The sequence below is a fragment of the Oncorhynchus mykiss genome, chromosome 12, assembly GCF_057628025.1.
Source record: "Oncorhynchus mykiss isolate SJ-2025 chromosome 12, ASM5762802v1, whole genome shotgun sequence".
NCBI classification, from domain to species: domain Eukaryota; kingdom Metazoa; phylum Chordata; class Actinopteri; order Salmoniformes; family Salmonidae; genus Oncorhynchus; species Oncorhynchus mykiss.
This window is the reverse complement of record NC_143033.1, coordinates 68,919,425-68,980,372: the sequence shown is the minus strand read 5'-3', so window position 1 is coordinate 68,980,372 and position 60,948 is coordinate 68,919,425. Positions and strand designations below refer to the sequence as shown.

The following is a 60,948-nucleotide window of genomic DNA, read 5'->3' as shown; positions in this document are numbered from 1 at the left end:
CACTATAGAAGGTTTAAACAGATATCTGACTGCTGGTTAAGCACCGCCCACAAGAAATAGAAAGATGAACTAAATCTAAATCTCCGAATTCAGAAATGCGAAAGATATTGCGTATACTCCTGTACTCCAGGGGAAAAATGTCACATCTGGAAATTGTTATTGATCATAACTGGGAACAAAGGTGCCGTGGCTGGTAAAAGTGAGATACTTGAAAGCTACTCGTGTTTGGCAGGAAAGTTGTGGCTTGTATAGTTGTCCAGCAGATGGCATATACAGCATGCTGGTGAACAAATACATCATAAAGATCAAATGCTTTTTGTGAAACAATACAACTGGCAGAGCATCCAAACACATCTATCTTTTTTTTATTAGAAATGTATTAGAATTGTTAGAAAGTAAAATTATAAAGCATAATATGTACTTCTGTGTATTTGCCTTTATAGTCAGTCTATCATTACATGAATTAAACACTATTCAGATCAATAATACAAAGTAATAATCTCCAAACTCCTCCACAGTTGAGCAGTGAATATACAATGTTTACAGGCCACGCTGACAGCACACATTCAGCCTCAGTAAAAAAATGCAATATAACAGTCCTTCTCTATCACTTTCACACAGTATTCGTTTTGTAAACAATGGTGCATGACATCTATGTTATTTCCATTTCACAATTCCAAGGTCCTCCGTTTGAATGTTCACACAGTGCGCAGAACATGATTTACAGGCAAACCAGTCTCCCTTTGGATGAACTGCTGTTGTAGGTAGCGCTTACAAATAGGCACACTTGATTTAACAAGCATGGAAGCTCTTGTACAAAAGTATGCCATTGCTAGCTTAGTATTTGTCCTTAATTCAAATGAAGTAAAAACTGGTTAGAATTATTGAATCCCTGAAATAAATAGAAAAATGTACTTATGTTATCTAAGTTGTCCTCCACACATTGTTTCAAGGTGGTTCCATGCATGTGTAATTAATCCATGTGTTTCTCACACAAGTTTCCAAAGAAATTGCAGTGTGCTTGATTGTGCTTATCGGGGTGTATTAGTATCAATTGTAAAAATGTGAAAACCAAAAGCAACAACTCTGGTGTTACAAGCCCCATGTTCCAATAAACTGACCAGTACATTTTCAGCATATTGTAAAAATATGTCATTATTCATTTCTATCATCATACTGCTTAATAGCACAAATAATAAAAACCGAACACTGTTAGTAGTACTTGTATTACTACAGTACTTGTGTTACTACAGTAGGTTAGTTGTGTTACTACAATGAGAAAAACTCAAAAGGAAAGTTAATTTCCTTAAAAATATAATCAAAGGAAAATATACAGAAAATTAAGAAATTCGACAATAAAAGAAAACTGACAGTGTAAAAATTTGACAAATTAGTTGTTATTCAGCAGAATTAGTTACCTCTACGGGATAGGTGTGTGTGTGTGTGTGTGTGTGTGTGTGTGTCATGGAACGGTTGATTGAGCTAATGTAGGCTAATGTGATTAGCATGAGGGTGTAAGTAACAAAAACGTTTCCAAAATCTAAAATGCGCCTGGGCTGGTAAAATACATCATGGCATTTCAAAGATGATGGTACAAATAATACAAAAATACAAAAAATACAAAACAATACAAAAAAAACACATGTTTTTTTCTTTGTTACATCTTTTACCAGATCTAATGTGTTATATTCTCCTACATTACTTTCACATTTCCACAAACTTCAAAGTGTTTCCTTTCAAATGGTATCAAGAATATGCATATCCTTGCTTCAGGTCCTGAGCTAGAGGCAGTTAGATTTGGGTATGTAATTTTAGGCGAAAATTGAGAAAAAGGGTCCGATCCTAATTGCAAACGCAAATCCTTTCTCAATCTGTTTTCTAAACCTGTTTTTTCATTAAAGTGTTCTCATTTTCAGATGTTAAAGGCACAGGTCATATTTGTTACTAAATATGTTTTGGGTAAAAAAAATATAAATTACTTTGTATATACTATAAATCCCAGTGTTAGTATTTGCTTTAATACCTTAAAAAATTAACACACAAAAGTGTTGGCCGAATACGTCAAACCAAACTCCAGACAAATAATAACTTCAAAATAGAATTGTATTCAATAAAAAATGTTTTCAAAATTTTTCTTTGACGTTCTTGTACTGGTATTTGGAAAATTATAGGGAAGTCATACAAGTTTAGATTAAAATGACATATGCACCAAAAGTCAGATTCCATATGAAAAATCCATAACATTCTTGAGAATCCTGTTTTTGAAGTCATATTTCAACTTCGAAGATACAGATGAGATTATTGCTTGCCTTTTTCATTGCAATTAATACTGCAAGTGCAGTAGAATATGTTATATTTATTTAACTAGGCAAGTCAGTTAAGAACAAATTAAGAACAAATTCTTAATTACAATGACAGACTAGGAACAGTGGTTTAACTGCCTTGTTCAGGGGCAGAACAACATATTTTTACCTTGTCAGCTCAGGGATTCAATCTAGCAACCTTTCAGTTACTGGTCCAACGCTCGACCCACTAGGCTTCCTGCTAACCCAACAAACAGTTGAATAAAAAAGGTATAAAAAATACGAAAAGGAACATATTTATTAAATTACTTTCAGGGGACTGAAAGTATGTTTTTGTGTTAAGAGTAAAACCATAGGAGTCAGGTCCCTACTCACTTGTGAGATGGAGTTTAATTCACTTATTATTATCTTATACATTGCTAACTATCTCTTAGGTTCTTTAATTCTCAAATGATCTCAACTATATATTACAAGGGGTCTGCTACCACAACTGGGCTTGCATCCATAAAATGGGCCAAAACTTTCAACTCAGGCTTTGGTGATTGTCTTGCCAACAATAGCTATGATTTCTCAGTCAATACATTCCAGGTTATCATCAACATCAATTAACATTGACTGCTATATTCGTTATAACCATCATCTCTATGCAATCGCTTAGATTCAGTGGGGTGGGCTCAATGTGTCCCTCAAAGACACAAGAAACTCAGACTCTGACCCAAGCCAAACATACCAAAGTTGGACTTTGGAGATGAAGAAGCGGTCTCATCGTCAAAGGCAGAAGACCATGATGATGAAGTGTTTATCCGTTGGTTGCACTAGCTTTTCAAACATGGGACTCTTTCAGCTGTGAGTTATGGGTTGAGGCCGGGATGACAAAGGGGGCAGAGTGCGAGATGATCTCGTTCTGAAGCTCCACAGGCGGCGGCGTTTCAGTAGTCACCACAGGAAGTTGTGTCGCTGTCAGTTCTTTTCTCTCCCGTTTTACATAAGAATCCATATCTACAACGGTTTCATCCACTCCGAGCGATTGTTGGCTTTCATACAGTTTGCTCATTCTGATGGCAATCATTCCTTCCTGCTCTGGCGGCGCTTCGTCCTCCTTGGTTAACTCTTTCTTCTCATGGTACTTGTAGGAAGCGAGTTTCATCGAACTTCTCAGCAGATGCTTACAATAGGCTCTCTGAATGACAACAGCTGCTACCTCCTCCTGCTTTCGCCTCAGGGTGGTGGTGATTGGCTTGAATGACACTTTAAAGGGGTTTTTGGCCATGAACTTCTCCTCCATGCTCTCCTTCATGGCATCCATCTCCCCTGATTCTCCCAGCACCTCTGTGGTCAGCGCCAGCAGGATGTCCAGACAGTGGATCTTATCCCCAGGGACAATGGGAAGGTCCATGGTGATCAGCTTGATTGCGTTGGGTTTGGGGATCCTGAGCGGGTCTTTAAGCGTGTCACAGAACTCCGACAAAATGTCGTAGGCGACGAATTGTGACGCGTCAGGGTCGAACTTCTCCCAGGTCTCATAGAACATCTCAAAGTCTTCCTCACACAGCGGGTTGCCGCTCTCCTCGATGACAACATTGAAGTTCTCGAGAATAACGGCAATGTACATGTTGACCACAAGAAAGAAACACATGATGATGTAGCTGCAGATAAAAAGAATTCCCCAACCAAGGCTGCTGCAGTTGCCTCTTACATCTGTGCCTGGATTTTCAATGTACGGGTCACAGTTCGGAGGTGTACTACTCATCATGGGTGAGAGGACACTGTCCCAACCGGCTAAGGTTGTGATCGTGAACAGACAAATTATACTGTTGCCAAAAGTTTCAAAATTGATCATATCGTCTATTCCGACCTCCTTTTTGACATATGCAAAGTTGGACATTCCAAAAATGGAGAAGATGAACATGATGAGAAGGAGCAGGAGCCCAATGTTGAAGATAGCTGGAAGTGACATCCTCAGGGAAAACAACAGTGTCCGGATGCCTTTAGCTCCTCGGATAAGTCTCAGAACTCGACCAATCCTGGCCAGTCTTACGACACGGAAAAGGGTAGGTGAGACAAAATACTTCTCTATGAGGTCCGCCAGCAGTAAACCTGGAATGGAAAAAAATAATAATAATTCAGTTTTCATTCTTATTACTATGTTCTTCAATCATGTTTCATTTCAGCAAAAATAAAGAATTCTGTAGCTACACGGCTAATGTATACAGTATTTTCTTCATATTCACCAAGGATGGAGAGAATGACGACGACAAAATCTAAAATATTCCATCCGACGGTAAAATAATATTGCCGCAATCCGATCAACTTGAGGATACACTCTGCGACGAAGATGAAGATAAACACCAGGTTGATGAAGAAGAGGATGCTATCCTTCTCCTCGCTCTGGTCATCCGTGTCCACCATCATCGTTACCATGCTGAGGCAGATCAGCACAATAATGAAGACCTCGAAGAATTGGTTGGTGATCAGGTCATAAACAATGCCTGCGAATTTGTTCTTCAACCGCCAATCAATAGAGACCAAGAGAAAGATAGGACAAAACAGAGTGAATTAGAGGTATGTTAGGTCAATGACATGCACATGAAAATAACAGAATGTCTCTATACTTTGGAGGGAAAGTTATCTTCATAAGGGAGGAACAGAAGCGGGCAAGAGCAGATAGTGATAAAGCCTGGCCAATACCTTCTCATTGAGTGGTCCGTATTTAACTTAAAATGTTCTTCTTAAACGTTGGTGATGATACACTTCTATTTGAACTAAGAACACTGTCACTTAACTGATGTGTAAGGGCTGGTATAGCATCTAGAGTAGATGGTATGGAATACACACTCTTTTGTTCTACATCTTTAGGCAATTTGCCAGTAACTCAAGCAGGTGCTTACCTTGGGTCTAGGAATGGGTTTCTGTAGCTTCTTGGAACCAAGCTTTTTCATGGCATTGTAGTATTTATTCTGTTCCTCTGTCATGAAAATGTTTTTCCCTCCAAAGTATAGAGACATACAGTTATTTTCATGTGCATGTCATCTAAAATACTTGTAATTTATACGTGTATAGTATTGTTGTGATAATGTTTTAGAAAGGCTTGCATGCTGTGTTTGCTATTTCGTGACATTATGCTGTGGGAAGGCTACTTATCTTCTTTTTTTGCTGGTTGAAGTTGTCGATAATGACACCAATGAAGAGATTCAGCATGACGAAGGTCCCAAAGATGATGAACATGACAAAGTAGATGTACATGTAAACATTATCCTCATACATGGGTTGCTCTCCCACCTTGTTGACAGAGAGGATCAAATCATAAGAAATTAGGTTGTTATCATACTCATTTCAAAGTGTATAATTCTTATTACAGTATTAAGGAATTGTCTTACAGTACGTGAATCCACAGCGCCATACATTATACCCAGCCATCCTTTAAATGTTGCCTGAGAGAAGAACAAAAAAATGACAAAAATGTAATGCTGTAAGAAACAGTAGGCTGTTTCAGTAGGCATACATTACAGTAGGCATACATTACAGCTTTAAACAACTTCAACTATAAAACAGAGCTTCAACACCTGCATTTGTTGCTGTTTGGGGTTTAGGCTGGGTTTCTGTACAGCACTTTGTGACATCAGCTGATGTAAGAAGGGCTTTATAAATACATTTGATTGATTCGATTGAGTAGTAGGCTATATGATTAGTAAGCAACCTGTTTCGAAACTCACTACTTGCAGGAGGGAAAGGTAGCCCATGGCCACGTTGTCAAAGTTGATCTTTGAGTTCATCCAGCGCACGTCGGCATTACCCTCTGTTAGTTGGATGCATTCGGTCATGTTGTTCACAATGTCAGCAGAGAACATCTCCTCAGACGTGGTATTGAAGCAGTAGTAGTACTTCCCAGCAAACAGGTTGACTCCAATGATGCTGAAGATGAGCCAGAAGGTGACGCACACTAGAAGCACATTGACAATGGAAGGAATGGCCCCCACCAGAGCGTTCACCACCACCTGTGGAAAGGAAATGATGTGCCCAAATTTGAGAGAACCTGCCAATCAAATCTCTAGTAAAAGCAGAGCTTGTACAGGATGTAAAAAGGGATTCATATTGAACTGCTGAGACTAATTGGAGTGAAATACTCTTTGCATTGTTGATCAGATCTCGAAAATGTATCAACGAATGCATTTAATTTCTAAGGCCACAGATTTACATGTTCGGGACTCATCAAATACACCACTTCTCTTATTTCAGTTCTCGACTTGTAAAAGACTCACCTTCATTCCCTCAAATCTGGACAGGGCGCGGAGGGGCCGCAAAGCCCGTAACTTTCGAAGAGATTTGATTGACCCAAGTTCAGCGTAGCCCAGGATATTAGCCGTTAAACTAATCATAGACACCTAGGAGATTTGGGATGTGATGACAACATGTGAAGATTAGCTTTCTCAAAGGAACTGACATTTTGATCATTTATATTGATGAAATATTACTTATAATTGTTGAAAATATAAAATATGACTAGGATGCACTACCCAGATGGGCACGGGCTATTACTTTGCCTTACATTCACAATGAGGAAGTCCAGCCAGCACCATGCATTTGTGAAGTAGGCCTGGAATCCGTAAGCCACCCACTTCAAGAGCATCTCAATAATGAACACGTAGGTGAAGACTTGATCAGCATATTCCAGGATGACTTTTATGGTCCTGCGCTGTTCAATGTGTATGTCTTCAAAAGCCTGTGAAGAATTGAGCAAAATATCACGGACAGCTGTTTCAAAACACCATATGTCGGTATCCGCATTGCACTGAAAGAAGGCATCTCACCAAAGCTCCACTACTCATCAGGATCATGAAGATGATAAAGGACTGAAAGTAGTTGTGCTCCACAATGAGGAAGCATGTCTTCCTGAAGTTCCACCAAGTTTTTCCTTTCCCTGTGGTGATGTCACAATCAAGGCAAGGGCATCGTCCAATACATGCTATCAGAGATTTGAGGAAGGAGAACATATGAGTAAGATTAGGCAAAACATCCCTCGCACCCTATCTACCAGTACGGTCCACATTTGTCAAGTCAGGCATTTCAGAAGTACAATCAATGCAGGTGAAAAAATAACGCTCATTCATGGAGATGAGGGGTGCTAATGAATTCATGTTCACTTAAAATGTATTCTACCATTACAACCATGCAGGGAACCTCCACTTAAATAGGCAGTATAGTCATTGTCTTATCAGCCAGGGAAATGCAACATGACTCAATCAAAACTACACTATGTAAGCGAGCCCTGCTCTCTCTCCCGCTCTCCCCCTGAACAACTAAGTAAATCATTGGAGGCTGATGTAGGTTAACTACAGTATTCTGAACAACAAAAAAATGCAACATGCAACAATTTCAAAGATTTTACTGAGTTATATTTGTGGGATCTATTATTTCAGCTCATGGAACATGGGACCAACACATTACATGTTGCATTTATATTTTTGTTTTGTGTATATTGACTCCCATGGAGTTACAGCATCAAGCCTGTAAGAGGGAGATCCTCTTACACTCAGTCCAGCAGTTCTCAGGGCTGGTGGGGTTTGCCTCTTCTTTCTCCACTTCCACACTTGTCCTGCAGATCAAAGAGGCATTGTCCTGTGCAATAGGTTTCCTTCGCTGTAGTGAGAGAGACATCTGTATTAGATCATCTGGGATATCCCATTTGTAGCTAATTGTATAGGTAAAAAAACACACAAAAAACAAAATGAGAACTATCCCTTTAATTAAATTGTATCTTGAACTCAGAGTTTAATCTGGGTTGGTTTGAGAGATATGAAATGTCATATCATCAATTTACTATGACCTTTATTTAGTCACTGTTTTGAGCAGATATTCCTGGGAAACAGCACAACATTATATAGGTTAGTAAGAGGAGGAATGATTTAAGTTCCCTAGGGGCCAATAACTCTTTGCCCATTCACATATTCATATGGTATCTCTTTCACATACAGTGCCACTTGTCACATTATATTAAATAGAAAACACACTGTGGGAAAGAAGTAGGACATAGCAACTGTTGCCCTACAGTCTCTTTAAAGTTTGTAAACATGTCAGCTCCAAAATATTATTCAACCCCTGCACAGAAGAACGTAAATATATATTGTAATTCAATAATGTTATATGTTAACTGCGAGTGGCCTGAAGTGTTTCCTTTAGGAGTGTGTGCAGCTGTTGCAGAGCAAGAGGAACAACTACTTCAAGGTCTCAGAGCAAGTGATGTCACTGATTGAAACGCTATTAGCATGCACCCTGCTAACTAGCTAGCCATTTCACATCGATTACACCTACACCGACTAAAGCCTGGTGAAGCTGGGCCAATTGTACACTGCCCTATGGGACTCCCGATAACAGCCAGATGTGATACAGCCTGGATTTGAACCAGGGACTCTAGTGACACCGCTTGCCCTGAGATGCAGTGCCTTAAACTGCTGCGCCACTCGAGAGCCCTGACTAAAGTCTGCAAAAACAATACATTGAATATTATAGTATTTACTGTAGTTATCTGTAGTATAATTAATATAGTTAAAGAAAACTGTAGTGTATAGTAATTAATGTAGTGTTTTTGCAGATTGTATTATACTGTAGTATTTACTGTAGTGTTTTAGTTGCACTATCTTTGACATAGAATTGAAGGCTTTCTCCTTGAGGAAACCTACTGGAGAAATACTAAAAGTGCAAATTTTCAATAACATGTAGGTAGGTCGGTAGGACTGGGGTCTGAACGGATAGTTCAGAGCTCCTCCTCTTTTCTATAACTTATAGGGAACACAATATATGATCTATACTTGGCATGTAGGTTTCTCACTTGGCACAAATTGGGATATGGGGGAGGGGAATGGGCCGGGTAATTGCAAATTAAATACTGTAGTATTTACAATAGTTTAAAAAATGTGGTGTTTTTGCGGACATTACTGTAGTATTTACTATAGTGCTTTTTGGTGGATAATATTGTAGTATTTACTATAGTATTCTACAGTATGCTAAACCATTCTATAGTAAGTTCTACACATGATCAAGGGATACTACAGTGTGTAGTATAGTATTCCACAGTATAATATATATTACTACAGAATTCTGTACTAAGTACTGTAGTATTATATATTTTATGTGGGTAGTCTACCCTGCATGTCAGCAGCAGAAAGATTTATTTTGATTGTCACTGCGGAATTAAAATACTGTAGTTTGCTTAAGTTATTTGGCCATGACTATAAGAAATCCCATAAAATGTACCAAAAGGAAAAGGTTATTTATCTTATCAGCATTACAATACCACTGATACCGAATAGAATAATACTAGTACTAATAATATTGCAAAGGATAACAATATATGAAGTGCATGTATGTGCTTGTATATCGGTTATTTCTCTTGTCAGTATGAAGCCTTCGTCTTGATTACTCGATATTGTTTGTAATGAATGCTCAAAATATAACCCACTGGGCACGAACGTCAATTCAGAATCTATTCCACGTTGGTTCACCGTAATTTCATTGAACTGACATGGAAACCATGATGATTCAACCAGTGTGTGTCCAGTGGGAACAGATGTCTGTGTCAAGTTTAACTCATCAATAATGCCAAGGTCTTACCTTAGCATCCTCATTTCTGCCTTCTCCTTTCACTTCAGAACTGTCATCCTCATCATCATCAGACTCCATTTTGGCAATGGGTACATCCAGGGTCAAATTCGCATGTGCAAGAAATCCACTTGGGTTTACATGGTCCAGCATTTTGAGCTCCAAATCAGCCTTTGTGTTGTCACTGGAATTGATATTTTTCAAAGCCAAGCTGTCCTTTGGGAGGCCGTCCACATCCCCATTACTACCCCCATTACCGTCAGCCCCGTCTCCATCCTCCTTAGTCTGGTTGCCTATGATAATGCAGAACTGCTTGATGACGTATGCCTTGGCCCAGTTCATGCCCCTGGTAATCCTGCTGGTGGCGATCTGCAGGTTGTTCATCTCCCCGTCCTCCTCTGGAGCCGCCAGGTTGTAACGGCTGAACGAGCTCAGCAGAAAGGTCAAGAAGAGGTTCAACACCTGGATGGATAGTTAGAACAACTGGATTTTTTTTAGCACATCGTATTTGTTATTATTGTCCCCGATGTTCTTGAACCAGGGTAGTGAAATTATTATTTGTCAATTTCTTCTGGTTAATATTGTCAAAAGTATTCTAAACGTCAGACAGTACGCGTGTAACTTTACCTCTCAATAGTATCTAACAGTGGTATTGGATTTGCGTGACCTCAAACGCCTGCTACATCATCTGTAGACTTAAGGCTGCCCCCTCCATGATTCCTGTAAGCCCCCTGCTATTTTATCTATGCCACCTGCCCCAGTGGATCCCCAAACACCCCAAGGTCAGAACTGCTGGCCCATATCATGGAACTAATAATAGCCTCTCCATTGAGTGAATGGTGTGTGTCCTATTCGATGCCACTACTAGTCAATGAGATTCTCCCGGGAGTTCAGACAGAAAGCCATGCTTGTCTTTGGCACATTGTTTGTTGTCAGGTTTTTGGTAAACTGGCATAGCTATTTCCTCTCTTCATCCTATGAATAACCAAAGAGGAAACACAACCAGTTTTGTTTACAGTGAAGGACCGCCTGGTATCCATCAAAAGAATGTGGAGCTGGCATAATCTACTCATTATCTAACAGCAGCATAAGAGCTGCATCTGTGGTATGTGCACTGTATGCATGGAGTGCTCCACCGAACACGCTCCCTGATCTTTCATGTTATGTGTATTACACCTTTTGAATAATCCATGAACTAACTAAACACCAAAATAGTTCAATGCCCACCCTCCAGTGCCCATCACTCACCACTAGTTTACCGATGACCATGACCATCATGAAGAAGACGAGACAAATGCCCTGTCCGGCCACCTCCATGCATTCCCACATGGTCTCGATCCACTCTCCGCACAGCACTCGGAAGATGGTGAGAAAAGCGTGGAAGAAGTTTTCCATGTGCCAGCGGGGCAGCTCGCAGTCCAAGGAGATCTTGCAGACACACTCTTTGTAGCTCTTGCCGAAGAGATGCATGCCCCCCGCGGCAAACATGAAGACGATGATGGCCAGAACCAGAGTGATGTTAACCAGGGTGCCCACTGAATTACCGATGATCTTGATTGTCATGTTGAGTGTGGGCCAGGATTTGGTCTGCTTGAAAACGCGCATCTGCCCCCAAAACAATCAGAGACCTTAGTTACATAGGGCTGATTTCCCAGAAACTGCTTTAAAAAATGTAATCAAAACTTGATTTTCCATTGAGCTGTGTCCAGGACACTGGCCCAATAAATAGGTTTGCAGAGTTAGTATCACTTTACTTGATATTATCTTGCACAGGTTTGCAAAAGGAGGGTGTATTACTGGTAACTTTTAAAGTTTACCAGTAAACTACCAATATTTTTGTAACTTTCTAGTTTAAAAAAAATAAATCTAATGATATCTAATTTATCTAAGATCTAATGATATTTTGGGGTACTTGAGATTATCACAGGTGTCTGGAATTGTATATGGCCCTCTGTGTGACTTCATCACATGTAAAAAACGATTTACTGAACAAAAGTATAAACGCAACATGTAGTGCTGGTTCCATGTTTCATGAGATTAAATAAGATCCCAGAAATATTCCATAAAGTACAAAAAGCTAATTTCGCTCAGATTTTATGCCCAGACTTGTTTACATCCCTTTTAGAAAGCATTACTCCTTTGCCAAGATAATCCATTCACCTGGCAGGTGTGGCATATCAAGAAGCTGATTAAACAGCATGATAAATACACAGGTGACCCTGGGGCTGGATAAAATAAAAGGCCACTCTAAAATGTGCACTTTTGTCACACAACGCCACAGATGTCTCAAGTTTTCAAGGAGCATGCAATTGGTTTGCTGACTGCAGGAATGTCCACCAGAGCTGTTGCCAGAGAATTTAATGTTCATTTCTCTACCATAAACCACTTCCAATGACGTTTTAGAGAATTTGGCAGTATGTCCAACCAGCCTCACAACCGCAGACTATGTGTAACCACGCAAGCCCAGGACCTCCACATGCTGCTTCTTCACCTGCGAGATGGTCAGAGGCCACCCGGAGTGCTGATGAAACTGAGGAGGAATTTATGTCTGTAATAAAGCCCTTTTGGGCCTAATTTATTTATTTCAATTGACTGATTTCCTTATATAAACTGTCCCTCAGTAAAGTCGTTGAAATTGTTGCATGTTGCATTTATATATTTTTTGGCATTTATAATATAATCTAATAAGGTGTTTTTTTTTTACTTAGTGTTGTTTAATATGAGGGTTTCAGCATGACATAGTTGAAGTTGGAAATTTACACACACTTAGCCAAATACATTTAAACTCAGTTTCTCACAATTCCTGACATTTAATCAGAGTAAAAATTCCCTGTATTTTAAGAATGTGAAATGTCAGCATAATAGTAGAGAGAATTGTTTATTTCAGCTTTTATTTCTTTCATTACATTCCCAGTGGGTCAGACGTTTACATACACTCAATTAGTATTTGGTAATATTGCCTTTCAATTGTTTAACTTTGGTCAAACGTTTCAAGTAGCCTTCCACAAGCTTCCCCCAATAAGTTGGGTGAATTTTGGCCCATTGCTCCTGACAGAGCTGGTGAAACTGAGTCAGGTTTGTAGGCCTCCTTGCTCGCACACACTTTTTCAGTTCTGACCACAAATGTTCTATAGGATTGAGGTCAGGGCTTTGTGATGGCCACTCCAATACTTTGACTTTGTTGTCCTTAAGCCATTTTGTACAACTTTGGAAGTATGCTTGCGGTCATTGTCCATTTGGAAGACCTATTTGCGACCAAGCTTTAACTTCCTGACTGATGTCTTGATTGTTTCAATATATCCACATAATTGTCCTGCCTCATGATGCCATCTATTTTGTGACGTGCACCAGTCCCTCCTGCAGCAAGCACCACCACAACATGATGCTGCCACCCCCGTGCTTCACGGTTGGGATGGTGTTCTTCGGCTAGCAAGCCTCCCCTTTTTTCCTCCAAACATAACGATGGTCATTATGGCCAAACAGTTATATTTTGTTTCATCAGACCAGAGGACATTTCTACAAAAAGTAAGATATTTGTCCCCATGTGCAGTTGCAAACCATAGTCTGGCTTTTTTATGGCAGTTTTGGAGCAGTAACTTCTTCCTTGCTGAGCGGCCTTTCAGGTTATGTCGATTATAGGACTCGTTTTACTGTGGATATAAATACTTTTGTACCTGTTTCCTCCAGCATCTTCACAAGGTCCTTTGCTGTTCTTCTGGGATTGATTTGCACTTTTCGCACCAAAGTACGTCCAAAGTCTTCTCTAGGAGCATGAACGCGCCTCCTTCCTGAGCGCTATGATGGCTGTGTGGTCCCATGGTGTTTATACTTGCGTACTATTGTTTGTACAGATGAACGTGGTACCTTCAGGCATTTGGAGGTCTTGGCTGGTTTCTTTTGATTTTCCCATGATGTCAAGCAAAGAGGCACTGAGTTTGAAGGTAGGCCTTGAAAAACATCCAAAGGTACACCTCCAATTGACTCAAATTATGTCAATTAGCCTGTCCGAAGCTTCTAAAGCCATGACATAATTATCTGGAATTTTTCAAGCGGTTTAAAGGCACAGTCAACATAGTGTATGTAAACTTCTGACCCACTGGAATTGTGATACAGTGAATTAAATCATCTGTAAACAATTGTTGGAAAAATTACTTGTGTCATGCACAAAGTAGATGACCTAACTGACTTGCCAAAACTATAGTTTGCTAACAAGAAATTTGTGGAGTGGTTGAAAAACAAGTTAATGACTCCAACTTAAACTTCCGACTTCAAATGTATGTTTAAAAAAGATTTTCACACAACTGCAGATGTGAAAAATTGTCAATAGTTGGAAGAGTTGATAAAAAAATAATGCCATTGTTGATTAGATGCTTCTTTCATTAGGCTATTTTCTATTAAACCATATAGTCTATCCACTAGAAACTCAAGGACAGTATGGACACAGATATACAAAATGAATAATATGAATACATAATATACAAGTTCTTCAAGTATAAATGACCGAAGTTACCACAGATTGCCATAGATGACCTGCTAATTACCCAAATTACAGAAGATTCCAGTAATTTTTGTAAATTACCCAGTAGTTTTCAACCCTACTCTTGTAACTAGTTTAGGAACATGTATTGATCGATCGTGATTGATTCTCACTGCACAGTTACACAGAGAGTATGATCTAAATTGTGGGTGGAGGGACCCTCACCAGACGGAAGGAGCGAAGCACGGAAAGACCCTCGACGTCGGCCAGCCACAGCTCCATCAGGCTGATTGCCACAATGATGCTGTCGAAGATGTTCCCCCCGACCTGGAAGTAGTAGTACGGATCCATGGCGATGAGCTTCAGCACCATCTCTGCTGTGAAGATTCCTATGAAGACCTGTACAAGAGATGAGAGAGGAACCTAGTGAATTCTATTGAAAACTGTGCCGTGTGTAGATATGTAGATTCTCATGGTTTCTGATTGCACTGTAGTAAACCTGCGTTTTTAACATGATCATTTTGAGAGAGATATTTTTTAACCTGTTATGGCTGCAATCCCAATACCGGGATCGATATGACAACTACCAGTGAAAATAGAGGGCGCCAAATTCAAACCACAGAAATCTCATAATTACAATTCCTAAAACACACGTGTCTTATATAATTTTAAAGATTTTCTCGTTGTTAATCCCACCAAAGTGTCCGATTTCAAATAGGCTTTTCAGCGAAAGCACTACAATCGATTATGTTAAGTCTCCACCAAACCACAATAAGCACAGCCATTTTCCAGCAAAATATAGCATTCACAAAAAGCTGAAATAAAGATCAAATTAATCACAAACCTTGAATTATCTTCATCAGATGACACTCATAGGACTTCATGTTACACAATACATGCATGTTTTGTTTGATAAAGTTCATATTTATATTTAAAAAAATCTGATCTTACATTGGCGCGTTAGATTCACTAGTTCCAAAAACATCAAGTGATTTTGCATAGCCAAATCATTCAACAGAAATACTCAACATAAATATAGATGATAATATAGTTATACACATGGAATTATAGATATACCTCTCCTTAATGCAACCGCTGTGTCAGATTTCAAAAAAACTTTACGAAAAAATAAATACATGCAATAATCTGAGACGGCGCTCAATTTAAAAACACCACAGCCGCAAAGATGGCGTCAACATAAACAAGAAATGACATGATAAATATTCCCTTACCTTTGATGATCTACATCAGAAAGCACTCCAGGAATCCCAGGTCCACAATAAATGTTTGTTTTGTTTGAAAATGTCCGTTATTTATGTCCAAATACCTTCTTTTGTTAGAGCGTTTGGTATACATATCCAAAAGCTCATTCTGGTCAGCGTTATATTGGACAAAAACTTTAAAAAGGGATATTATCGGTCGAAGAAACATTTCAAAGTAAGTACAGAATCAATCATTAGGATGTTTTTAACATATAGCTTCAATAAAGTTCCAATCGGAGTATTCTTTCTTGTCTTCGTGAGCAATGGAACGCAAGTGACTACCATGAGGACAAAGTGGGATCATAAAATGGCTGCTTGATGGACATCTGATATATTCTGCTCTCATTCACTCCCACAACAACATAGAAGCCTCATTATAATTTCTATTGGTGGTTGACATCTAGTGGAACCCATAGGCAGTGCAAAATCATTCATATCTCAAGTGGATTTCATTGGGGACTCATTTTGGTGAATACATACAAGCTCAGGTTTCTGACTTCCTGTTTTGATTTCAACTCAGGATTTTGCCTGCCAATATGAGTTCTGTTATACTCACAGACATCATTCAAACAGTTTTAGAAACTTCAGAGTGTTTTCTATCCAGTACTAATAATAATATGCAAATATTAGCAACTATGACTGAGGAGCAGGCCGTTTGATATGGGCACCTTTTCATCCAAGCTTTTTAATACTGCCCCTGCAGCCATAAAAAGCTAAAGTACCCCTATCATGGCAAGAGAAGAGGTAAAGTGGAAGAGCATCATTAAGGAAGTTAACTCACCAAGTTCCCCACACTCAGCACTTCTTCAAACTCTATTGTCATGGGGTAGTGCTCCATGGCCAAGAACATGATGTTGAGTACAATGCAGATGGTGATGACCAAGTCCATGAATGGGTCCATCACTATGAAGTACACCCACTTCTTGAAAGTCACCCAGGGCACACAGCAGTTCCATTTCAGGAAGACATCTGAACACTTGTACCAGCAAGGAGGACAAGGCCTCAGTTCCCCCTCCAAATCTGTTGAAATGAGGGTAAAGGAGGAAGGTGTTAACATCAGAGTACATTTTGTGAGTTTTTGTTATTTTGTACATGACCCTGATTTGTTTTCAACCTTTATTCATTGTTTGCAGCACCTAAAGTTCAAAAGTATTATTAAAGTCTATGTAGGTCTTGAAAAGTATTACTTGTCTTGAGCACCTAAAGTTCAAACGTGTAAGACTGTGGGTTGTTGGTCTTATTGCTGAAGCAGCTGAAACAGTACGTCATCAGTGCATTAGATGGGAAACTTTGATGATGAAACTGCATAACTCATAAAAGGATATAAAAGAAGCCCTTGCTCTAAAACAGGAGCCAATTAGAACACAGGTATGGGTGGATATCGCAATAACAGTCCTATACATCACATTCCAGTCCCACACATGGATTCCTTAGGACATTTCATTTCTCGTATACAGATCCATTGTGATTTGTGACAGTTACCGTCCATGGCATCTTGGCTGTAGACACTGGGTGAACTGGGTGTCTTCTTCTGAAGGCCTGCTACTTCCAGCTGGTCCTTACTCCGCTTGGGTCTACTGGCCCTCTTCAACACAACAGCAGACAGTAGAACAAAGACAAACATCACCAGGCGCATAGCAACACACTTAAAAAAAAATGTTTTGTTTACCTCTCTAGGGTATGTGGCGTCCCACCTGGCCAACATCCAGTGAGATTGCAGAGCCCCAAATTCAAATACAGAAATTCTCATTATAATAATTCAGAAAAGATACAACTATTTTACATAGGTTTAAAGATTACTTTCTTGTGAATCCAACAACGGTGTCAGATTTAAAAAATGCTTTACGGCGAAAGCATAACTTACGATTATTTGAGAACATAGCCCACCAGACAAATCATTACAAACAGTAACCAGCCAAGTAGAAGAGTTACACAAGTCAGAAATAGAGATAAAATTAATCACTTACCTTTGATGATCTTCATATGTTTGCACTCAGAAGACATTAATTTATTCAATAACTGTTCCTTTTGTTCGACAAAGTCTCTTTATATCCAAAAACCTCACTTTTGTTTGCGCGTTTTCTTCAGTAATCCACAGGCGCAAACGCAGTCACAACAGGCAGACAAAAAAATCCAAATAGTATCCGTAAAGTTCATAGAAACATTTCAAACGATGTTCACAATCAATTCTCAGGTTGTTTTTAGCCTAAATAATCGATAATATTTCAACCGGACAATAACGTCGTCAATATAAAAGGTAAACAAGAAAGGAACTCTCTCGGTCGCGCACATGAAAAAGCTCTGTGACACGGCAGGGTCCATTCATTCAGACTGCTCTTACTCCCTCATTTTCTGAAACAATTACTAAAGACTGTTGACATCTAGTGGAAGGCATAGGAACTGCAATTTGAGTCCTAAGTCAATGGACACTGTAATGGCATTGAATAGAAAACTACAACAAAATAAAAAAAATCCTACTTCCTGAATGGATTTTTCTCAGGTTTTCGCCTGCCAAATCAGTTCTGTCACTGACACTATTTTAACAGTGTTGGAAACTTTAGAGCGTTTTCTATCTAAATCTACAAATTATATGCATATCCTATCTTCTGGGCCTGAGTAGAAGGCAGTTTAATTTGGGCATGCTTTTCATCCAAAATTCCAAATGCTGCCCCCTACCCTAGAGAAGATAACCCCCTTATTTTCTCCACAATTTCAATCTTTTCTCATCGCTGCAACTCCCTAACGTGCTCGGGAGGCAAAGGTCAAGTCATGCGTCCTCTGAAACATGACCCGCCAAACCGCGCTTCTTAACACTCGACCGCTTAACCTGGAAGCCAGCCAGCCACACCAATATGTCGGAGGAAAGACTGTTTACCTGATGACTGAGATCAGCCTGCAGTCGCCCAGCCTGCCACAAGGAGTCACTAGAGCGCAATGAGCCAAGTAAAGCCCCCCTGGCCAAACCCTCCCCTAAACCAGATGGAACTGCGCCGCCCTATGGGACACGGCCAGTTGTGATACAGCCCGGTATCGAACCCGGGTCTGTAGTGATGCCTCTAGCACTGCGATGCAGTGCCTTAGACCGCTGCACCACTCAGGAAGCCAGCAGCCCACTTTTTCAGAGCCTAACCAATCGAGCCTAACCAATCCAAGCTGTACTGAGTAGGTTATGCATTCATTCATTGGTTATGCATTCATCATAGTTGCTGAAACTATCCTGAAAAGGAATAAACAAAACTATCCTGAAAAGGAAGAAACGAAATACGAATAAACAATATCTGAGCCAGCACAGTTTGTTTCAGGTCGGCACATTAGTGTGAAAAAGGTCATAACATCAAGAGCACAGCAACCCATCTGAGCCATGCGGCTCACCTCCTGGTCTGCCAGGACCTTATTGGCGTTGGCTCTGACCATGATGCCTCCATTGGAGTCCTTTAAAGACTCGCCTACTTATCAAGGCTGGAGGAAGTACATACCTCATCATCAGCAACCTCTTGATCTGCCTTTCACCTTTCTCTTTCTTAGATGTTCTACTGGACGGTAACGTCTGACTGCCAGCAAAATAATCAATCAATCACTGACCAGAATCAAGCAAACTAAGGACGAGAACGACCAACATGAGAAGTAATCTGCAAATGAACACTTAGAATGATTACTAGGACCTTTTTGTATTTATCCAGTTCGTCAGAGATTTTAATCTAGAGTTGAATCGACTATCTAAATCTTACTCTTTCAATCATCATCTGATCAAAGAGAGCAATTAATTGTTTCAAAGCGCTTCACATACATAGTAACTTGATCACACCTCTTTGACCTCCGCTTCTCTCCTTTCCTTCAGCTGCACCATGATCATGGCATACTCCGCCTCCTTCTCCTTGGCCTCGGCCCTGGTGGCCTCGTTCTGCTCAGCATGCGCTATGGCCACCACAGCTAGGATCAGGTTGATCAGGTAGAACGAGCACAGGAAGATCACCACCACAAAGAAAATCATGTAGGTTTTCCCTGCTGAGCGAAGAGTCTATGGGTAGAGGGGAAAAATGACCAGTTAACTCACCAGTAAACCGAGTGAGTACTCTTTCTGTATCAATATCCCCAATGACACATAAGCTTGCAATCTCTCAAATTCAAACCTGGTCTACCGGCTGATATTTCAGGAAATATCAGGAGCAAATAAATCTCTATGTCATAGTCATCGGAGCACATGATGTATACGCACCAGCTGGAGTAGATTTTCCCAGAAGTCCTGTGTCATGAGCTGAATTAGGGCAAGGTAGGCCCATCCAAAATTGTCGTAGCTTGTGTATCCATAGTTGGGATTCCCTCCGGCCTTCATACACGTGTATCCTTCAGGACATATTCTGTCAAAATGCCAATGAATAGGCACAACAAATGTAATAGGACATATGGTCTTCAGCATTCAAAGACATGTTGAATTTGAACTATGTTGAAATTCTTTGCACCATGTATTGCATTATCAACAGAGAAAAGGTAAGATTATAAAGCTACCCATATGCTCAACTCTGATATCCCAAAAAACCTACCCAGCATCAGAAGCGTTTCCACAAAGAAGAGGGTCTAACATTCCAGGAAGGAAGTAATGGTTTGCTGGAGGAAAACAGAGAAGGGACCTCCATTAGAGAGTGCATCAAGTTGATATACAGTGCATTTGAAAATATTCAGCCTCTTTCACTTTTTCCACATTTTCTTACTTTACAGCCTTATTCTAAAATGCATTGAATAGTGTTTTTCCCTCATCAATCTACACACACTACCCCATAATGACAAAGCAAAACAGGTTTTTAGATTTTTTTTGTGCTAATTTATAAAAAAATGTAAACATAAATATGACATTTACATAAGTATTCAGACACTTGACTTTATTGAAGCCCCTTTAGCAGCAATTACAGCCTTGAGTCTACTTGGGTATGACGCTACAAGCTTGGTACACCTGTATTTGGGAAGTTTCTCCCATTCTTCTCTACAGACCTGCATCACATCCGGCAGTGATTGGGAGTCCCATAGGGCGGCGCACAAATGTCCCTGTATCGTCCGGGTTTGGCCGTCATTGTAAATAAGAATTTGTTGTTAAACTGGCTTGCCTAGTTATATAAAGGTTAAATAAATAAATACAATTAAAAAAGAAAGATCCTCTCAAGCTCTGTCAGGTTGGATGGGGAGCTACACATCTATTTTCCTTGATGGCTGGGCCACTCAAGGACATTCAGAGACTTGTCCTAAACCCACTCCTGCGTTGCCTTAGCTGTGTGCTTAGGGTCATTGTCCTGTTGGAAGGTGAACCTTCGCCACAGTCTGGGGTTCTGAGTGCTCTGGAGCAGGTTTTCATCAAGGATCTCTCCGTACTTTGCTCCGCTCATCTTTGCCTCAATCCTGACTAGTCTCCCAGTGCCTACCGCTGATAAACACCCCCACAACAACATTTACTTCCACCAAGGTCGGTCCCTCTATTTTATTCGGGCGGTGTTCGGCGGTCGATGTCACCGGTCTTCTAGCCATCGCCGCTCCACCTTTCATTTTCCATTTGTTTTGTCTTGTTTTTCCGCACACCTGGTTCACATTCCCTCATCAGACTGAATGTATATTACCCTCTGTTTCCCCCCATGTCTGTGTGTGGAATTGTTTGTTGTTACGTGTATGTGCAGTTCAGACTGGTTTGCGCCTGGTTATGTAAACCCGTATTTGTTTACCTTTCTTAGTGCCGTGTGTTTGTTCGCCATATTAAAGGGCTCCGTTTGCTACCCAATTCTGCGCTCCTGCGCCTGACTTCCCTGCGGCCAGTTACTACATTATGGGGTATTGTGTGTTGATTTCTGAGGAATCTGTATTTATTTAATACATTTTAGAATAAGGCTGTAAGGTAACAAAATGTAGAAAAAGTCAAGGAGTCTGAATACTTTCCGAAGGCACTGTACTTATATAAATGTATGTTTTTTACATATTTATATAGTTATTATATACAGTAATATCATATAGTACTGTGACAAAATCTTAATTAATAAATGTAAACTTTCTGGCGTAGGCGTTCCGCTAGCGACCCACCTCAACAACATCCGGTGAAAATGCACAGCGCCAATTTCAAAATACCCGAAATAGTCACAATAAACATTCATAAAAATACAAGTGTTATACATCGGCTTAAAGATTAATTTCTTGTTAATCCAGACACTTTGTCAGATTTCCAAAAGGCTTTTTACGGCGAAAGCATACCATGTGATTATCTGAGGACATGCTTACAAAAACATACAAACATTTTCCAACCAGGTCGAGGAGTCACGAAAGTCAGAAATAGCGATAGAATTAATCACTTACCTTTGAAGATCTTTACTGGTTGCAGTCACAAGAGTCCCAGCTACACAATGCATGTTTGTTTTGTTCAATAAAGTCCCTCTTTATATCCCAAAAACTCAGTTTTGTTGCCGTGTTTTGTTCAGTAATCCACTGGCTCAAAGACGGTCAAAACATGCAGACGAATACATCCTACTAGTACCGGTAAAGTTCGTCAAAATATGTCAAACAATGTTTAGAATTAATCCTCAGGTTGTCAATTGTCTAAGTAATCAATAATATTTAAACTGGACAATAGCGTATTCAATAGAAAGGAAAAACAACGAAGGGCGCGCACTCGGTCACGTGCACAAGCCAGCACTGCATGATTCTACAGTCCACTGATAGAAAGGTCTCATTCTTCTTCATTTTTCAGAAAACAAGCCTGAAACAATGTCTAAAGACTGTTGACATCTAGTGGAAGCCATAGGAACTGCAATCTGTGTCCTAACCCATTAGATACTCTATAGGCATTCAATTGAAAACTACCCACATCAAAAAAATCCCACTTCCTGGATGGATTTTCCTCAGGTTTTTTGCCTACCATATCAGTTCTGTTATACTCACAGACATTATTTTAACAATTTTGGAAACTTTAGATAGTTTCTATCCCAATCTACCAATTATTTACATATCCTAGATTCTGGGCCTGAGTAACAGGCCGTTTACTTTGGGCACGCTTCTCATCCAGACGTTGAAATACTGCCCCCAAGCCATAAGAAATTGGTTCAGTAAGTCATTATCAATTCCCTGAATAAATGACCCATCAAAAGCCTGGCAGTACCTTAATCATTGATGTATGCATTGAAGTCCCACTTGCTGTTGCCACCTTGTGTGTCATTATAGCCAATAGCTTTACTGAAGCATGCATTTATAACATTTCTTATTCAAATGTGTATACTTCTCATAGAAATGTATATACTTATTTAAAACTATCATACTGTAAGTGCCATGATAAATTCCCAATTAATATAATATAATGGTTCATTAGGCCACTATCAACTCCCCTTCCACAAGTCAATGTGCCATCAAAAGCCTGTCAATACCTTTATCGTTGATGTATGCCTTCAAGTCCCATGTGCTGTTGCCGGTGTTCGTGTCATTGTAGCCCATAACGTCATTAAAACCATTAGCCATATTGATGTTGCCCATGTAGGTGGAGTTGAAATGCCATTCACCAGGGGGCCAGTCAACACACTTCTGCTTCAGGTTTCCCATGAACATTTGCAGGCCGATCATAGCGAACACAGCCAGGCAGAACACTGTTATGATCATCACATCAGCCAGCTTCTTCACTGACATGATCAGAGTGCCCACAATGGTTTTCAGACCTTTAAAATAAATACAAATAAACATTAAAATAATATGTGACATGTATGTAAACTATTTGTTGAAGAATGAATAACACAATGTTGAGAATATTTGATGTGCTTGATATCCTTGTTCTCTGTATGTTGTAATTAACAACCCTTTTTTTATGGTGTACATTGCAGGGCATTGTGCTTATAGTATAATAACGGATGCCATTTACCAGATGCTTTTATCCAAGGTGACTTACAGTAGAGAGCTGTAATACAAACTAAAACAACCCTAAGGTTGCTTGCACCGCACACTTACCATCTGAGCTACACAGGACCCAAAGCAGGTGTTCAAAAGCAGGTGGTGCAGTAAACAAACACACCCCAGTGGGATTTTGGACCTTCTTATGTGACACGTACCGGGAATTACAGCGATTATTTTAAGGGCTCGGAGTACACGGAACATCCTGAAGACAGACACGTTGCCCAGGTCAACAAACTCTGTGAGGTACCTGCCGAGCACAAAACATAACAACACAACCACACATTAGAATAGAGGAGTTGACAGTTGATGCGTCAGTTGAACAAAAATCTGTTCAGTTTCATGGACTTTTAATCTACACTTAATTCAATACCATTGGCTCAGTTGTTATTCTAACATGGAGGATCAGAGGGTTGCTATGGTAAAATGTATGGTTTAGCGGAGGATATATTTAGCTCAGGGCAACTAGCGACTTCTAGAGCCAAATGGCAGTGTTATTTGTAAACCGACTGCAGAAGGCAAGAGTGTGACTGGACCAGTAAGACACCATATATGGAGATTTAGTTATGAAGTGGCATACCTCATGATGTGGATGTGACTCACATGCAAAAGTTTCAATGTTTGAAGAAGGATGACACTTAGAAAAATACATTTGAAAGAAACTAGATCACATTAGGTTCCACAGAAACAATCTGTTTCCTATTTTGGTAGTAGGATCCTTAACCCACTTATATCAACAACCTACCAGGAACAGTGGGTTAACTGCCTTGTTCAGGGGCAGAACAACTGATTTTTACCTTTTCAGGATGGGGATTGAATCCAGAAGCCTTTCGGTTACTGGCCCAACACTCTAATCGCTAGGCTACCTGCCGTACATGACTGAAACTAGCCGGATGAGCTTTAAGGTGTTACTTTTCATCGGGGCTCCAAGGCCATATACAGTACAGTATCTGCCCCTCATATACAGTACTGTGTCTGCCCCTCAAAAATCATAGTGCAGCAATTTGGAGCACCACAGACTTTTAGTCACTTGGTACTGGGACAAAGAAAGACGGGGAAGGAGGTAAACACCTAGAAATATACCCTGAGTGTGGTGTGTGACCTTCCTTTGCAAGTGGACAAATATTTTCATTCTGAGGCTCCATGATAAAACAAGGCAGGTAGTGTAGAAGGGCATTATGGAGAGAGAAAGGGTGAGAGAGAGGGATGGAGAGATATATTTTATATTTTAGTCATTTAGCAGATGCTCTTACCCAGAGCAATTTACAATTAGTACTCCTTAGCCAAACAAAATAAAAACATAGTTGCTTAAAAGAAAAGGAAATATACATGCAAGCTTTGCTATGTTTACTAAAGACTAGTCAATCTGAGTCACAGAGTTGACACTTTTAGTAAACTTCTGACATTGGACGAAACACAGGGCAGGGAACATGCCCACAATAATGACAGGGAAGTGTCATGGTTGCAGAGAGTTCCATTTCAATCCAGTCAATTCAGGAAATGGATTGACATTCCATTCATGAATTAAACTTTTCCCAATATTTTGACATTGGTGAATACTGAATTTCAACTCATTTCCTGAATTGACTGATTTGAAATAGGACTCAACCTAAGGTGAGTGTACAGGTGTGAGGATCGGAGGAAGAGGGGACAAGTTCTTTCTAGGTAGTTTTCGCCTGGGTAAAGTTGTATTCTAGGTGGATTTGACCAGGTCATGGACATGGATGAGGAAGTAATCCTTGTATTTGATGTAGTAGACAGAGGGTTTAGAGCGAGAGTACATGGGGTGCTGGGGCCTGGGGGAAGGAGAGGTAAGGAGCAGACATGGCCAGGGTCAAACTCATTAAGCCATTGGAGATGTCCTTTGACCTTCCTAACCTTTGACCTTACTTCTTCACTCATGCACACAGACACACAAAGAAACACACGAATACACACACATTCTAATACCTGTCCCTGTGTCTAATGTTACTGGGCTGACAACTGACAGCAATCACTCTCCCAATACTCACGTCATGCTGATCAAAATGAAATCCAGCCAGTTCCATGGATCTCGAAAGTATGTGAAATCTCCAACACAGAAGCCACTGGAAAACACTTTAATTGTTGCCTCAAAGGTATAGATACCAGTGAAAACATATCTGCAATACAAAAAGAGGAGGAGAGAGAGAAGCTGTATAAAATAGCTTTAGGTGAAACTTTGTAGTGGTCAAAATCACTCTCAATAATGTTATAGTTTTCACAAAGCATTAATAATCTCCTATGTAGGTTTGAAACTTACTCAACAGTTTTACTCGATGCCGGAGGGTCACTGATCGTCATAAACGCACAGTTGAACACGACTGTCAACATGATGAACATGCTAAACAATGTACCCACATTAAGGAAATAACATGGAGTTACAATGGTATTCAAATCTAATTCTATGGACCAATTTAATTAGTCAATTTTTTTAAAGAACATTTTATTTTGATTTATATCTTCTGATTCATATGAATATAGTAATGAGTAGTGGCTAATGGGCGACATACTTGATACTAAAAATATTTAATAATAATAAAATCACGTTAAAAAAAATCATTACCATTTTCCATATGGATCGAACGGCGGCTTCTGATAAGAGTAGGGGGAGAGGTATGTTTCCTCATCAACAATTCATGGTGTACCGAAATTGAAAACATCTCGAGCTCCTGTTCACCCGACCTGGAGTTTCTGATGCTAAAACTGTAACTGTTGCCAAATAATTACATGACCATATATGGCTAAGGATGTGTGAGTAGGGTGACTCGCCTAGCGGGTCTCAAACCCACCAGCAACAATGATGAACACCCTAGCCACTGTCCCAATAAGGGACATCTCTAGGGAATGTCCAGAAGAAACTCAAAATCCTTCTCTAGGCACTTATGTAGATCAGAAAGAACTTAATATGCGGAAGCGATAGGGTGAATGTACTTTTAAGTAAATCTCAGCTGTTTATGTGTGCAATTCAGAGAGTGAATTGGCAAGACAAAATATTTTAATAGACTTTGAACAGGGTGCCAGGCACACCAGTTTGTGTGAAGAACTGCAACGCTGCTGGGTTTTTCACGCTCAACAGTTTCCTGTGTGTATCAAGGATGGTCCTCCACCCAATGGACATCCAGCCAACTTGACACTGGGACAACTGTGGGAAGCATTGGAGTTAACATGGGCCAGCATCCATGTTGAACGCTTTGGACACCTTGTAGAGTTCATGACCCTTTGAGGCTATTCTGAGGGCAAGGGGGGGGGGGGGGGGGCATTCACATGAAATGTGTCTAGAACATTAATATTGTTTATACCATGGCATTGTTCACTTCTAATTTCTGATTGGCTTGAATGACATTCTATAGCATACATTATTTCCCTATAAAGCACTGTATATCTGCACGGTAGAATTCAATGGCTATATGACATTCTTACATGTTCTATATTTGAGCTGCATTTGAAAGAAAAAGTTTAATTGAAAACAATATCGGTATTGTTGAATTGGATTTTCATAATAGCAAGCTAGGATTGATTGTTTGGTTAACTAAACGAGCAGGTCTGTTTGTTTGGTTATCAAGCAACAAATGTAGCTATCTGGTAAACTTGCTAGCTACCTCAGTGAATGTTGAACCCATTTCTATCAGCAAATGAACACATTTCTCGTGGCAAATGTGTTCAATTATAGCCATGGTATAAAATTGATAATCAACTCGGGCTCTATGTGTTCTCTGGAAAATAATGCAACTCTGTGGAAGGTATTTCCGCGTCGTTCTTTATTTTCCATAGAACGCATAGCCCCTTGTTGATTATCCCTTACATGGCAACCATGTTCTGAGTATGTTTTGTCGGACATTGATGGAAAATTCTCCTAACCCTCAGAAAACTGGACATGAATGTTCTTGCAACATCCCATAGAAGACATCTAAAACATTAACGTTAAATATTCTGTAACCACGTTTTTGATAAGTTCTGTTTGACATTAAGTGAATGTTCTCCTATCTTTACCAGCAAAACTTGGTAAAAAGGTTCTCTGAAGGTTTCTGCTAACATAAATTAAATGTTCCCTTAACCAACGGAAAACTGGACACTCAAACATTAGGGTAACATTACGGGTAACATTACAACATTTTTGTCTCTCCATAGAATTGTTAGCTGGGATGTATATAAAAACATCTGTGATGCTTATAAAGCCATCCCCCTTCCCCACTTCGGCCAATCAGATCACGTCTCTCTGTTCCTACTCCTTGACTACCAAGCAGAAACTCAAGAGGGAGACACCAACACAGAGAATAGTGAGGCGCTGGACAGAGGCAGATTCAATGCTGCAGGACTGTTTTGAGAATACTGATTGGAATATGTTCAAAGATACATCCACTCAGGACTCATCCATTGACATTGACGAATATAAAACGTCAGTCACAGGCTTCATTAGGAAATGTGTTGATGATGTTGTACCCACAATAACAATCCGGAAATACCCAAACCAAAACCCTGGATGAATGGAGATATCCGTACCATGTTGAGTGCCTGTACTGCAGCATTCAATGTTAGCAGGACAAACCCAGATGACTCGGTGGCTTGCGACACGTACAAGGCAAGAAGGTACGAGCTCCGCAAATCCATTAGGGGAGAAAATAGACAATACAAAATGTAATTGATGTTCGACAACTCAGACTCGTCAAGCAGGTGTCAAGGACTAGACTATCACGGACTACAAAGGCAAATCCAGCTGTGTGGTGCCCACCGAAGCCTCCATCCCAGTTGAGCTTAACACATTCTATGCTCGCTTCGAGGCAGACACTACCGATCCATCCAGGAAGAGTCTAGCTGCTCCGGACAACCAGGTGCTTTCGCTCTCGGAGGCTGATGTGAGGAAAACTTTCAAAAGAGTGAATACTCTGGCCCAGATGGCATCCCTGGCCGCATCCTCAGAGTATGTACTGACCAGCTGGCGGGTGTCTTCTCTGACATCTTCAACATGTCTCTGTCCCAGCCTGTAGTCCCCACCTGCTTCAAGGAGACTACCATACGTCCCAGTGCCCAAGAAAAAAGAGATGACATGTTTAAATGACTATCGCCCCATCACACTCAAGTGCTTCGAGAGGCTGGTCATGGCCCACATCAAGGCCAGCACACTGGACCCACTCCAATTTGCCTACCACTCCAGCAGATCCACAGAAGATGCCATTTCCATTGATATTCACACGGCCGTAACACATAGGAACAACAGGAACACCTATGTGAAGATGCTGTTCAACACCTATTGTTTCTTCCAAGCTTGACACCAAGCTCAGAGCTCTGGGTCTGGACACCACTCTCTGCAACTGGATGCTGGACTTCCCAACGGGCAGACCACAGGCTGTGAGGATTGGCAACAACCCCTCCTCCACACTGACTCTTAACACAGGGGGCCCCCAGGGGTGTGTCCTCAGCCCTCTACAGTACTCCCTATTCACCCACTACTGTGTGGCTTTGCACAACACCAATTCACAATGCCACCCAGTTCCTCTTCAAATACTACTGCTGCACCATCGAGAGCATCCTGACCGGTTGCATCACAGCCTGATACAGGAATTGCACACTCCATGAGTGCAAGGCCCGACAGCGAATAGTGAAGATGGTCTAGTGCTCCCACCCATCCAGGACATCTACTTGAAACGGTAATGAGGAAGGCCAGCAGCATCATCAAGGACCCTGCACATCCCAGCCGCGAGCTGTTCACTCCCTTACTGTCGGGCACATGGTATCGGAGCATGAGGTCTGATACCAACACACTCAGAGACCGTTTCTATCTACAGGCCATCAGACTGCTGAACACTTAAACTGGACTGACCACCTGCTCTGATTCTCTTTACCTTAGCACACATGCACACACACACACTATACTAGCACACTTCTTGGACTCTGAACATGCAGCAGGATGCTAAGTTATATTTATTTATCATGTTGATCAGTGAGATACTTGTATTGAAAAGATATGAATGCATGAGAATTTTGATGGATCCTCTCCTGAGAATACTGAAGGGAGTCAGAATGTAGCAGGCAGGCTCAGCATTGAATCTGAAGATTGTATTCCTTTTGGTGATGACAATAAAGGTCTGAAAAAAAAGAAGTAAAGATTAGTGAAGAAGTATTTGAAGTCCAATATTATCTTTACTTTAATTGAATGTATTCATGTTTGTCTCAAGGATATTAGCAAAATAGAGTTTGCATGAGTCATGTACCATGATACATCAGTTATTGTTGTAATCCGAGGGCATTTACCCTCTGAATAATAACCATATAATAATATTATTTGGAATGTGTAAGTCTGTCAAAATACACATCTAATTTGAGCTTATTGCAAAGGAAATGACTTTGTGATAATGTCTGGTTCTGTGGACACTCAGTCTTCAGGCTACTAAGGGACCGGGGCTGCAGTGCTCACTTTGTGTGATTTGTAGAAAGGATCCAGTTCCTCCAGGGGTGTGTTGAACAGCTCACATGGTGGGTCTCCGTAGATGAACGGCAGGATCTTGCCGGTCTCCAGGTCGACGGCTGGCTTTGGCAGGTCCTGCTCTGCCACCTCCGAAGAAGGTACAAAAAATATGATTACTAACACGTTACCATTTCTTACTAGCACTGAATTTGCGGATAGCAGCTATTTTAAAAGACCGTTTTACTTTAAATGGCTTGACTGTGATATGTGGTCATTTGAACTACCTTATTTGAATCCACTGATTGTAAAGTCACTCTGGAATCTGGATAAGTGTCTGCTAAATTAATGTTAAATGTTAAATGTACCTCAATGTTCAGGGTCTTTTGTCTCTCCTGCTCCTTTGCTTCCTCGGCCATCCGCCTATCAATCTCCACCAGCGACTCAAGGGTGAAGTGGCGGAACACTTCGGTGCCTGTGGGAGGGAGCAGGGCGACCATCTTGGCATTCTGCTGGGTGAGGGATGCAACCACACCGGGGTCTCTCAGCAGTGGGCTGTGAGTTGGAGGGATGGATAAGGAAGATGAAAAGATTTAGACACGAAAATGGAAGTTTAAACAATACATCTTTAAAATCATTATTTTAAACAACATGTTTTGGCATAAGGGAATTTTATGGAGAGGGACAATTACACAGAGAAACGATTGGGTGAGGACGCTGTGCAGCAGCTTCAGCTGAAATGTGAACTCAGACATGTGCGTCCTTTTCTGTGTTTTTAGCAGCCATGCCTTCATCTGCACTTTGTACAACAATCCGTAGCCATGAAACCACTTTACAGAATCCTCTTCCCCTTTTGTCAATGGAAACTCCTTTCCAATGACAATATGACTTCTAAATAATACAATTTTGACAAAAACCAAGGCACTGTGGCTGGGGATACTACGTCACCGCCAAAGTCTAAGGGTAGACCTAGAAAGTTCTAGCCCCTTGGGTGCTGCCATATAGTTACAATAGAAGTGCCCATCCAAGAATGCTCAAGCTCATTGGCCACGGATAAAATTACTTCAAATAACATTATATGTACAGTAGCTAGGGTTGCAAAGGGTCGGAAACTTTCCGGTAAATTTCCATGGGATGTTAAGCCCGGGAATTTGGGGAATCTTGCGTAAATGTTGTGTTTTCTATGTTGTGTTTTTGTGTTTGGCCTGGTATGGTTCTCAATCAGAGGCAGGTGTCGTTCTTTGTCTCTGATTGAGAATCATACTTAGGTAGCCTTTTCCCACCTATGTTTTGTGGGTGATTATTTCCTGTTTAGTGTTTTTTCCATTCACCTTGCGGGACTGTTCGTTTGTCGTTTATTGTTTGGTTCAGTGTTCAGTTATTATATTAAAAATGTGTAACACTTACCACGCTGCGCTTTGGTCCTCACCTTCTTCCACCACAGACGATCGTTACAGAATCACCCACCAACCAAGGACCAAGCAGCGTGGTATCGGGCAGCAGTGATCTCCGCACTCATGGACAGGGGAGGAGATTTTGGACGGAAAGGGACCCTGGTCACAGGCTGGGGAATATCGCCGCCCCAAGGCAGAGCTGTAGGCAGCGAAAGCTGAGCGGCGGCGATATGAGGAGGCAGCACGGCAGCGCGACAGGCACGAGAGGCAGCCCAAAAACATTTTTTTGGGGGGGGAAACACGGGGAGTGTGGCAGAGTCAGGTTGGAGACCTGAGCCCACTCCTCGTGCTTACCGGAAGAAGCGCAGTACTGGTCAGGCACCGTGTTATGCGGTCAAGCGCACGGTGTCGCCACTACGCGCTCATAGCCCGGTGGGCTATAGGCTAGCCCCCCGCAAGTGCCAAGCGAGAGTGGGCATCCAGCCAGGGCGTGTTGTGCCAGCCCAGCGTGTTTGGTCTCCGGTATGCCGTTTCGGCCCAGGGTATCCTGCGCCGGCTCTGCGTGCTGTGTCTCCGAGGCGCAGGGAGGGTGCAGTGCGTTCTATGCCTGCGCTCCACCTGTGCCGGGCGAATGTGGGTATTGATTCCTAAGGGAGAGGTGCGAGTGGTATGCACCAGATCTCCAGTGCTCACCCACAGCCCGGTTCAACCTGTGCCTGCACTCTGGATGGTCCGGGCTAAAATGGTGATCCAGCCGGGAGGAGGGATGCCAAGGCTGCGCACCAGGGCTCCAGTGCCCCCCACAGCCCGGTCCATCCGGTGTCTCCTCCAAGCACCAGGCCTCCTGTAGGTCTCTCCAGCCTGGTGGGTCCTGTGGCAGCCCCATGCACCAGGCTGTCTCTCCGTCTCCTCCCTCCAGGTGCTCCCGCCTGTCCAGCGCTGCCAGAGTCTTCTACCTGTCCAGTGCTGCCAGAGTCTTCCTCCTGTCCAGTGCTGCCAGAGTCTCCCTCCTGTCCAGTGCTGCCAGAGTCTCCCTCCTGTCTAGCACTGCCAGAGTCTCCCTCCTGTCCAGCGCTGCCAGAGTCTCCCTCCTGTCCAGAGCTGCCAGAGTCTCCCTCCTGTCCTGAGCTGCCAAAGCCACCTGTCAGTCAGAAGCTGCCAGAGCCACCTGTCAGTCAGGAGCTGCCAGAGCCACCCGTCAGTCAGGAGCTGCCAGAGCCGCACGTCAGGAGTCTTCCGCCTGTCCGGTTCTGCGGGAATCTCCCGTCCATCCGGTGCTGCCGGAATCTCCCGTCCATTCGGGGCCCGCTGCTAGGGTACCCAGTCCGAGGTCGGCGACGAGGGTCGCCGCTCTAAAGGCGCCACGGAGGCGGGTAAAGAAGCGGGCAAAGACTATGGTGGAGTGCGGCCAGAGCCGCTACCGCGGACAGACACCCAACCAGACCCTCCCCTATAGGTTCAGGTTTTGCGGCCGGAGTCTGCACCTTTGGGGGGGGGGGGGGGGGGGGTACTGTCATGTTCTGAACTTAGTTCCTTTATTATGTCTTTGTTTTAGTTTGGTCAGGGTGTGAGTTTGGGTGGGTAGTCTATGTTCCTTTTTCTATTTTCTGTTTTTATGTTTGGCCTGGTATGGTTCTCAATCAGAGGTCATGCACAGGGGGTCCAAAAGGGTAACAGTACAGGCAGGGAAAAGGCTAGTAACGTAGTCCGGGAGATCAGGCAATAGGTAGATAACGGGAAATCCGGCTACAGTACAGGCAGGGAATAGGCAAAAGTTGTCGTTAGTAAGGCAGGCAAAAACTATCATATACGAGAGGAGTAAATCACGGGAAAAACAGAGCTCTGAAAGACGTGTGTCACAAAACAAACAATACCTCACAGTGATGGGGTGCAAAGAACTGAACTAAAAAGTGTGTGGTCATGACATACAGGTGTGTTAGAATTCAGGTGATTGGGATCTGGGTAGTGAGCTGCGTTCAGGGGATCTAGGTGTTTGAGAGTGTGAGCTGGAAAGTGGGCTGGAAAGTGAGCTGCTTTCAGGGTATCTACGTGTTTGAGGGTGTGAGTTAGATGCAGACGTTACAATTTTCACATACAGTGCCAAATCATATGTGAAGAATGCAACAAAGATGCAGAATCATCTGGCCAAGTGCATAAAGTTCCCTCAGAGCTCACAACAAGCAACCTCTGACAAAAGTCAATCGAGGTGAAAATGATGAATCAGACACCTTATCGATAGCAACAGCTCATGGTCCTCCTGGAATCAGAAGTTATTTTGACTCAATGGAGGAACGTAGTCAGAGAAATGCTGATGAATGTCTTGCTTGAGCTGTATATGCAACTGGTTCACCTCTGATGCTTACAGGCAATGTGTATTAGAAGAGATTTCTTAATGTTCTTCGCCCAGCATACGCCCCTCATGAAGGCTGCTTGGTCTAAAGTGGAGGAGTCCTACCGTCACATCACACCCATTGGCTGTGCTGCTCATGCATTGAATCTGCTCCTCAAGGACATCATGGCACTAAAAACAATGGATACACTCTACAAGAGAGCCAAGGAAATAGTTAGGTGTGTCAAGGATCGTCAAGTAATAGCAGCAATCTACCTCACCAAGCAAAGTGAGAAGAATAAGAGCACCACATTGAAGCTGCCCAGCAACACCCATTGGGGTGGTCTTGTCATCATGTTTGACAGTCTCCTGGTGGGGAAGGAGTCTCTCCAATAAATGGCCATATCACAGTCTGCCGATATGGACGGCCCCATCAAGAGGATCCTCCTATGTGATGTATTTTGGGAGAGAGTGGTAAGCAGCCTGCAACTCCTGAAACCTACAGCAGTAGCCATTGCACGGATTGAGGGAGACAATGCCATCCATTCTGATGTTCAGACTCTGCTTGCAAATGTAAGAGAAGAAACCCGTACTGCCCTGCCCACTTCACTGTGACTCCAAGCAGAGGAAACTGCAGTTCTGAAATAGATCAAAAAGTGTGAAGACTTCTGCCTGAAGCCCATACACGCCGCATCGTACATGTTGGATTCTAAGTATGCTGGCAAGAGCATCCTATTTGATGCAGAGATCAACAAGGCCTATGGTCTCATCACTACCATGTCTCGCCACCTTGGCCTGGATGAGGGCAAGGTTCTTGACAGTCTGTCAAAGAACATTTCCAATCAAGTGCTTTGGGATGGAGATGCAATATGGCAGTCATGCCAACATATATCATCAGCCATCTGGTGGAAGGGACTTTGTGGATCTGAGGCTCTTTCCCCTGTTGCCTCCAACATCCTCCAAATCCCACCAACATCAGCCGCCTCAGAGCGCAACTGGTCCTTGTTTTATAACACACCCCAAAGCACCCAACAGGCTGACCAATACAGGGGTTGAACAATTGGTGGCCATCCTGGCAAATTTGAGGATATCTGAGGTTGACAACTAGCCATCCTCAACAGGGTTGGAAAGTGACAGTTGAGAGGCCTCAGATGTTCAAGAGGTGGACATCGAGGAGGTCCAGGGAGAAGACATGGAAATGTTTTTGGGAGATGCAATTGATCATTGGGGATCATTCCATTTCCCTTTCTTTTGTCGTTCAGTGAAATCATCCCATGTGAAGAGTCAACTCATTTAATTAAAGTTAAATTCGTAACTAAATTGTTTTCTAAAATTTATTTTGGGAGGATTTAATAATTTGCCATTATGTCTACTTATGATAAGGTAAAAGGTTTATGTTTCTGTCTCCATATGATATGGTAAATATATCCAATGTAAAACATGTACATTTAAATGGTATTAATATTAATCTGCATATATTTCTGTTAATTCCCATATGTTACCGTTAATCCCCACATAAGTTTCCACCTCTGAATATTCCCCAAAATGTGCAACCCTAACAGTAGCTTTGACTGGACTGATCATGTCAACATCATACTTATAAAATCTTAGCAAGCAGTCATCATCATGAATCAAGTCGACAATCTACTAGCAAATCCTTTTTAATCCTTGTCATAATATGAAGATAAATAATAAAGAGAAATTATAGATAAAATGTATCGGTGTTCATAGGCCATTGTCATAAACATTACACAACAAGTTGGAAATCGCAAATTCAACAGTGACTTGTTTGGAAGGAGTCAGTGACAGTAGCTAACTCTGCAAGTATTGCAAAGCAATCACTAGCCTGCTATTCAGTGGAGTGGCTGTGTGGTCCTAAATCTGATATTAAGGGGCTCTTTTCCAAGTTTAAAATGATAAACATTTAACATTGGTCGTGCTGTCAATGAAGCATGATTTGTGCGCTCAAAACAACTGTTAACTCTGAAAACTTGACTTCAGTGAGTTCAAGACAAATAGAAAGTCAGGAATAAACAAGCTCCAACTGGGAAAATACGTTTTGATTACGGTCATCCAACTCAGAATTGTAAATCCGGTATCTTTCTAGTGTCACGGCGGTCGTCCGAAGGAGACCAAGGTGCAGCGTGGTGAGCGTACATTTTATTTTATTAGAATGTAAATGTCGTCAACAAAACAAGAAAACAAAGAAACAACCGTGATGATTAACAGGGCATTAGTGCCACTAACAAAGACAACTTCCCACAAAGAAAGGATGGAAAAGGGCTACCTAAGTATGGTTCCCAATCAGAGACAACGATAGACAGCTGTCCCTGATTGAGAACCATACCTGGCCAAAACACACAAATACAAAATCATAGAAAACAAAAACATAAAATGCCCACCCAAATCACACCCTGACCAAACCAAAATAGAGACATAAAAAGCTCTTTAAGGTCAGGGCGTGTCATCTAGATTCAAGTGAGCACAGCACAAAAAGGTGAGTCCAAAAATGTATTGTATGCTGCTGCATAAATTATGTACTGTAATATGGCAGAGAGATGCTGCTGCATAAATTATGTAATATGCCAGGGAGATGTGTATACTGTAGTTAAGAAAGTAATACTAAGTGTCAGTTGAGTACTAAGATGTTAGTAGTCCATGTGCCTCACCCTAATAGTTTGATCTATTTACAATTCTTAATTTCTCCTAAAGTTCTGCCGTGGTGCACATATAGCCTATAACCTGTTTAAGATAAATGTAATCATCAAATATTGTAAGAGCTTTCATTGTCTGCTTATATGCCCCCTTTATTTATCCTATCATCTCAATTGTCATTAGAAGCTACAATTGGTTATTTAGCAAGTCAGCCATATCAGATTTGTTTTTTTAAATGGCAGTAAATGAGGCTGAGTGAACTGTTTCGCTGCCAGACAAGGCTCCGCTGATCGCCAAGTGTAGCAGGGGTAAGATGTTGGGACTGCTGTTAGGACAGCTTTATGTAGACCCTAACAGTTTTTGGGCACAGTTTGTTACTGTTATAGTGATGTGTTGTTTAGTGTTGTGTTGTGGCTTTGCTGGCATGCATCACAGTTTAGTTAATTATTTTTCCCCATTTACATGCACTAATGCACGCACACACACACAGATGTCACCCTGGGTTACTGAACAACAAATTTAAAAAACAATAACCTATGTTCCAGTTGATAATACCAGGAATACAAATTTGTATCATATAATTTCTCAAAGCTTCCAGTTGCAATAGCCTGCTATTCAGTGGAGTGGCTGTGTGGTCCTAAATCTGATATTAAAGGGGCTCTTTTCCAATAGTTGTAAAATAACGTGTTAAAGATAAGTATTGACCAAATCCTGGATAAAATCATCACAATAGTATCTATGTAGATAATATTTTACTTAGCACAAGAAAACCTGGCGACTCTGGCTGAAACAATCAAACCCATTCCCTCTTGCATACAACCACCAATGTGGTCCATTCAATTTAGGATATTATGAGCAATTGAATTATGTTCCATTTTATTAAAGTTAATTTTCTGAGCGTACCAACCGTGTTGATAATTGAGCACGGACTACCATCATCACATCTATAAGGACAAACAGAGAACTTCTAACTCACAACTTAACAGTGAGACTGTGAACCCCAATCACCACCCTCCTGAAATGTGTATATCCACTTACAGTAGACGAGGACATATTTTCAGGTCTTTAGCTTTCTTCCTCCGAAAGGTCCTGTTTCTCTCCCAGGCTTCCAGCAGTGTTATCTTTCGGGTCGGCATGACAACAGAGTCCTCCACTATCCTTTCACACTACGGTTGTGCCTTTCTTTACACATAGAGCAGTTCTGAAGGAACCCCTTTGCTGGCAGTCCCTTTTAAACTGCTGGATAAAGATGAGAAAAAGTTCCACCTCCAGCCTCAGTCGGGTCGAACAAAGTTCCCATTTTTCTTGTTGCACGTCCACCCCCATAGTCCAAGTTCTCTACCCGTTTTACCCATGGATGGGTCATAGCAGGGGCACAAGGACATTATTCTACTGAATGGAGGCACTTCATGATGGATTGTTCTTAGAGAAATGGATCACTGGGATACATTCGAGTCACTGAGCAGACACAGTCTAGAATGTAAATAGTGAATTGTTGCAGAAAGCTTCCTATGTTATGGCCAGTTAAGTTGTCTTTAATGTGTATTACTACAATTACTATTAATTGCAGCTGCAAGACTTATTTGACATGGCAACAAAATGTGTATGGAATCTCAGTATTATCTAGTTCAAGGATAACTACATGTTCACGACCACAGCACTTCGAGATGTATGAAGCCTAAGTACAGAGCTGTCAGACTGTCCCATATTGTCCACAACTCGAGGACAGTGATTTTGTCCTGAGATGGACTGTCCCTAATACTCCCTATCGACTTCACAAGGATGTGATTTTATCCACACGAGGGCTGTGCTCAGTGTAAAAGCCTGCCCTGCACCAGGCTCAGCTTTGGATCACAGGAGGATTAGAGATTGGAATTGCAACACTATTGGACATGAGGGATTGCCTCGATGAGTTAAGTCAGACAGCTAATTATTTTATGCAGTTTGCATAGCTATAATGGCTGAAGATGTACTTATTCTACAATATTTTTCTAATATTTGTTTTTATGTATAATTTTTGGACTACAGGCTGATCATTTGATTATCTCCCCAAATCTATTTACCAGTAAGCATGTTAGGAAGATAGCAATTGTGTGAGGTTATATCCAAAGCCCAGAGTCTTTGCAGAAAACCTCAATAATAAAATGATGTCCCTCTGCAACAGAACATCAATAGTGTCCTTTCTTTAGCGGCCTCTTTGTTGTGGCTTTCTGGGACAGATCCAAGCATTCCTTAATCCCCCAATGCCACCGGTCAAGTTCCTGACTCATTATGGATGCATGGACAGAGGGAAACAAATCCAGAAATATTGAGAGGCCTGATACTTCCCAGAATTGACTGGACATTGCCTAATCAGTAAACCATTCAGAACATTCTTTATTCTCCTCAGCATGCTACTGGAAAGGGGAAGACTTGTTATCGAACACATTGTTGTTAGTTAAACATGTAAGAATTAAAATGGGGTTCCTTTGCAGGAATAGGGCATGCCTTTAAATAGCAGAAAACAAATAATTCAGTCAACATTCATTCCGGCTTCAGACTGTGGTGACATCGTTTATATGAAATCATTAGACGCGGTTTATCATGGCTCACTAAGCTTTATTATGGGTTCAGTACACATCACCTCATTCTGTATCAGAAAGTCTGGCCCTCTCTTAAGTCTCATAGATAAATGGACTGTTCTATTTTTGTTTATAAAGTCCTCTTGTGCAAACTTCTGCCATACCTGACTTCATTGTTAAATTACAGACATACGAGTCACCAAACCCGATCACAGGGATGGTTAACTCTGGAGATTCCTTCGGTCTTCACTGAGTTAGGTACAGTAGATCTGTGTTTAGTTTTTTTGCATTTTACTTGTGTAATGATCTCCAGAAGTCTCTAAAGTTTGATGTTCTGGTGCCTTTAGTGTCACGCCCCGATCTGTTTCACCTGTCCTTGTGATTGTCTCCACCCCATCCGCTTATTTTACCTGGTCTATTTATCCCTGTGTTTCCTGTCTCTCTGTGCCAGTTCGTCTTGTCTTGTCAAGTCAACCAGCGTGTTTTTCCCGTGCGCCTGCTTTTTCTTATCTCTTATCTCTCTAGTCCTCCCGGTTTTGACCCTTGCCTGCCCTGACTCTGAACCTGCCTGCCTGATCATACTGCCTGCCCTGACCTCGAGCCTGCCTGCCACTCTGTACCTCCTGGACTCTGACCGCTTGATCTTTTTGCCTGTCCACGACCATTCTCTTGCCTGCCCCTTGGATACTAATAAATATCAGGAGACTCAAACCATCTGACTCCCTTGTCTGCATCTGGGTCTCGCCCGGTGCCCTTATACTTTAGGTCAGTTCAGATGGCTGGTTGATAACTTTTTACTGAGGAAATGTCTTTTGTTTTTCATGATAATGTTTTTGTCACACCCTGATCTGTTTCACCTGTCTTTGTGATTGTCTCCACCCTGCGCTGTGTCGTTATAGTTTTGCTTGTAAATATTGTATGTTTTTATCGCATTGCAATTGTAAATATTGTGAATTTGTTTGATTGTGTGCAGGTCTCCCTTGTAAAAGAGGCTTTTGTCTCAATGGGATTTCCCTGTTTAAATACATTTCAATATAATATTATTCCATCCATTGGCCAATGTACAATAAGAACCATTATTACAAAATACAATTGTTATTGCTATCTACAGCCTAATTCATGTTTTTGCTTTCTCTCTCTCTTTCTCTCTCTGGTGCCTTTTTTTTCACTCATCATGGCGAACATTTCATCTTAGAAGCTGTTTAATCAGATGTAGGCCATGTAACCTGTATCTTGGAGATATTCTGGCACGACAGTAGTAGTATCTCCAAGACACAGATTACATGGGCTATCTGACTAAACAGCTTCTAAGAGGAAATGTTTTCCATTTAATGTCCTGACGCTATAAATCTTGACAGCATATTGCAGGTGGTATTCATCTGAGATGAGTCATCTTCAGAGATGAGGGGGCTGGAGGCTGTGTGGATGGAAGACGTTGGCACTGCATCAGACAATGGTTCACACATGTTCACTGACCAAATGTTGTGAAACTCCAAGGAGGCCAGCATCACATCATGGACAGGATGGGTGTAATACAAATTTGGGCAAGATAGATCTCTTAAGGCCAAATCGTACCACAAGATCTGTGAATGTAACTTGAATTTTGGAGAAAGTCTATTTGACATCATTGCATGATTTACACAGAAGTCTGAGTTACACACGGTGCTAATTGAACTGTTATTATAATACGAATTTACAAAACCTTAAGAACACCTGCTCTTTGCATGACATAGACTGAATCCAGGAGAAAGTTATGATGCCTTATTGATGTCACAAATCCATTTCAATCAGTGTAGCTGAAGGGGAGGAGACAGGTTAAAGAAGGATTTTTAAATCTCGAGACATGGATTGTGTATATGTGCCATTCAGTGGGTGAATGGGCAAGACAAAAGATTGAAGTGCCTTTGAAAGGGGTATGGTAGTAGGTGCCAGGCGCACCGGTTTGTGTCAAGAACTGCAATGCTGCTGGGTTTTCACAGTCAAAAGTGTCCCGTGTGCATTAAGAATGGTCCACCACCCAAAGGACATCCAGCCAACTTGACACAACTGTGGGAAGCATTGGAGTCAGCATGGGCCAGCATCCCTGTGGAACGCTTTCAACACCTTTTTGGAGTCCATGCCCTGACAAATTGAGGCTGTTCTGGTGGCAAAAGGGGAGGGGAGGGTGTGCAACTCAATATTATGAAGGTTTTTATTTTATTTTTTATTTCACCTTTATTTAACCAGGTAGGCAAGTTGAGATCAAGTTCTCATTTACAACTGTGACCTGGCCAAGATAAAGCAAAGCAGTTCAACACATACAACAACACAGAGTTACACATGGAGTAAACAAACACAGTTAATAATACAGTAGAAAAACAAGTCTATTTACAATGTGTGCAAATGAGGTAAGTTAAGGGAGGTAATGCAATAAATAGGCCATGGTGGTGAAGTAAATACAATATAGCAATTAAACACTGGAATGGTAGGTGTGCAGTAGATGAATGTGCAAAGTAGAAATACAGGGGTGCAAAGGAGCAAGATAAATAAATGAATACAGTAGGGGATGAGGTAGTTGTTTGGGCTATTTACAGATGGGCTATGTACAGTTGCAGTGATTTGTGAGCTGCTCTGACAGCTGATGCTTAAAGCTAGTGAGGGAGATAAGTGTCTCCAGTTTCAGTGATTTTTGAAGTTCGTTCCAGTCATTGTCAGCAGAGAACTGGAAGGAGAGGCGGCCAAAGAGGAATTGGCTTTGGGAATCACCAGTGAGATATACCTGCTGGAGCGCATGCTACTGGTGGGTGCTGCTATGGTGACCAGCGAACTGAGATAAGGCGAGACTTAACTTAGCAAGGTCTTGTAGATGACCTGGAGCCAGTGGGTTTGGCGACGAGTATGAAGCGAGGGCTTGCCAACGAGAGCGTACAGGTCGCAGTGGTGGGTAGTATATGGGGCTTTGGTGGCAAAACGGATGGCACTGTGTTAGACTGCATCCAATTTGTTGAGTAGAGTGTTGGAGGCTTTTTTGAAAATGACATTGCCGAAGTCGAGGATCGGTAGGATGGTCAGTTTTACGAGGTTATGTTAAGCAGCATGAGTGAAGGATGCTTTGTTGCGAAATAGGAAGCCAATTCTAGATTTTATTTTGGATTGGAGATGTTGATGCGAGTCTGGAAGGAGAGTTTACTGTCTAACCAGACACCTAGATATTTGTAGTTGTCCACATATTCCAAGTCAGAACCGTCCAGAGTAGTGATGCTGGACGGGCGGGCAGGTGCGGGCAGCGATCGGTTGAAGAGCATGCATTTAGTTTTACTTGTATTTAAGAGCAGTTGGAGGCCACAGAAGGAGAGTTGTATGGCATTGAAGCTCGTCTGGAGGGTAGTTAACAGTGTCCAAAGAAGGGCCAGAAGTATACAGAATGGTGTCGTCTGCGTAGAGGTGGATCAGAGACTCACCTGCAGCAAGACCGACATCATTGATGTATACAGAGAAGAGAGTCGGCCCAAGAATTGAACCCTGTGGCACCCCCACAGAGACTGCCAGAGGTCCGGACAACAGGCCCTCCGATTTGACACACTGAACTCTATCGGAGAAGTAGTTGGTGAACCAGGCGAGGCAATCATTTGAGAAACCAAGGCTTTTTAGTCTGCCGATGAGGATGTGGTGTTTGACAGAGTCGAAAGACTTAGCCAGGTCGATGAAAACGGCTGCACAGTATTGTTTCTTATCGATGGCGGTTATGATATCATTTAGGACCTTGAGCGTGGCTGAGGTGCACCCATGACCAGCTCTGAAACCAGATTGCATAGCGGAGAAGGTACGGTGGGATTTGAAATGGTCGGTAATCTGTTTGGTAACTTGGATTTCGAATACCTTAGAAAGGCAGGGTAGGATAGATATAGGTCTGTAGCAGTTGGGGTCAAGAGTGTCCCCCCCTTTGAAGAGGGGGATGACCGCAGCTGCTTTCCAATCTTTGGGAATCTCAGACGACACGAAAGAGAGGTTGATCAGGCTAGTAATAGGGGTTGCAACAATTTCGGCAGATAATGTTAGAAAGAAAGGGTCCAGATTGTCTAGCCCGGCTGATATGTAGGGGTCCAGATTTGCAGCTCTTTCAGAACATCAGCTAACTGGATTTGGGAGAAAGAGAAATGGGGGAGGCTTAGGCGAGTTGCTGTGGGTGGTGCAGGGCTGTTGACCGGGGTAGGGGTAGCCAGGTGGAAAGCATGGCCAGCTGTAGAAAAATGCTAATTGAAGTTCTCAATTAAAGTGGTGGTGACAGAGTTTACTATCCTCAGTGCAGTGGGCAGCTGGGTGGAGGCGCTCTTATTCTCCATGGACTTTACAGTGTACCAGAATTTTTTTTAGTTTGTGTTGCAGGGAGCAAATTTCTGCTTGAAAAAGCTAGCCTTGGCTTTCCTAACTGCCTGTGTAAATTGGTTCCTAACTTCCCTTGCATATCATGGGGGCTGTTCGATGCTAATGCATAACGGATGTTTTTGTGCTGGTCAAGGGCAGTCAGGTCTGGAGAGAACCAAGGGCTATATCTGTTCCTGGTTCTAAATTGAAAGGGGCATGGTTATTTAAGATGGTGAGGAAGGCATTTTTAAAGAATAACCAGGCATCCTCTACTGACAGGATTAGGTCATAATCCTTCAAGGATACCCGGGCCAGGTCGATTAGTAAGGCCTGCTCGCTGAAGTGTTTCAGGGAGCGTTTGACAGTGATGACGGGAGGTCGTTTGACCGCAGACCCATTACGGATGCAAGCAATGAGGCAGTGATAGCTGAGGTGTTTTTAGAGGGCAAGTTGGTTGAAATTATATCTATGAGGGTGCCCGTGTTTACGGCTTTGGGGTTGAACCTGGTAGGTTCATTGATCATTTCTGTGAGATTGAGGGAATCAAGCTTAGATTGTAGGATGGCCGGGGTGTTAAGCATGTCCACGTTTAGGTCACCTAGCAGCACGAGCTCTGAAGATAGATGAGGGGCAATCAGTTCACATATGGTGTCCAGAGCACAGCTGGGGGCAGAGTGTGGTCTATAGCAAGCGGCAACGGTGAGAGACTTTTCTCTAGAAAGGTGAATTTTTTAAAGTAGAAGTTCAAACTGGATAGTAGGACAGAACTCAGCAGGCTATCTCTGCAGTAGACTGCAACACCGCCCCCTTTGGCCGTTCTATCTTGTCTGAAAATGTTGTAGTTAGGGATGGAGATTTCAGGGTTTTTGGTGGTCTTCCTAAAACAGGATTCAGACACGGCTAGGACAACCGGATTGGCAGAGTGTGGTAAAGCAGTGAATAAAACAAATTTAGGGAGGAGGCTTCTAATGTTAACATGCATGAAACCAAGGCTTTTACGGTTACAGAAGTTATCAAAAGAGAGCGCCTGGGGAATAGGAGTGGAGCTAGGCACTGCAGGGCCTGGATTAACCTCTACATCGCCAGAGGAACAGAGGAGGAGTAGGATAATGGTACTGCTAAAAGCTATAAGGACTGGTTGTCTAGGACGTCCGGAACAGAGAGTTAAAGGAGCAGGTTTCTGGGGGAGATAAAATAGATTCAAGGCATAATGTACAGACAAAGAAATGGTAGGATGTGAATACAGTGGAGGTAATCCTAGGCAATTGAGTGATGATGAGAGAGATATTGTCTCTAGAAACATAATTGAAACCAGGTGATGTCATCGCATGTGTGGATGGGGGAACTGAAGGGTTGGATAAGGTATATTGTGCAGGGCTAGAGGCTCTACAGTGAAATAAGACAAAAAACACTAACCAGAACAGCAGTGGACAAGGCATGTTGACATTAAGTAGAGGCATGCTTAGCCGAGTGATCATAAGGGTCCAGTGAGTAGTGAGGTTGGTTGGGGACACGGTGATTCAGACAGCTATCCGGACCAGGGGTAGCAAGCTAGCAGAAGACGGAGTAGGTCTGTTTATAGCCTCCTCGTGCTTTTCCGTTGGTAGATTAGTGGGGTTCCGTGTGGTAGAGGGGACCAGTCCAATTGGCAAAATAGTTATAGTTATAGTGGCCCAAGAAAATTGTCCGATGGACCTATTCAGCTAGCAGCCGATATACTCTAGACAGCTAACGATTAGCGGGCCGCAGTTAGCAGATGGGCATTCAGGTTACGTCGCGATGGAGGGGAGAGTTGAATAACCCCCTCCGGCAGATAACGTCGGTAGTCCAGTCGTGAAGGCCCGGTGGGGCTCCGCACCGGCAGTAAAACGCGTCTGGATAGGTGATTGTAACCCAGGAGTGGCTGATGTAACTCTTCAGCTAGCCGGAAGATGGGCCTAGCATGGGCTTGCTCCGGGCTAACTGGTGCTAGCTTCAGGGCAGAGACGTTAGCCAGGAGTAGACACTCGGATTGCAGCTAGCTTGCTGATCCAGGCGAAAATGTACAGAGCTTGCGGTGGGAATAATCTGGGGATGTCGTAGTCCAGTCGTGAAGGATTGGCGGGGTTCCGTGCCCTGTACCGGCAGATATGCAAAGAAAAATATATAAAATATATAAAAGATATATACACGGGACACGACAAGACGAGACTGCTACGCCATCTTGGATCTTTGAGGTGTTCCTAATGTTTGGTATACTCATTCTAGTGTTTATCAAGAGGGTTGAAGATCCCAGCCCACAACTTTCTCACAACTTGTCTGGTCTGCTAACTCTACTATGTCCCTCATGTCATGTTTCATGACCTCTGCAACCAAGCCAACTGCATATTAAACACTGCATCTTAGTCATACTCTGTGTCTCCTACCATATCTTAGTATACCTATGTTCAGCAACTTAAGGTAAGCATATATAGGACATCTTGAGAATCCTCTCACCATGCTATGGCATCTGGTAGAGGTTCAAAACACATGTATCGATGGCTACATCATTATAAATGTTGAACTCAGCTCTGCTCTTAACACTGAAAGTTAATACCGAACATAGAAATAGAAGGGTGGCCATGACGGTGCAGTCAAGTTGCCATGTTTTAGCAATTGTAGTTCTATGATTGCACACGCATCTAGTAGGGGAGGAGTCTGATCATAGGTGTGAGGGTATTTGGGTGTGGGTTGGGATCAGTGGAGGCTCCCCAGAGGAGGAAGGGGAGGACCATCCTGTCTAGTACTGAATGCATAAGATACAGCTAGCTAGCACTGCAGTGCATAAAAGGTGGTGAGTAGTTGACTCAAAGAGAGATAAAGACAATAGTTGAACAGTTTTGAACAAACTAATTTCTTCCTAAATTAAGGTGAAGCAAGAGAGAGAGAAAGAGATAGCCATGTTTGGTAGTATGTATACACTTAGGTTGGAGTCATTAAAACTCGTTTTTCAACCACTCCACAAATTTCAAACTATAGTTTTGGCAAGTCGGTTAGGACCTCTACTTTGTGCATGAAACAAGTAATTGTTCCAACAAGTAATTGTTCCAACAGATTATTTCACTTATAATTCACTGTATCACAATTCCAGTGGGTCAGAAGTTCTCATACTCTAAATTGACTGTGCCTTTAAACAGCTTGGAAAAATCCAGAAAATGATTTCATGGCTTTAGAAGTTTCTGATGGGCTAATTGACATCATTTGAGTCAATTGGAGGTGTACCTGTGGATGTATTTCAAGGCCTACCTTCCAACTCAATGCCTCTTTGCTTGACATCATGTGAAAATCAAAAGAAATCAGCCAAGACCTCAGAAAAAAATTGTAGACCTCCTCAAGTATGTTTCATCCTTGGGAGCAATTTACAAACTGACCTAAGACAGGGAATTTTTACTAGGATTAAATGTCAGGAATTGTGAAAAACTGAGTTTAAATATATTTGGCCAAGGTGTATGTAAACTTCCGACATCAACTGTATATATATACACTACCATTCAAGGGTTTTTCATTATCTTTTACTATTTTCTACATTGCGGAATAAAATTGAAGACATGAAATCTATGAAATAACACATATGGAATCATATAGTAACCAAAAAATGTGTTAAAATGATCGTTTCGCCTAAGATAACATATCCAAATCTAACTGCCTGTAGCTCAGGACCTGAAGCAAGGATATGCATATTATTGATACCATTTGAAAGGAAACACTTTGATGTTTGTGGAAATGTGAAATTAATGTAGGAGAATACACACATTAGATCTGGTAAAAGACAATACAAACAAAAAACAGACGTATGTTTTTTTCCCCCATCATCTTTGAAATGCAAGAGAAAGGCCATACAGTACTTTCAGATTGGAGTCTAGTTGTAATTTAGATGTTTGCCACCAGATGGCAGCAGTGGGTGTGCAAAGCTTCAGACTGATTCAGTGAAGAATTATTACATTACTGCACAATATTTTGTATCAAGTCTGCCAGGAGTTTGCCCAGATGTGCCGAATTCGTGAAATTATACATTTTCAAGTACAAAACTATAGAGAACATGCTATGGTAATGCTATGCTATAGTAATACAAAATGTAAGTTTACACACCCCCAGGAATGTCATACATGATGGATCATTAGCTTATACACTAACTTTCACACATCTAGATGGCCGGGCGGGGTGTGTGTGGAGCCATAGACAGCAGTGGGGTAAAACTGTAGACCCCAGTTCCTACATTTGAACATAAAAATTGATTTTATCAAACGAAACTATGCTACATTTTATCTCTGGGACCTCCAGAATGACAAATCAGAGCAAGATTACTGAATGTAAGTACATTATTTACCTTCAGAGGTGAATATATCAAACCAGTTGCCGTGATAAAAGTTTTTTGTTGTTGTGCACTCTCCTCAAACAGTAGCATGGAATTATTCACTATAATAGCTACTGTTAATTGGACACTGCAGTTGGATTAACAAGAATTTAAGCTTTCTGCCCATATAGGACATGTCTATGTCCTGGAAAGTTGGCTGTTGTATACAATGTCATTGTAGTCACATTAGCGCATGTAAGCAACAACCGTCCCATAGAGGTTAAACAAATCTGAAATATATTTATATTTGAGATTCTTCAAATAGCCACCCTTTGCCTTGATGACAGCTTTGCACACTCTTGGCATTCTTTCAATCAGCTTCACCAGGAATGCTTTTCCAACAGTCTTGAAGGAGTTCCCACATATACTGAGCACTTGTTGGTTGCTTTTCCTTCACTCTGCGGTCCAACTCATCCCAAGCCATCTCAATTTCGTTTAAGTCGGGGGATTGTGGAGGCCAGGTCATCTGATGCAGCACTCCATCACTCTCCTTCTTGGTAAAATAGCTCTTACACCACTTGGAGGTGTGTTGGGTCATCGTCCTGTTGAAAAACAAATGATAGTCCCACTAAGCCCAAACATGATGGGATGGCGGATCGCTGCAGAATGTTGTGGTAGCCATGCTGGTCACTCAGAAACGTATTCCAGTGTCTGCCTACAAGCTGAACATCTTTGGCAGTGTGTGTGATTGTGTAGGCTAATTGCCCCTCCCCTCTGAAGCATAGGCTACTGCAATCTACTGATATTCCAAGCATGATTAAGATTTTTTTTATTGGAGAACTATGGATTAACTTTTTCCTGTAGCTCATTCAAGGTATTTGGAGATTTCATGGGTTTCTGGTAGTCTTTAATAGTTGATTCTAAGAGTTGTATTTGATCATGTATATGTTTTTGCTCTTTGTTCTTTGTTATAGAGCCAAAAAGATTGGAGAAGTGGTTTACCCATCTCCATTTTGAGCTACTGTTACTGGTAGGGTGACTGCAATTCTTAGGGCTATCCAAAGGTTAGGATAGAGTTCCTCCAGGTTTTTCTCACAGAAAAGGAAATCAGCTCAAAGGCAGACATCTTATCTGATGGCAGATCAGGTCAATTCTGAATCTCGTATGCCAAATCCATTCCACTGATGTCACAGTCATCTCTGAAGGTTCAAGTGTTTTCAACTTCCATGCAGTGAGCCTTTAAAAATTCACTGGACATCTGAGAGACAGCACTGACGTTCAGCAGCACTCCATATTTGGTTTTCACCTGGTTGAGTGTTTCAAACCTCTCATCCATGAATGTCACAGCAGAGTCGACCACAATGTTGAAGTAGTTGACTTCAAGGTTTTTCAGTGCATCAGTCACTGGTTCATCATGAGCCTCATAGCTGAAATGCCTCTTGCCTTAGTCTCTTCTCTTTCAGAACAGCCTCCACATTCATTTCTTCACAAATGCTTTTGGCTGTTGTCTGGGCCTCAGAGAATCCAGTTTCCCGGTATCTAGTGAGGGAGGCCTTTGCATTTGAGATTAAATTCACTGCGATATCCAACTGCATTGAGTCGGATTGGAGGAGCTTGTTCACATTGTTTGTCATTGTCAGTATCTCACACCGTACGACACAGCAAGTCAAGAAGTGGTAGGACCCAACTTCCTCTGTAATGCTTGTGCCTCCACTTTGGCCACAGGATCGTTGATCGTCTGTCTGGCTTCCAGTAATGCCTCCCGAACCTCAGAAGCCTGATTCCTGATTCATGAACACTTTGGAGTCTACCCTCTCATCTTGTGTCATTCCATGACTTCACTGTCGTGTTCACGTTTTTTCAAAACACTCCATCTTTGTGTGCCAGCTGAAAAGAAGGTGAAGAGCTTCTGCACATGTCCAAAAACCCAACTTCATCTTTTGAAGATTCGGCAGCATCTGCAATGACACGGTTTAAAGTATGTGCTCCACGTGGGAAGAACACAGCTCTGGGAATTTTATTGAGGAGTCTAGCTTGTACTCCTTGCCCTTCACTTGCCCTTCATGTTGGCCCCATTATCATAAGCTTGAGCTCTGCAATCTTCAAATGGAATCTTCAGCTCGTTCAGCTTATCTAAGATGACAGTGGACAGATTCAAGCCTGTTGTAATCTCAACATTCACAAAGCTGAGGAAGTGCTCGTTGATCTCTGGCTTTCCCTTTAAAGCCAGGCTTCTCAGAATAATGGACATTTGCTCCTGGTGACTAATGTCAGGTGTACAGTCCAAGATAATGGAGAAGTACTTAGAGTCTCTTACTTGAGTCACTATTGCTTCCAGAATCTTGTCATTCACAATCTGTATCAGCTCATTCTGAGTACACTTCCCAAGGTAATGAGCATGTATGTGTCTTTCCGTCATTCATTTTGCTGAGATGTTTTTCCATAACGGGGTCATATTTTGCCAGTAATTCAACCTCCTATAAGAAGTTTCCATTATCTGGTTGGAAGAGTTTAAACCCCTGAATGCTAGGTTTCTTTCAGCCAGAGACTGAGTGATACTTATTAAACGTGAAAGGACATCCCACAATCTCTTTCATTCAGCCTCCAAAACTGCCTTTTGTATCTGGTCAAGAGTCTGTTCCCTACTTAGGCACAGGTCAAGTTTTCTCCACTTAATCATATTGTTTGTGTGTTCAGGACTACCCTCGTGGTATTTCAGAATGACGTTGATAATTGACCAGTTATTCACACATTCCTTTATTATTTTGTAGTCTTTTGTAGAAAAGAGCTTACAGCAAAAACAATAAACTGTGTTGTTTTTGATTGAGTATGAAAGCCATGTCCTGGTAATCTTTTCCCCATTTGACAGCTGTCTCTGTAATAAGCCTGAATCGAAACCTCTTCTAGACTTGTCTTTAGGGTAAGAAAAATCCAGTCCTGGTTTGAATGGACCTCTGCGCACTAACTCAGTCCTCATGAAGTCTGTTAGACTGGGGGCCAATCTGCTGGGTCATTTGGTGGAGCAGCAACTGTTCTATTAGGGTCTGAGCTGCTTGTATCTGATGCTGGCTGTACACCTCTTGTTGAGCTAGTACGTGCTGAGGCTGCCTGTACTTCAACTGGGTCTGTGTTAGTACTTGCTGAAGCTGCCAGTACTGGGTCTGTGTTAGTACTGGATGAGGCTGGATGTGGATCAACTGAGTCTGTGCTTGTACTGGCTGATGAACCAGCATCTCCTCTACTGACAAACTTAAGCATAGCACCTGTAAATTATAGATATCAATACTATTATTAATTTTATTCAGCTGCATCAGGCCCATTCAAACTGGCTCCCCCAGATTTCCTTTTATACATTTCCAAATTAAAAATATTATTTACACTATGGCTTGGCTGAACACTTGATGGTTATTATTTACTGAGAGATGTGCATCCATATTGCCCAGTATGCCCAGCTAATCAACGTTTTCAATTCAATATATAAATCAATTTTTTTTATTTTTTTTTATTTCACCTTTATTTAACCAGGTAGGCAAGTTGAGAACAAGTTCTCATTTACAATTGCGACCTGGCCAAGATAAAGCAAAGCAGTTCGACACATACAACGACACAGAGTTACACATGGAGTAAAACAAACATACAGTCAATAATACAGTATAAACAAGTCTATATACGATGTGAGCAAATGAGGTGAGATAAGGGAGGTAAAGGCAAAAAGGCCATGGTGGCAAAGTAGATACAATATAGCAAGTAAAACACTGGAATGGTAGATTTGCAATGGGAGAATGTGCAAAGTAGAAATAAAAATAATGGGGGTGCAAAGGAGCTAAATAAATAAATAAATAAAATACAGTAGGGAAAGAGGTAGTTGTTTGGGCTAAATTATAGGTGGGCTATGTACAGGTGCAGTAATCTGTGAGCTGCTCTGACAGTTGGTGCTTAAAGCTAGTGAGGGAGATAAGTGTTTCCAGTTTCAGAGATTTTTGTAGTTTGTTCCAGTCATTGGCAGCAGAGAACTGGAAGGAGAGGCGGCCAAAGAAAGAATTGGTTTTGGGGGTGACTAGAGAGATATACCTGCTGGAGCGTGTGCTACAGGTGGGAGATGCAATGGTGACCAGCGAGCTGAGATAAGGGGGGACTTTACCTAGCAGGGTCTTGTAGATGACATGGAGCCAGTGGGTTTGGCGACGAGTATGAAGCGAGGGCCAGCCAACGAGAGCGTACAGGTCGCAATGGTGGGTAGTATATGGGGCTTTGGTGACAAAACGGATTGCACTGTGATAGACTGCATCCAATTTGTTGAGTAGGGTATTGGAGGCTATTTTGTAAATGACATCGCCAAAGTCGAGGATTGGTAGGATGGTCAGTTTTACAAGGGTATGTTTGGCAGCATGAGTGAAGGATGCTTTGTTGCGAAATAGGTCAATGTGAATCCATTGCTTTCCACCTTGCATTAGTCCAGAGTAACTAAACCTTGACTGAGAGACTAGATAATCATTGTCTTGTTTTAAAATGATGTACGCCTATGAAGAGTGCCAAAAACGCCCATATATTGTCTGGGCTGGTCCCCACAGAGGTTGCTGCTGGAAAGCGCGAGTTTCATTTCGTGCAAGCGCATATGAACGTATGTTCACGCAAGACGCGGTTATCTTTTCCGAGCTGCAGTTTATCAAACGTAATAAATAGTTGAATTTCAATCTCACTTTTGTCAGACACAAGTCACAGAACACATCCCTGGAAGTGGCTGGCAAGAAAGCAATAGCAAGCAAGACACAGACAGACCAAGAGATGCACTGCCCAGCTAGGTTAGCAAGACAGACAGACTAGAGAGAGATGCAATGCAAGCTAGCACATCAACTTAACGCTACTGTTTTTTGCTGACATCAAACTTGTAGAGGAGAGAACAAAAGTTTATCTGATTGCTGTTCCCGCAATTCACTCTCATGGTGTTTTTCTTTCTCTTTTCGTGACCAGAAGGACAGTTCCTCTTCAACCTCTCATCGAAGTTGAAAACATTGACACCCGCTTTGACAGGAGGGGGAGGCAGGGCCCTTGCGTAATTTGCGTGACCCTACGCAACTTGCATAGAGAGCGCATAGGGATGCCCGTCTCTGAGTCAACCCCACTCAGCCTCCTCACCCAACAGAATGTGTTCATATAGACTAGCTGTAGCTGAACAACCAGCTCCAGAGGACACGAAGGCAGCTGCATACCGTTCTCAAACGCTTGCTCACCAGGGATTTTAAGTTCCTTCTGGCCTCTTCAACGATGTTGTACTGTACTGTATTGTATGACCTGAACTGCTCTGTGCTGGCTCAGATATTATATTTTCACATTTGCTTTTCCAGCCTGGTTCCAGCAAATCTAAAGCCTGTAGAAATGTGTAATAACATAAACCTCAAACAGGTATCACAGTCATAAACAGAACATACACATTTCAAAAAGAATAATGAGAATAGCACGTGGTTGAGTATGCAAGGTAACGCCATGATGTTTGTGGAGTGCAGATGATATTGAAGGAAGAGCCATTCATAAACAGGTACACAGTACAGGAGGTGTGAGGTGTTTAGATTTAGAGCTGACCAGAAGAGAGAACTGATTCCCTAACAAACTCTCACACCCTCTGGGTCCAAGTGTACATGGGGTGTCTGCCACTCTGCATGGCGCCTGCCTGCCTCTCCCATGACCCCATCTGACCCTCATCCTCCACCCAGGGAACACACCCTGTACCCACTACTGAGCTGGTCACGGATCTACCATAATTGCTGGAACCATGCTGGAAAGGATGATGTGAAAGAAGATAGAATCAATCCAGCACAGTATTGGTTTTTATTGGAATGAAAGCGTGAATTGCTTAAGTATCTTTTCTCCTTTACCCCACAACAAAGACCAACAGCTACAGGAACCTTAGAAACACACCAGGCTATCCCCAAAACCCAAATATCCCTTCACAGCACAGATGGCCTTAAATGTCACACACGGCCCACGATCACCAGAGAACAAAATGTCCCCCTTCTAACACTGAGAACATTGTCCATTTCTATTTGTGTGTTGGCTCTCCTCGACGCTACAAGTGCCAAATAGTTTTCCCTTACAAATTGACCAAAAACTACATAAATTCACAAAGGATCCTCTTGTCTCCGCCAGTGACCACCATACAACAGCAGCCAAATTACGAAACAACGTGTTTTTGCCAACATCGTCCCCTCGAGAGAAGATGAACAGGCGGATGGCACAACATGGGAGTCAAGGCCGTAGGACAAGGACCAAGGCCTCTCCACCAGCAATGTGACTTCAACGGAGGGGATAGTGCTGACAGTTAATAACACAGAGAAAAAGTTACAACCTGATATACATGTCTAATTAGGGCACTCGGGGAGCGGCGTAAGGCCCTCGGAAACATGCCTTCGTCTGTATTGGATGCCAGCGGTTCTGATTTGCATGGTTTGGTATAGAGGGCTTGCGGAGCAGCGGTCCAAGCTTAAACACATGCATGCAGCATCTCTTAACCCCCCCGTTGTGGCTGGAAATGAAGCCATCATCTCTGTAAATAAGACAACTGGGTCTAGAGGGGCAGGTGAGACAGGAGCCAAGCTGGGGGAGACAGGTGCAGGTGTCATCTAGGCCCCCCCCCCCCCCCCCCCCCGCGACACCTCCTCCTCTCCATCGCATGTACCTGTTTGTGGAGGCATCCTGCCAAGCACCAGAGACTTCTTAGAAGATCTTACTCACCCATACCATCTACTGACACTGTCATACTCACTCATACCTCACGCAGACATTTTGTGTATTTTCATCTTTGAATAACTGTCAGACAGACACACACACGCTTGCACACGTGTGCGCGCACACACACACACACACACACACACACACACACACACACACACACACACCACACACACAGAGACTATAGCCCCAAACACTTAACTTTCACCTGTAACTCTTCAAACCTGTTTCACTGGCGAAGAATCACTCTCAATTACACTTGCTGTTATCCCTCTAAGCCAGGTAATTCCCAAACAGGGGTACGCAATGCTGTCGGGGGTACGCTAAATAAAAATGTGATTCACATTTTCAAACAGTAAATTTAATTTTTCTTGCATGATTCGTTATGATGTTATAATCACTTACATTTGCTTCCATCCTAGTATTTCTGTCAACCATCTTTGCTGAAGAAAGTCTCCAGCCTTGGGTCTCATAGTGTCAAATTCGTCATGGGAACCACTCGATATGATTGGTCATCGCCCAGCGGTCGCCGCTGGTGATTTGCATAAAGTTGGGAAAAGTTTATATTTTTCACCGTTTCCCACGCCACCTTCACACCGCCCAAATGTCCCCGCCCTCACCGCAAGACGTTGTTAATTGCTTAATTGATTAAATTGCTTGGTTCGTTCTGACGGGAAGTGCCAAACTAGCTGCCATTCAGCCATCAAATTTGCCACCAATACTCCATAAAGGACACATCACTGCACTCTATACTCCTGTGTTAACTGGTCATCCCAGTAAACCCGTCGCAAGACCCACTGGTCGATGCTTACTTGTAAAACCTGTTATGCCTCACTCCCCCCTATCTGAGATATCTACTGCAGCCTTCATCCCCCACATACAACACCCGTTCTGCCAGTCACGTTCTGTTAAAGATCCCCAAAGCACACACATGCCTGGGTTGCTCCTCTATTCAGGTCTCTGCCGCTAACGACTGGAACGAGCTGCAACAAACACTCAAACTGGACAGTTTTATCCCCAATCTCATCATTCAAAGACTCAATCATGGATACTCCTACTGACAGTTGTGGCTGTTATATGTGATGTGTTGTTGTCTCTACATTCTTGACCTTTGTGCTGTTGACTGTGCCCAATAATGTTTGTACCATGTTTTGTGCTGCTACTATGTTGTGCTGCTACCATGTTGTTGTTCTGTTGTGTTGCTACCATGCTGTCACGTTCTGACCTGTATTTCCTTTGTTTTGTATTTATTTAGTATGGTCAGGGCGTGAGTTGGGTGGGCAGTCTATGTTTGTTTTTCTATGTTTTGGGTTATTTCTATGTTTCAGCCTAGTATGGTTCTCAATCAGAGGCAGGTGTCATTAGTTGTCTCTGATTGAGAATCATACTTAGGTAGCCTGGGTTTCACTGTGTGTTTGTGGGTGATTGTTCCTGTCTCTGTGTTTGCACCAGATAGGACTGTTTAGGTTTTAACTTTTCTTGTTTTGTTTAGTTATTTCATGTATAGTGTCTTTATAAATTAAAGAACATAACCACCACGCTGCATTTTGGTCCGCTTCTCCTTCACAACAGGAAAACCGTTACACATGCTGTGTTGTCATGTGTTGCTGCCTTGCTATGTTGTTGTCTTTTGTCTCTCTTTATGTAGTGGTGTGTTGTCTCTCATGTTGAGATGTGTGTTTGGTCCTGTATTTATATTGTATTTATTGATTTATTTGAATCCCAGGCCCCCGTCCCCGCAGGAGGCCTTTTGCCTTTTAGTGGGCTATCATTGTAAATATGAATTTGTTCTTAACTGACTTGCCTAGTTAAATAAAGGTTAAATAAAAACTTTTTTTTTTTTAATGCACAGAAGTACTTTTGCACAGAAGTACTTTTGCGGCTCCGCCATCGTTTATTTGATAGAGGCTAGGTTTTTCAGTTTAGACTTCTGGAATACTCTACGTGACAGTCATCAAAGTCTTGATTAATTAAATAGGTAATTCTTTTGAGTATTGCACAGGCATTGTTTTTCAATATAGCTACAGGTATCATGGTAAATGAGTAGTTTGAAGATGCAGTCTTTTTCTATCCAACCATAGTATTTAATCTCAACACAAGACAAAGTCACATTGTAACAGCAGTGTTCACCAAGCGATCCAAAAATTAGGACATAATCATCTTAAACCAGAAATCTAAACACAATTTTTATTTGGAGTGAGTTGATTTATAAGGAGTCTATTTGGGGATCTGTTCTTTGGCATAAAAAAACACGATTCTAGAAAGTAGTCAACACACTTGAGTGTGTGTGACCAAGGAACTGTAAGTCCATGGATCCTTCATAAATCCTTCTGGTTTGTCAATAACCAACAACTACTCCCTTGGTCAGTACAACTCCAGTAATATAATCTACCAACATTCGAGTGAGAACATACCCAGTTTCTCACCAAAGATCAAGACAGAACAAAGGACCTTATGAAAGAATGCAGCCCAAATATATAAACGGCAATTACACATTTTTATTCCATTTAGTAATGGGTCATGACCGTTCATATTTACCCTAATCTGTACTGTGTCAGTACTGTGCCAGTATTCATCCCATTATCATTCTTCTTGTGGTGGATAAAAACAGAAATGAGGAAATAAGAATGAGAGAATAGTGTGCATTGTAAATGGACTGAATTAATTCCTTCACATGGATAACATGTATAGCCCATTTATGACCCATGTATTATGCATATAATCAAAACAGGATGCTTCATCTTGTTTTCTCTTCCAACTGAAAGTCTTAGAAGGTCAAATATCCTCTGCATCTCAGTGTCTTGTAATGTAATTCTCTGCTTCTCTCTCTATCTCTGTCTTTGTAACATATTGAGCACACATATTCTCAGAAGGCCTGGAGCATTCCTGCATTGACACTTGCTCCTGAAAAGACAGACTGCGTGGGTGTGTGGGTGGGTCTGGGTTGATGTGGGTGGGTGTGTGGGTCTGCTGACTCTCTGCCTCTCTCTGGTTGCACAAAGCTGCTGCAGGCATCATGTTTCGAAGAGTAACGTCTGGCGTCATGTTGGATACAGACCCATGAAAACTCAACAAAAAATGAAACGACCTCTCACTGTCAACTGCGTTTATTTTCAGCAAACTTAACATGCTTACATTTTTGTATGAACATAAGATTCAACAACTGAGACATAAACTGAACAATTTCCTCAGACATGTTATTAACAGAATTTGAATAATGTGCCCCTGAACAAAGGGGGGGGTCAAAATCAAAAGTAACAGTCAGTATCTGGTGTGGCCACCAGCTGCATTAAGTACTGCAGTGCATCCCCTCCTCATGGACTGCACCAGATTTGCCTGTTCTTGCTGTGAGATGCTAACCCACTCTTCCACCAAGGCCCCTGCAAGTTCCCAGACATTTTTTTGGGGGGGAAAGGCCCTATCCTTCACCCTCCGATCCAACAGGTCCCAGATGTGCTCAATGGGATTGAGATCCGGGCTCTTCGCTGGCCATGGCAGAACACTGACATTCCTGTCTTGCAGGAAAACATGCACAGAATGAGCAGTATGGCTGGTGGCATTGTCATGCTGCAGGGTCATGTCAGGATGAGCCTGCAGGAAGGGTACCACATGAGGGTGGAGGATGTCTTCCCTGTAACGCACAGCACTGAGATTGCCTGAAATTACTACAAGCTCACTCCGATAATGCTGTGACACACAGCTCCAGACCATGACGGACCCTCCACCTCCAAATTGATCCCGCTCCAGAGTACAGGCCTCGTTGTAATGCGTATTCCTTCGATGATAAACACAAATCCAACCATAACCCTGGTGAGACAAAACCGCGACTCGTTAGTGAAGAGCACTTTTTGCCAGTCCTGTCTGGTCCAGCGAAGGTGGGTTTGTTCCCATACGCGACGTTGTTGCCGGTGATTTCTGGTGAGGACCTGCCGTACAACAGGCCTACAGTCTGAGCACTGATGGAGGGATTGTGTGTTCCTGGTGTAACTCGGCAGTTGTTGTTGCCATCCTGTACCTGTCCTGCAGGTGTGATGTTCGGATATACCGATCCTGTGCAGGTGTTGTTACACGTGGTCTGCCACTGCGAGGACGATCAGCTGTCCATCCTGTCTCCCTGTAGCGCTGTCTTAGGCGTCTCACAGTGCGGACATTGCAATATATTGCCCTGGCCACATCTGCAGTCCTCATGCAACCTTGCAGCATGCCTAAGGCACAATCACACAGATGAGCAGGGACCCTGGACATCTTTCTTTTTGTGTTTTTCAGAGTCAGTAGAAAGGCCTCTTTAGTGTCCTAAGTTTTCATAACTGTGACCTTAATTACCTACCGTCTGTAAGCTGTAAGTGTCTTAATGAACGTTCCACAGGTGCAAGTTCATTAATTGTTTACGGTTCATTGAGCATGGGAAATAGGGTTTAACCCCTTTACAATGAAGATCTGTGAAGTTATTTGGATTTTTACGAATTATCTTTGAAAGACAGGATCCTGAAAATGGGACTTTTCTTTTTTTGCTGAGTTTTTTTAGATACAGGCAGACATGTCCACAGGAATTGTGAAGCTGTCACACTGCTATCTGATGAGTGCTGATTGCAGATATTTATAGAAAACAATTCTAAATGAATTACGCCTATTGCTTGAAGTTAGGAACATGACTAACAAGTCAATCTGGTTATGCTACATGTGTGTTGATCTCATTCAAAGTTGCATCACAGTAATAAGGAAACTCATTCAGCTACTGCAGTGCACAGACAGAGCACACTCAAATAGCACAACTCACTGGTAACATTGTAAAGTGCCCTCAGAAAATATGCTAATCAAAGCAGAGAGAAGCTTTTTCTCCCTGTTTCGAGATCCAATAGCTTAATCATACCGTTATTTCTGATAATTTCCAACTCAGTATTACAAGTAATAGATGTAATTAAACCTTTACATTTAAACCTGATTTCGTACCTCCTGATCGTAGTATGTATTTCTTTCTTGTTTAGAAAGTAATTTAAGTCATATAAAAGTAATCTTATACATCCCTTTCCTGCAGTCAATCGCCCTCTAGTGGTATCATGGGTGGAATGTTATTACTATTTTTCATAAACTATGTTGAACGGTTCTGTTATATTTCAGTCTTTTGTGATGTATATAGAGTGTAATTTTGGGATGCAAACTCAAAATTGAATTTATGTCAATTCTATATCTGGCATGTTACAGGTGCCTTCTTTTTTTTTAAAGTCCAGAACCATGTGTGTGAGTTGTATACTTTTGTTTCAAAGTAGATTTGTTGAAGACTACCATGAAACACTCTGTGACCCTGACTTAGACCACTGCAGGAAAAAGTTTAAACCGACTTTAATCCATTAACTATGATGGAACAAACATTTATCTCTGATGGAACAAACATGGGTTGAAGCATGGGGCTGGGCGCAATGGGAGGTTTTGGAAGTTTAAGGTGAATGACACTGCTTGAGGTCTTCTGGGATGGCCCAACACGTTCACCCCGTTACTGGACTGTTACCTGGAGCCGATCCCAGAACCAGCTGGAGGTCTAGATCTGGCAAAGAGTCCACATTCCAAGAACCCATGAGCCAAACAGAGGCTGAGTCTCAAATAGCACCCTATTCCCTAGATAGTGCACCAAAAGTAATGCACTATATAAGGAATAGGGTGCCATTTGGGACACACACAGAGAGCCTCAACTGGTGCACACACAGAGAGGATCCGGATAAACAGACGGATGGATCTCTCACAATTTCCATCCCTGCGGGTCAAGTAGACACGCACACAACCTTTAAAGAGAGCAGAGAGAGGAGATAGTTTGTGTCCCAGACATCATACATGGAGAGGAATCCATTTAAGAGTATTGGCAGGATGGTAGTCATAGTTTGTAACGATTGTGTGAGATATTTAGGAGCCATGAATGGAACAAATTACATATTGAGTGTTGTATCCCTTACAGAAAAACCACATGAATTTCACGTGATCACATGACAACATGTAAAAGCAAATGTGAAAATGTGAAAATGCAAATCCACGTGAGAGTTAGATTTTCACATGTGAATGTTTTTTACGTGTGTTAAATGTAAATGAAATATTCACGTGAAAATGTTCACATGACACCGCAAATTCCACGTGAGTCTGCAATTCACGTGAGGTGAAAACATGTTATTGTCAAGACTTCTAGAAGTAGTGGGTGGAGGAGTCAGGCGCAGAGAGCAGGGTAGTTAGATACGTGGATATATTTATTCCCAAAGCAACAGAGAATCGGTCAACGCCACACACACAGGTGCTAAAAGACCCAGTCCAAAACAAACAGGACGAAACAGTTCGGGAAATAAAATCCACAAAAATCACACACACCAATAACAGAAAAACAAGCCCGCACAAAAGCCGGCGGGTCTACCGGGTTTAAATATCCCAAAACCTAAACCTAAACAAGAAACAGGTGCAACTAATCAGACAACACTAAATTAAACAGAAAAGGGGATCGGTGGCAGCTAGTAGGCCAGCAACAACGACAGCCGAGCACCGCGCGCCGCCCGAATAGGAAGAGGCACCATCTTCGGCGGGATTCGTGACAGTACCCCCCCCCCCCCTCCACCACACCCTGACGTGCGGCTCCCGCAGCGTGCCGACCCCGGCCTCGAGGGCGACCCAGAGGGCGAGGCGCAGGGCGAT

The 60,948-nt window shown here is 42.2% G+C and overlaps 1 protein-coding gene and 1 non-coding gene across 4 annotated transcripts; both read right to left on the bottom strand.

The window, feature by feature from the left end:
* Positions 1-349: 349 nt before the first annotated feature.
* scn4ab (sodium channel, voltage-gated, type IV, alpha, b) lies at positions 350-37,758 on the bottom strand. 3 transcript variants are annotated; one of them, XM_090193120.1, is made up of 26 exons: positions 37,378-37,758; positions 30,330-30,516; positions 29,974-30,111; positions 29,527-29,644; positions 25,822-25,912; positions 25,553-25,681; positions 23,699-23,790; positions 23,027-23,311; positions 20,180-20,243; positions 19,855-19,996; positions 19,444-19,656; positions 17,121-17,223; positions 16,420-16,658; positions 14,602-14,775; positions 11,148-11,504; positions 9,912-10,361; positions 7,832-7,940; positions 7,112-7,266; positions 6,850-7,023; positions 6,563-6,685; positions 6,017-6,298; positions 5,681-5,734; positions 5,445-5,582; positions 5,192-5,296; positions 4,535-4,805; positions 350-4,400 (listed from the first exon to the last, which is right to left on the bottom strand). In XM_090193120.1, exons 1-26 carry the CDS (start codon positions 37,473-37,475, stop codon positions 3,127-3,129), a joined length of 5,565 nt encoding a protein of 1,854 aa, XP_090049246.1. In that variant the 5' UTR covers positions 37,476-37,758; the 3' UTR covers positions 350-3,126. The 3 variants fall into 3 exon arrangements, with proteins under 3 accessions (XP_090049246.1, XP_021480267.3, XP_090049247.1); XM_021624592.3 differs by lacking the exons at positions 23,699-23,790; positions 25,553-25,681; positions 25,822-25,912; ... (2 more) ...; positions 30,330-30,516; positions 37,378-37,758 and adding an exon at positions 23,598-23,664; XM_090193121.1 differs by lacking the exons at positions 16,420-16,658; positions 17,121-17,223; positions 19,444-19,656; ... (8 more) ...; positions 30,330-30,516; positions 37,378-37,758 and adding an exon at positions 15,609-15,745.
* LOC149979346 (U7 small nuclear RNA) lies at positions 8,954-9,008 on the bottom strand. Its single transcript, XR_016485439.1, has one exon. It is a non-coding gene; the product is annotated as a U7 small nuclear RNA (small nuclear RNA).
* Positions 37,759-60,948: the final 23,190 nt, after the last annotated feature.

What these genes read in the sequence shown, in the direction of transcription:
- scn4ab (XM_090193120.1), bottom strand. Translation starts at nt 37,475, where the DNA reads ATGCCGACCCGAAAGATAACACTGCTGGAAGCCTGGGAGAGAAACAGG. An exon ending in GCAGAAATGAGGATGCTAAG is followed by an intron (nt 7,941 to 9,911) that starts GTAAGACCTTGG and finishes CTCTCACTACAG; the next exon opens with CGAAGGAAACCTATTGCACA. An exon ending in TGATGAGTAGTGGAGCTTTG is followed by an intron (nt 7,024 to 7,111) that starts GTGAGATGCCTT and finishes AATTCTTCACAG; the next exon opens with GCTTTTGAAGACATACACAT.